The 72,089-nt window shown below is 40.9% G+C and overlaps 3 protein-coding genes and 1 long non-coding RNA gene across 4 annotated transcripts; 3 read left to right on the top strand and 1 right to left on the bottom strand.

Moving 5' to 3' along the window:
* Window positions 1–33,425: 33,425 nt before the first annotated feature.
* LOC119734129 lies at window positions 33,426–35,289 on the bottom strand. Its single transcript, XR_005272046.1, has 3 exons — window positions 35,037–35,289; window positions 33,692–33,835; window positions 33,426–33,501 (listed from the first exon to the last, which is right to left on the bottom strand). It is a non-coding gene; the product is annotated as an uncharacterized LOC119734129 (long non-coding RNA).
* A 7,575-nt stretch (window positions 35,290–42,864) lies between these two features.
* LOC119733694 (uncharacterized protein K02A2.6-like) lies at window positions 42,865–46,725 on the top strand. Its single transcript, XM_038207082.1, has one exon. The coding sequence runs from the start codon at window positions 42,865–42,867 to the stop codon at window positions 46,723–46,725; it is 3,861 nt and encodes a 1,286-aa protein (XP_038063010.1).
* Window positions 46,726–58,066: 11,341 nt separating this feature from the next.
* LOC119733693 (BEN domain-containing protein 6-like) lies at window positions 58,067–60,019 on the top strand. The gene is made up of 4 exons (XM_038207081.1): window positions 58,067–58,166; window positions 58,462–58,583; window positions 58,980–59,190; window positions 59,940–60,019. The coding sequence occupies exons 1-4, from the start codon at window positions 58,067–58,069 to the stop codon at window positions 60,017–60,019; spliced, it is 513 nt and encodes a 170-aa protein (XP_038063009.1).
* A 2,261-nt stretch (window positions 60,020–62,280) lies between these two features.
* On the top strand, window positions 62,281–63,885 carry LOC119733692. The gene has a single exon (XM_038207080.1). The coding sequence runs from the start codon at window positions 62,281–62,283 to the stop codon at window positions 63,883–63,885; it is 1,605 nt and encodes a 534-aa protein (XP_038063008.1).
* Window positions 63,886–72,089: the final 8,204 nt, after the last annotated feature.

Below are 72,089 nucleotides of genomic sequence, written 5' to 3'. Positions count from 1 at the left end.
GGTACAGGCCGAAAATCGCCAAGCTGGGAGACGGAACCGTCAACTCGTGCAAAATTACTAGAACTATTAATATTACCACTACTATCTAGTGAGCCAATCGTGGCTGGCACACAAAAAGAAGCGTGATTAATGTTCATTGCAGGCAAAGATGACACCCCAGACTCACCCCACCTTGCTTGTTGGCTCTCAGATCCACTCGGTCCTGGTGCAGGTTCGATCGGCAGCTCCGGTTGTCCTAACGCCGGGTGCTGACTTCTGACCACCGGCGTCGGCACATCGTCAATCCGAACACGACGTGCCCTCACCCAAGACTGCGTGGCCCGTGTACGGGGTCTCCCGCGCTGCCTCCTGCTAATGCCGGCATCCATCCTGTTCGCAGCTGGAGTTGCTGGAGTTGATGACCGGGTGGATTTAGGCATTCTTGGAAGTTACTCAATGAGATCCAACGTCAACCAGACAACGAAACTACTTTAAGAAATTCGAAGACAACTTCGGATAAATTTCGAAGGCTAACTTGAAACTGAACAGGAGAATAGCGATAACGATGTTTCCACATTCAGTTACTGCAACGAAGTGGTCTTCTCCACGTGACAACAGCCCACACCTTGCCTCAGTCTAACCACGTTGCTGCTGGGCTAGCCAATCCGCTCATTAATGCATTATTCATGATCTCCAAAAAATCATTAAACATAAAAACCATTCGTGCTGCGTGTAAGATATTTTATCGTTCAGTCGATAAAATTGATTAGTCTCAGAATATGAATATCTTACTCAAGCAAAATATATCGTGATTTATCAATTTTTAAAAAGAAAACCAAAACTCTGAGCATTCTTCCTTAATCCTTAAATAAATATTCCAATATGTTGAAATCGAATACACTCATGTATTAACTAATGACGCCATCAAAATCTGATCCTAGAACTACGTCTATCACGTGCAATACAAATGCATATGTTTACAGAAAACGTCATAAAAATCACTAAACGAACCATTAAAACTCAAAAATCAGTTGTACTAAAGATCACTGAATAACTGAATAATACTCACGGTATGCAAGGCTTCCTTTGGCCTACAACAACAAAATCGCAGTATTTTCCATTACCAATTTTGGCGACTTCGCAGTGCGTTCTCTATCAGCTCAGAGCGTTCTGTCCTGGAATTTTCCCGGTAATCACGACCCACCCGTCTAACACACAATCTCTACCTTCGTTTACACACATCTCTTAGCAACACACAATAAGAACTATTTAACTCTTTGAACGTGCACATACCATGGCTCCTAACAGAAAGAAATAATTTACATAAACACCAAAACATTCACCGGCTCATGTTTATTCATTCTATTCAATGGATACAAGTCTACTGAAAAGTTTAATTTTAACAGAAAAGACATCAGGGCTTACAATTACCCCCCGTTTAAGAAAAATCTTAGATTTTTCTCTCCACCTGATGTCACAACTTATAAACAACAAAACAAAAACTGTACATATTTACACTTGGGATTGATACTTATATCAATCGACGGATACCAACAGTGATATATTCACACTGGTACCCTACTCAAGAAGTCAGCACCGACGTTGTCGATTCCTCGAATGGCTTCAATGCGGAATTTATAGGGCTGCAATGATAAAGCCCACCGCATGATCCTGCTGTTGATGAGTTTGGCCTTCTGAAGATAGACTAACGGCTGGTGGTCAGTTTCAAGGACAAACTCCTTCCCATCGAGGAAGACCTGAAACTTCTGGATTCCCCAGACGATGGCAAGACATTCCCTTTCCATCGCAGAATAGGCTCGCTCACGGGGAAGAAGTTTCTTGCTTGCGAATGCGACAGGTTGTTTGGTATCATCATATTCCTGCAACAGCATCGCTCCAATTCCTATGTCAGAGGCGTCGGTTCTCAAAATAAACTGGCGCTCAAAATCTGGTAGACAAAGGAAAGGGCGGCTCTTCAGATGCTTCTTCAACGAGTTGAAAGCCAACTCTTGACTTTCAGTCCAAATGATCTTGTTTGGCTCGCGACCTTTGGTCTTGTCAGTTAGAGGTACTGCAATTGCTGCAAAATCTGGGATGAACTTTCTGTAGTAGTTACAGAGTCCCAAGAATGACCTCATCTGCTTCTTAGTCGTTGGTCGCGGAGCACTTCTTATCTTCTCGATCTTATCTGGGTGAGGTTTGAGTTGATCGTGGCCTATGATGTGTCCAAGGAAGTGGATGCTGGAAAAACCAACTTGGCATTTCTTCGGTCTCGCTGAGAGCTTTGCCTCTCGAAGCCTTTTCAGCACTTCCTTCAGTGTCTTTAGGTGATCCTTCCAGGAGGTTATGTGAATCAGAATGTCACCAATGTAACTGTGAACATTCAACACCTCTCGCAGCACGGTCCTCATCAGTCGACTAAATGTCGCCGGAGCGTTGATTAGACCTAAGGGCATGACGCGGAATTGGAAGAGGCCAAACGGTGTCGCAAATGCCGTCTTAGGTTTACTCTCCTTGGTCAGCGGTATCTGCCAATAACCCTTGGTCAAATCAAGCTTAGTGAAGAAACGATCTGCGGATAACGACGCAAATATCTCATCAGGGTTGGGGAGCGGTTCTGCATCGAAGATAGTTACTCGATTTAGCTTCCGGAAATCAATGCAGAATCTGTTGCTTCCATCAGGTTTCTTCACGATGACAATCGGGAACGAATATGGCGAATCTTACGGTTCAATAACCTTCAATTCCATCATTTGTTTAAGTTCGTCAGCAACTGTATCCCTCATGGCGTGTGGAAGTGGATATGGCTTCTGGTGTATGCGCTCATCAGTAGACAGCTTGATGTCTAGACCCCAACTGTCGTCTCACTAGGCAAGTCTGTCATAATGTCACTAAAATTGCCAAGGAGTCGCCTAACTTCATGAGTCTGTTCCTTTGACAGATCATCAGACAGGGTGACATCTGCTACAGTTTCACTGGCCTTTAATACTGGAAATTCAATTAACCCAGCTTTACCAGTGACATGGCCGCTTTCGTCATTAGGGCCGTCTTCATCCTCTACAGTTGCAGTGCATATGACATCAACGATACCACTATCACAACTAACCACACTCAGAAGACTTGCTTCCTCACGCTGAATATATCGTTTAAGCAGATTGGCATGGAACGTCTTGGTGTTACCATGCAAATCAAGACGATAGTCACATGTACCAATCTTCGCCAGAACATCAAAGGGACCCTTCCACTGAAGTATCAACTTACTCTTGTCTGTCGGGAGGAGGATCGGGACTTTGTCGCCTGGTTTGAAACTTCTCTCTCTACTCTTCCTATTGTAGTACATCTTGTTCTTCCTTTGAGACTTCATCAGCTCCTTCTGTGCTAAGTTGCAGGTATTCTCAAATCTCTCCTTGAGATCTATCACATACTGGTAGGTTGTCTTGACCTCAGTGTCGGACTCCATTTTTCCTGTCCAGAGCTCCTTCAAAATTGCCATGGGTCCTCTAACAGTTCTCCCGTAGAGCAACTCAAACGGGGAAAAGCCTGTACTGTCATGAGGTGTCTCACGATAGGCAAAGAGAAGAGGGTTGAGATAACGATCCCAATCAGTAGGTCGTTCCGCACACATCCGCTTCAACATGTTCTTGAGACTGGCATTGAATCGTTCAACCATACCATTGCAAGCAGGGTGGTAAGGCGTGGTGGTAAGTTGGCGGATTGACAACAACCTACTGACCTCCTTCATGACGTCAGATGTGAACTGGCTGCCTTGATCAGTTAACACCTCACGAGGTATTCCTACTCGAGTGTAGACATCTACAAGGGCCTCGGCGACTCGAGTGGCTTCTCGACAGCTACTCTATCGAACGGAGTATCTATAAGTGGCATAGTACCGAGAGGAACCCTGGTCACTCTACCTTTCTGTACTGTGCGTTGACAAACGTTGCACGATCGACCAAAACGCGTTACCTCCGAGTGAATGCCGGGCCAGAAGAAATCAGTTAGTATCTTGTCCGCAGTTTTCTTGGCTCCTTGGTGTCCTCCAATGATGGCCTCGTGACCAAGCTTCATAACCAATTTCCTATACTGAGCGGGTACCACCAGATGATGAATTACGTTGCCCTGGCTGAACCTTTCCGACTGAAATTTTCGATACAGTAAACCTCCGTGTGTAACAAACCGAGAGGAGCGTCCGTCTTCACCAGTCTTTTCATCTTTCAGATCAGACAGTTCGTGGATCTTCCTTAGAGTAGGATCAGCTTGCTGAGCTACTTTTATATCATCGGCTGTTACATCAGGAAGACTTGAAGGAACTCGCAACTTCCTCAACGGTTGTCCTTCCTTCTTCAACTGTGCTCGTGTCTGTACCACCATAGTCTGCTCTATGATGGAGGATTCATCGTTCCATTGTTTCCCATCGACCTTCCATCCTGGATCTGGATCATTTGGGGCTCTGGCACCTTCGACATTTCCCAATATCACGTCGTAAACTGGTCGAGACATACACAACACTTCAGTCCGTCCAACAAAGTAAGGGCTATCGATGCACACTCTGGCTGTTGGCACCTTGCGTACCGTACCATCAATCAAGACACACAATTTGTAGTCGCCTGTCATATCCTCTGGAAGTACCAAGTCACGGCGGACCACAACTCCACTACAGCCACTATCTCTCAGGACATTAACATCTTTAGATCCAAGTCGACCCTTGGTGACTGGCATACCTGGTTGCATCGGACCTTCACATGCCGCGCTCATCACAGGTAGCTCATGTCCACAACGAAGCGGAGCTCTACCATCGGTAGTACAACACTCATGAAGTTTACCCTGGGTTACCATCATACATGCTGCTGTGGCTTTCTTTTCCGCAGCGGCAGAAGAACACTTGCTACATGTGCACTCTACATGCTCCGTTGGTGCAGGATTTCTGTCAGGAACATTCTCCCTCGTATTACGCCCTCTGTTGTAGCCTCTTCCTCTAGCAGCATTGTTAAAGTGGGGTCTTGACTGAGATTTATCTTCAGATACCACCATGCTAGCAGCTTTCTGCGTAGGTGTGGGTGGATTTCTGAACCTACAGTTCTGGGCCAGATGACCAACACGTTTACAAATGAAACATGTCCTGGTTTCCTTCTGGTAAGTCCGGTTAGGATTTGGCGGTGTCCCCTAATTGTTATTAGTCGTCGACGCTCGCTGATTGGTTGGATTCCGGTAGTCAGTACGTCTCTTGGAAAAGCTGCCGAAACTCCCACCGTGTGCCTCAACATACTTTTTTGCAAGGTCGGTCATCGCATTTATCGACTTGGGAGCTCGCTCCTTGAGATATAACGCCAATGGGGCATCACTTGCCTGGATGAGCTGTTCTCTCATTAACAAATCTTTTACTCCATCGTAGGTCTTTTCAACGCGTGAAGTAATTCTCAAGTCGTATGGCAAACTGAGATGCAGTCTCACCGGAGTCATGTCCTCAGTCATGCGGAATCTACGAAGCAGGCCATGCTTCAGAGCAGTGTAGTCTGTAATCTGGTCAATTGCTAGACGAGAATACACCTCTAGGGCCTTCCCACGAAGCAAGGCGCTGAGGTTTGTTGCCCAGTTCTCCTTGAACCATCGTTGGCTGGTAGCATATCGCTCAAATCTTTGAAGATATGCATCGATGTCGTCTTTGGCATCATCGAAGATTGGAAGTTTTGGTGCTCGAGCTGTTGCGAATGGGGGAGGTTGGGTGTCACCTCCTTCGGATGTGTTACCTGTTTCATTGACTTCAACTTTGATCTGTGCCAACTGAATTTGTAACTATAAAACCTCCTTTTCCTGTTTAGCCAAATCTAACTTTTGGGCTCTCTCATCTCTTCCACTTTTCTCTCGCTCTCTAACAAATTCTATCAAAGCATCACCTTTCAAACCTATCTCCTTTCCAACTTCCAGCCACTGTCTATCCATGATTACACTGCAGGACAATTCAAGAATAACTAGACGCTAGATCTGATTTGCTAAAAGCAGCAGCAGCTGAACGTCTAACTGGACCAAACACAGTGTACACAAAAGGTACCACAACCAGATTGCGCAAATCAATAGCGTAAGACCGGTAGCCGTGCGATGCAATGCGATGGACAACAACGGGATTAGACTTACGCACAAAGAAGCAATTAGCAATGAAAGCAGTCCGTTCAGCTTATCGCAGGTAGCGCACAAAAGCCTATAGCATAATGACGAACAATGCGAACACAGCTGCACGAACCAAAGCTACATCGCCTATACCGTGAATCTTACTCGCTGAGTCTACGGTCAGCAAACTGGGCTTTCTTCGCCTTTCAAGTGTTTTTAGAAAAACGAATGTTACAGAATGTGGCAAACGAACACCTGTTTCCCGGACAAGCCCCCAATGTAACGCGCGGCCGTAAAAACGCTGTTTGCCAACACTCTCTCTAAAGACAAGGTTGAAAAACAAAGGAAACAAAACTAACACGTTTGATCAATAACAAGAAATTTAATAAACTAATTACTTAAACACCAAAATAAACAAACAATTTAAATCTAAATAGTGAAATTAAATTTACTCAATAATTAATAGAAATTTAAAACCAAAACAAAAATTATGGAAATTCCTTAACCAAATCTTTCGAATCCAAACTAAAATCAAGTGAAATTTCCTCTTTGTTTGTATATTTCTTTCTTTCTTTCTACAACATTCAACAATTCAACAATTTCAATAATTTCAATCAAACCAGCGCTTTTCTCTCAACTTTTGATGAAACCAATATCAATCAAAATTTCTATTTAACTAACAAATCTATTATTTTAAAACAAAGTGATGGGCCCACCACACTTGATCACTTATTTGTCTTCGCGATCTCTTGGCGTTCCTGTCCTCTAGGTCTTGTGCTGGGTCTTGGCCAAATCTTGGGCTGCCGTGTTGAAGGCGCCACCATGCAGTTTCTCCGTCGTCTGTGATGGGCGGTTGGCAGGGAGGGACCGGTTAGAACGCCTTGGGTGCGGTCTGTGTGTGAGGAACAACCATCATGTCCTTCTCTCCTAGTACGGATCCATGTCCTTCCCGGACAATCCTTTCAGCTGGATCATTACGGCCTCACAAATGAGCCATCTGTAATATTAATCAAAATGTCCAAATTCTTTCTACGGGCTTTTTACAATAAAACGGGTGTCTTTAAATCAAGCCTTACCCCCTCTTTAGTCTCAGAATATGAATATCTTACTCAAGCAAAATATATCGTGATTTATCAAATTTTAAAAAGAAAACCAAAACTCTGAGCATTCTTCCTTAATCCTTAAATAAATATTCCAATATGTTGAAATCGAATACACTCATGTATTAATTAATGACGCCATCAAAATCTGATCCTAGAACTACGTCTATCGCGTGCAATACAAATGCATAGTTTACAGAAAACGTCATAAAAATCACTAAACGAACCATTAAAACTCAAAAATCAGTTGTACTAAAGATCACTGAATAACTGAATAATACTCACGGTATGCAAGGCTTCCTTTGGCCTTCAACAACAACAATATCGCAGTATTTTCCACTACAAATTTTGGCGACTTTGCAGTGCGATCGCTATCAGCTCTGAGCGTTCTGTCCTTCTTGAATTTTCCCGGCAATCACGACCCACCCGTCTAACACACAATCTCTACCTTCGTTTACACACATCTCTTAGCAACACACAATAAGAACTATTTAACTCTTTGTACGTGCACATACCATGGCTCCTAACAGAAAGAAATAATTTACATAAACACCAAAACATTCACCGGCTCATGTTTATTCATTCTATTCAACGGATACAAGTCTACTGAAAAGTTTAATTTTAACAGAAAAGACATCAGGGCTTACAAAGGCGGTTGTCGATGACTTGAAGGCATACTCTCGTGAATATGTTTTTCTTTTGTCATTTTCTATATTAGGCCTATTAATCGCGCGACACGTTATCGAGATGTTGATGGGACCAAATACATAAACATTTAAAATTATATGTATTATTTGCGAATGGGTGTAATCATAATTAATATACAAATATATATGTTTATGTAATAAAAGATTATTTATAACAGAGAGACAGCACAAAATCAGTAACAGTACAATGAATAGTATACAACGAAGCAGAGATAAAATTACATTATGTATTTTACTGCCTATACTTTCGAGATAGCATCCGAATTGGTTATATTCGTATAACGTTAGTACAATTATTATGTTTAAAACATGCGTGGGCAGTGCAATCGTCAGATGGTTTAACAATTTACAGAAACTTCAATTCTAACTTTTGATCGGATTATCTCTCGAACATTGCTAAATAAAAACAAAACAAGAACGTATTTATAAACAAAGGCCTGAACCCGCATAAATAATCATACTCAAGCTCACTATTACAATTATTTACATCATGATTCACTTCGTCCGTATAACTTGTAAAACATGTGGTTATTTTCGTAACATAACGATTCAGTACAATCGTTTTGTTTAATACACACGTGACAGTCATCCGTAGTTTAAATATTAAAGAAATTGATCACAGTGTTTGATATGTGCAATTCTCAAGTGATAAAAAACAAAACAAGCATTGTTAATGAACTACATATATTGTAAACATAAGTCTATTTCAGAAAGGTTTAATTTTCCATGCAAAAATCGTGAAAACTACTACAATAATGAAACTTCAAAAAATAAAAACAGTGAGTCGGGTGTTGAAACGTCACTTGTCGCTTGATTTATTTTCGAATTGTATACATTTAAACCTCTTTGAATTGGTTTTAAGCAGCCCGGGATGTTGGGATTATAAAAGGTAAGAAAATGTAGTTGATCATATGTTTAATGCAATTAAGCTAATCTTCTTGATAAGCTTAACACAGTAACTTTAGCTCTTTTTTTTTTACTGAATTAGGCTACGCGCCAACTATTTGTTTTGTTTTTTGTTAAGACGGTCAAACATACCACCGTAACGTACATTGTATTTAGATGCGTTGTACTTATTGAGCGTTTTATTACCGTTTTTACGAATAATAGACCCGCTTACTGCATTTTTTTTCATAACCTCGTGACTAACAACGCGATAAGGACAAACAAGCTTGTGATTGATATTGTTTAATACATTGACAAAACGTTGACACGTTGTTTTGGGTTTTTTTTTGTGTAGTTTAAAAAACAACCCAGAAGATGGTTGTGTATGAGTGTTTCTTTTTTTGTGTGTTTTTTTTTTGGTGGAAATTTAATTACACGTTCAGCAAAACCGACGTATGGTTTAAAGTACCGGTATTGAAAGTAAATACAGTTTTCATATTATACCGTATGGAATGCTTAATTTAGAGTAAATAAAAGGGCAGACACCTGATAATTATTAAATGCAGTCTTGCAACAGCCAAGAATCATCTCAGGTGAACAATCATAGTTAGCTGAGCACGCACTGGGGGTACCATTTTCAAACATGGTAATACCCGAAACAGATGTAGTTCTATTTTGAAAGTTTTTTTTTTAGTGCATCCAGAGATCGATTTGTTTTAACGATTTATATATCGTTTCAGTATTAACATGATACTCTTTTTTCTTTCTTTTTTTACATAACTATTCAAATTTGACTTAAGAAAAATAGATAAATAAAAGTGTGTAATATCACCCCCCCCCCGTGTAGATATGGGTCCATCATGTACATGTACAAATGTTTAACGATAATCCTTCCTTTCACTTGTAATCACCTCCGCGATCCCTACCCTGCTTCTAATATGCACCACGTACCGCAACGGTCAGCCAACCGTGAATATTGACAATCTTGTGCTATTACAATAGCCTCCTTTGTATACGTATGGGGAATCCCAGTGACGTCACAGCAAATGAGTCATTGACGGACGAGCAACAACTGGACACACAGAACACGTTCTGTCTTGACCAAGGAAGTTCCTCCAATTCGCGTTGTTTTCGAATGTTTCCGAGCACCATCCCAGTGACGTCACAGCTATGAGTCATGCATTGACGACAAACATGGCGACCAGTCTGGACTTGTCCGGTCGTCCAGTCCGAATTTGCGGTGTTTTTTCTTCTTCAAATCTCCATGTACACAATCACTCGGCGGTGTCATCTCATCACTTCGAATCTCCTCAACGGTCACACAAATTCAAGGTAAGTTCATGTCTCGCGAGACATATTATCATCAGCGTGTATTTGTTTTCTTTCTAAATTATTTTATAACACTAGACTTGTTCGATAAATGCATAACATTTGTTGGAATTGTTCTGGTGATTAATGCTAAGTTCAAACATGTTACATGTATTTCTCTCTGACTATCCTCTGCAGGGTCGACCTGTACCTTCATGATCAAAGGAAGAAGCGGAGTTGTAGTGCACCCGAGCATTACACATTTAAATTCCTTAAAAAGTAATTAACTGAATAACTTGAAAGTTGGGGAATGGCTCTTTCTGGACATTTAATCGAATCTATTTGATTATTTTGTAATAGACTTTAGAAATGATGTGCACAATAAGTGATAAAAATGTACAAATACAATAGTGTATCGAACTGCCAACATAGAATCACTGTACATGTATTTTCTAACCAAAGAAAGGGAAAAAAGGGCCGTCAAATGTATCTTGTTATATCAGTGACCTTATATTATCAGCAATCAAAAAACAAAGACCTGGAAACTTATATTATCCTTGTTATAAGCAGGATGGTACATGTTTATTTCAGGGCTCTCCTTTTCAGGGTTTAATTGTACAGTATGTGGTTTTAAGACTTCAGATCTTTAATAAACTATATTCTACAGCTCTTTCAGAAAGGTCACTCATAGTCTTGTTATTTCAGATATACTCACACGTATTCAACACCTATTTTTTAAAGCAATGAAGCTTCAGTTTGATTGACAAACTTAATTTACAGGTATTACATTTCTGCATCTAGGATAGTAGGCCATGGGATGAACATGAAATAGGCATTCACTTTTTAATTATTGTGACCCCCCCTCGTGAAGCTACCAGATATTTTGCAGATATGCAGTTATGATCCTACTAAACAAGAATATCAGGTTCGCCAGAGAAACAAATGCACATTATATGGTTTTAATGATTTAAAAATGCAATATTTACTCATTCATTTAATTAATTAATTAATTAGGCTAACTTACCAACTTGTCTAATTATTTATTTATCTATTAATATAAGTAGTAGTAGTAGTACATGTAGTAGTGGTAGTAGTTGAAGTACAATGTATATATTAATTTGTTTATTCATTTAATTTACTTAGTACAAATGTAATTGATTTTTTTTTCTTTTGATTTGTTTGTCTAATAATTATATAATTTACCAACTTTGTTCTTGACTTAATGTAACTTATTTAACTTTTTTTTTTTTTGTATAGTTAAAATTTCTTTTTATATTTATTGCTTGTTGTTTTCACGTATGCCATTCAGTTTGGAGAACCCCTAGACAGAAACAACGTTTCTTTTGGGCAATCCTTCGGGAGCTGAATGGTATTTTGTTTTTGTTTGTTTGTTTATGTATCTAAAGCTTTTGTTGCTTTGTGTTGTAACTTTAGTCATTTGTTTACATGTATTTGTTGATATTTTCCCGAGAAATAAAATAGTAATAGTAATAAAATATCATGCTTGAAAATAGCGCCCTCTGTTGTCCCATTTGGGAGAGCTTGAGGTGTGTACAAATCCTATGGGAAACTGAAATGTACACAAACTAATGGAAGAGGGTTATGAGTGGAGCTCCCATTTAGACAGAACTGGCTGCTATTGTAGCTGTTTTTGCTTCCTGATTTCCTGTTTATTCTTTAATTAAAGAAATGTAATTCTTGACATAGCTTTTCATAATTTAATATCAATCATTCATTATATTGTATATTCCCCTCCCAATGAAAAAAAAAATATTTTTGAGAATGGTGAAAATTTTTTAAAATTTTGCTTTTTAGCAATTTATAAAAATAAAGTAAATGACACACTAGTATAGACAAAATGCAAATATTTTATCAGTAAAAGCTGTGTATTTTATTTCTTCCGGTATCAGGACTCAACCAAATAACTGCTGGTACTGACATGAACACACAAACTTGGTTGAAGAACATTTTAAAATTGAAAAGTTTAACACGCCATGCGATTGGCAATTTTCAACAATTTGTATCCCTGAAAGATACAGCAACACTGAATATTGCTTCTTAAATTCTGTCTGCACAGTATTATTATATTGAAAGTTACAACAGATTCTTGGACACATGCAGTACATTAAGCTTGAATGAGTTACAGGTACACATATTTGAACTGCCACAGCTGCTACCATCATCGTGATCCAGTGTTTTGTTTCAATATCCGCATTCGTTTGTTCTTTCTGCCTATAAGGCTTATGAGGCTTTAGTACATACAATTTTAACTACATTTACACACCTGTTAAAACATTATGTTAGGTCTGAGGTGGAATTGGAGGACTAAATAGTAAGTACAAAATGATATATCTGTGTCCTGATAAGTAATTCTTTACGAAGGCAAGTCTTTCACATTTACGACACTGGAAATCAGTGTCATGAGAAATGCAGAATTCTCCAAAACTTCCGTAAATTACAAAAAAAATACTCCCTAAAACATGCTTCGGAAAAGGGCTAAGACTGTTAAATTAAACCACATCCCTTACAAAAATCCACTATAGTTTCACCATAATAAATTTGTAGTTTTACTATAGTTGGTCAAAGTTTACTATGATACGTATAATATATATAAAGTTTTGTGTAAGGTAAAGTTACCTTACTTTTACTACAGTAAATACTGCAGTATTACTGTAGGAAATTTAAAGTTAACTTGTAGTTAATATATAGTAATTTATTAAAGTTTACTGTAATTTCACGTCCAACAAAAACTTTTTAAATACTTAAGTGGGACTACAGTTTAATGATACTTTCTACACATTAACTTTAGTTTCACTACATGCAAAAACTGTAGTATTACTGTTTTAAAAACTGAAGTAGGACTATAGTTTTAACACAGTACTTTCTGCATATTAACTGTAGTTTCACTACATTCAAAAACTGTATTTTTACTTTTTGAAAACTGAAGTAAATGACTACAGTTTTAACACAGTACTTTTACATATTTATTGTAGTTTCACTACATCTGAAAACTGTAGTATTACTTTTTAAAAACTGAAGTAGAGCTACACTTTTAACACAGTATTTCCGCATATAAACTGTAGTTTCACTACATTCAAAAACTGTAGTTTTACTTTTTAAAAACTGAAGTAAAGGACTACAGTTTTATTAAAGTACATTCTACATATTTATTGCAGTTTCACTACATCCAAAAAACTACAGTAATACTTTTTTAAGAACTGAAGTAGGACTATACTTTCAATACAGTACATTCTACATATTAGATGTAGTTTCACTACATCCAAAAACTGTAAGTTTTACTTTTTAAAAACTGAAGTATAGGACTACAGTTACAACACAGTACTTTATACTGTTTTACTTTTTACCGTAGCTCGAAAACAACATGCAAATCTAAAGTAATCATGTTAATCACCGTACGTATTTGTACTGTGGTTTCTTCAAATCTAATTTAAGTTGTATTTTTTTAGCAGGAAAATATAAGTCATGTTTCCAAAAATGATGCATTGTGGAGACCCAGGGAGAATACGGAACAAAACATTATATAAGGTCTCGAAAGCTAGGCAATTTCTAAAGATGAATAGGTCTCCACAGTTAATAGGTTTTCACGAAATAGATATATGGATTTTTACTGAAAAACTAGGAATTTACAAAGTGTGTTTATCCGTCGCAAATATAAGTGTTTAATGTAATGGACATAAGGTGAGAATTCCAACCCAGGAAAGTAATTCTGGCTAAACTAGGAGCATTTTTAAAATAAGTTTTGACCCTCTCACGAAGTACGATTTTGTACACGAGAGCAAAGCGATGTTTCCACAGGGATTAATGCGAGTATGTGTGCACTTCTGCGAGGGACGTTTGAACCGGTGTCGGGGGGGGGGGGGGCTGCTCAAATTGGATTTCATGACGAAAGTCACTTAAATTATATATATGCATAAGCTTTGTTTGCAAATCAAAAGCAAGTAACAAATTGAAATCAATGTAACAATCAGATTTATTTGGGAACACACTTTATTCAGCTCTAATGCTTTTTGTTTTTACAGTACAATGTACATGGGAAATCATGCTCATTTACATGCAAACAAATACAATGCTCAAAAGGTCATTTTGGAGATCATCCTTAAAAACATCCCAAGTCCACTTTAACTATTAAATGCACACACTTCTCACACAGCTATGGTTGTCATTGTCAATAGTGTAGTCCACCTTTCACAGCCCTCTTCCTAGTCTGTGTATTTATTGCTTAACCAAGGGAGATAAACATTTTTCCCACCTAAAGGTAACATCAAGCACTTGCCTGGTATGCTCTCTGCATTAACAGCCAATTTTCTTATTGATTCAACTCATTGACCAATAAACCAAATGCATCTTGCAGAAATAGTTTCCCATCTCTGCAATTGCATCCTGAGATGGCTTGTCCAGTGAGTCCCAGTTGTCTACCACAGTTGGAAGTAGCTGTTCTTGGAATTCTTTAATCTGTGCATTAAACTGTGGGTTAGTTGGACCTTGGTCGCCCATAGTGTTTTTGAGGGAAGTAACGAGCTTGGCAATCGTTTGCTCCTTGTCATCAGCTGTACTTGTAACAGTTTCGGCTCTGTCACTTAATATGGTTTTAAAAGCGTCCATGTACGTGTCAGCATCACCAGCACCTACTTCGGCAAGGCCTATGGTGATTTGTTTCCCAGTCGTTAGTGTTGCCTGAAATCCTTGGTAATGGCGGTGAAACTTGGTGGTGGCATCTGAATGAAGTGTATTCCCGATAAGATTTGAAGGGTCAACCCCTGCTTCCATGCACTCAAATATTTGCGTTTGTGCCACCAGCTTTGCTTCATTAAGAATGCGATGAAATGTCCCATGCGAGGGAAGTCTCTCTGGAACCTTCCCCAGAAGGTTGTTGCAAACTGTTTTAATAACTTTGCCAACTTTTGACATGCTTACATTGCATTCGGTTAACAGGATCATTATTGTTTCTCTTAGCTCATTGATGTATTTCCAATCTCCAAATGTTTTGATGATGTCATCCTCAAGTAGAATATTAAGTTGTTGCAGCTCCTGTATGTGCAAGTCCTGTTCTTTCACTTGTTTTTCAACTCCTGTATCTTAGCTTTATTTTCCGAGACCATACCACATTGGCTCCTTTTAGCCCTACTTTTAGTCTGACTTACTAGTTTCAGTGCAGCACGACGATCATCTTGAGCTCTTTTGCACGCTTGGCTGGTGACCTGTAAAACATCATCTTTTTCATTTACCTGCTCGTGCATCATCTCATTGTCCTCCTCCAGTTCACTAATTTTCTCCAATCTTTTCTCATTGACCTCGGCATGTCGTTTTACCTTTTTTTGTAGATTTTTGATGGTGGTTGATTTATTGGTCACCCTTTCCTGCAGTGCCTTCACTTTTGCATTGGTCTTGTCGAGTTCATCCGAATTGGAAGCGAATGATCTTTGCAATTTATCATTCTCATATTTTAGTTTCTTTACATATTTTGAATGCACTGATAACACAATTCTATGGTTCTTAACCACCTCTTCAAGTTCTTGATTCAAAATCGCAGCATTTTTTACTGTATTCTGCAATTCAACCTCAACCTGTAAGTGTTCTTCTTCCATCTGTTTGAGTTCTTGTTTGAATTCATCGTTTTCAGCTTGAAGTTCTTCATATGAACGTTTGACAGGTGATGGATGGGATGGAGCTGTGATTGGTGGCACAAAGTCTGTCTCCAAAAAGTTATCACATGCAACCTTGCTGTGACGACGCAAACGTAGGCTCTTTGATTTTGCAGCATTTATCTTTAACCGAAGGCTGTCCGATTTTGACTGATGAATCTACTCTGGATGAGCCAAAGCAATCAGCAAATCAGCCGTCTCCTTAGCATTCTGAGTGCAGTTCAGGATTTCCAAGACTAAGCCCGTCTTTGTAGTCGTTAGTTTCCCAGCAACTGGATTGGTTAAATCCTTGACGGTCAAGCCACAGTCCTTAGAAAAAGAGCCAAACGAAAGCTCGTCATCCTTTTTATCACCTTCAGCCATGTTTGAGAATTACCTGAAAACAAAAAAGGAAGAAATTAATAATACATCCTATTTTTTTTTATTAAATGAAACTATGCCTATGCATTCATTAAATCGAAGAACTCTTTATACAAAATAAAGTATCAATAAATAACTAAAAAAAACTAAATATTTTTTAAAAAGTAAACAATTACATTGTAAACAAACCGATTATGATGTTTTGACTGATGAATAGACGACTCTGGATGAGCCAGAGCAATCAGCAAATCAGCCGTCTCCTTAGCATTCTGGATGCAGTTCAGGATTTCCAAGACTAAGCCCATCTTTGTAGTCGTTAGTTTCCCAGCAACTGGATTGGTTAAATCCTTGACGGTCAAGCCACAGTCCTTATTAAAAGAGCCAAACGAAAGCTCGTCATCCTTTGCATCACCTTCAGCCATGTTTGAGAATTACCTGAAAACAAAAAAGGGAGAAATTAATAATACATCCTATTTTTTTTATTAAATGAAACTATGCCTATGCATTCATTAAATCAAGGAACTCTTTATAAAAAAATAAAGTATCAAAAAATAACTTAAAAAAACATAAATATTTTTTAAAAAGTAAACAATTACATTGTAAACAAACCGATTATGATGTTTCGACTGATGAATAGACGACTCTGGATGAGCCAAAGCAATCAGCAAATCAGCCGTCTCCTTAGCATTCTGAGTGCAGTTCAGGATTTCCAAAGACTAAGCCCGTCTTTGTAGTCGTTAGTTTCCCAGCAACTGGATTGGTTAAATCCTTGACGGTCAAGCCACAGTCCTTATTAAAAGAGCCAAACGAAAGTTCGTCATCCTTTGTATCACCTTCGCTATGTTTGAGAATTACCTGAAAACAAAAAAGGGAGCAATTAATAATACATCCTATTTATTTTTTATTAAATGACACTATGCCTATGCATTCATTAAATCAAAGAACTCTTTATACAAAATAAAGTATCAATAAATAACTTAAAAAACCTAAATATTTTTTAAAAAGTAAACAATTACATTGTAAACAAACCGATTATGATGTTTTGACTGATGAATAGACGACTCTGGATGAGCCAAAGCAATCAGCAAATCAGCCGTCTCCTTAGCATTCTGAGTGCAGTTCAGGATTTCCAAAGACTAAGCCCGTCTTTGTAGTCGTTAGTTTCCCAGCAACTGGATTGGTTAAATCCTTGACGGTCAAGCCACAGTCCTTATTAAAAGAGCCAAACGAAAGTTCGTCATCCTTTGTATCACCTTCGCTATGTTTGAGAATTACCTGAAAACAAAAAAGGGAGCAATTAATAATACATCCTATTTATTTTTTATTAAATGACACTATGCCTATGCATTCATTAAATCAAAGAACTCTTTATACAAAATAAAGTATCAATAAATAACTTAAAAAACCTAAATATTTTTTAAAAAGTAAACAATTACATTGTAAACAAACCGATTATGATGTTTTGACTGATGAATAGACGACTCTGGATGAGCCAAAGCAATCAGCAAATCAGCCGTCTCCTTAGCATTCTGAGTGCAGTTCAGGATTTCCAAAGACTAAGCCCGTCTTTGTAGTCGTTAGTTTCCCAGCAACTGGATTGGTTAAATCCTTGACGGTCAAGCCACAGTCCTTATTAAAAGAGCCAAACGAAAGTTCGTCATCCTTTGTATCACCTTCGCTATGTTTGAGAATTACCTGAAAACAAAAAAGGGAGCAATTAATAATACATCCTATTTATTTTTTATTAAATGACACTATGCCTATGCATTCATTAAATCAAAGAACTCTTTATACAAAATAAAGTATCAATAAATAACTTAAAAAACCTAAATATTTTTTAAAAAGTAAACAATTACATTGTAAACAAACCGATTATGATGTTTTGACTGATGAATAGACGACTCTGGATGAGCCAAAGCAATCAGCAAATCAGCCGTCTCCTTAGCATTCTGAATGCAGTTCAGGATTTCCAAAGACTAAGCCCGTCTTTGTAGTCGTTAGTTTCCCAGCAACTGGATTGGTTAAATCCCTGACGGTCAAGCCACAGTCCTTAGAAAAAGAGCCAAACGAAAGCTCGTCATCCTTTGTATCACCTTCTGCCTTGTTAGAGAATTACCTGGGAAAAAAGGGAGAAATTAATAATACATCCTATTTTTATTATTAAATGAAACTATGCCTATGCATTCATTAAATCAAAGAACTCTTTATACACAATAAAGTATCAAAAAATAACTTAAAAAAACATAAATATTTTTTTAAAAAGTAAACAATTACATTGTACCCAAACCGATGATGTTTAAAAATCGACATAACTATGGATAAAACTTTAGGTGCACAATATTTTTTTTTTTATTATATATAATTACTTAAAAGGACTCTTGACTATGTTGTAAACAATAATAAAGACAAACAAAAGTAAGTAAAAAAGTGAAAATATTTAATAAATGTTCCTTATAATGTTATTATTTGTTATATTAATGTTTCATTACAACGCCCCTCAGAGAAAATAATAATATTACCCCTATTTTAATGAATGGAACGGTCCACCTAGGACGGAGCGACCGCACCCGTATCTAAGCAATGGGCGATACCATTATTGGGACGTTGGAGTTGGAGGGGCTATCGTAACTTTTTACAAATCTACTGACTAGTACTGTCATTAAAATTACTCTGGGCGCTTTATTCTCCACCCAATTACCATAGTACTTCGTCATTATGTTCTAAATACAATAAAGAAATGTAGTATACTCATCAAAAATCTCAAGTTTAAGAGTTTCATTCGATTTCTGAGGTGTTTTAGCATCAGAATGCCTCGCAGTCGAGTCGCACATGTATCGGTTACTAGCGAAACGACCGTGCGTGGAATGTGCACGTTGACACTGGATGACACACGATTGAACAACAACAATTGTGACCGGAGCAGTGCACAAAAATCACTCCGGGGACTTAATTCTGCCACGTATCACCATAATATTTCGGAGTTATATACTTAAGATTATGAAGAAATATAATATACTCACTCAATATCCAAATCTGAAGAATTTCTTGTGAAATCTGACTTCTACATTTTCAATCGGCTGTAACTTCGCTTCTTTAGCAGTTAAAAAGATCGAGTAACTTGCACATTAGAACTACACCCCTGTAGAACTTGTTGGGAAACCCGTCAAAACGTCACTCACCTTTGGCGATCCCCGAATACGTGTCGAAGACAACCGATCTCGCCCCGAACGCTAAAAACAGGGGCCAATGTTGGCATCCGAGTAGGTTCACGCACGCTTCGGAAATTAGTAGGCGGAGCGATGGCTTCATTCATGAAACTTTGAGGGCTTACGGGGATAGTATTTCTGGACGATTTACACGATTGGAAAGAGGAGATTTCGAGCTTTCAAACGATACCTATTTTTTAAGGATTTTATTGAACTCAAAACGAAAACGGCAAAATGGAAATAGGGGATTTTTGGGGTCGTAACAGGGCTCTGTGTGTGTGTCTTCGCGGTCGAGGTGAGTGACTGACAACCCTACTAAGACACATGTGTAGTCAGGTTGATTGAGGTTCCCTGGTCACCTCTAGGTTGCTTGCCACGTTAATTGGTATTCCTTTAGCGTTGGTATATTTCCAACAAACGGACAGGCCTAGAACTTGAATCCTCCGTTCGTGACGTTGTCCCCCCTTATTTGCGTATAACCGCTCATGCACATGTAAGGTCATTAAATATTGTTGTGGGATTGTCAGCTCTTGTTGGTGTGGGTGTAATTCCTTAGCCATAGACGGTCGAGCGCGCCACAATATGACAAGTCAGTCCCATACAGCTGTGGGATGTCCCAAACAAATTTGCAAAGTGCAATAATACTTTTTTCCAGTGTCTCGTTTAAAATGTTAGAACCAATCAGATTATTAATTCCATAAACCAGAAACCACCAACGTTTCAAAAAGCGAGGGGGTAGAATTCCCTTCAATATTATTGGTGAGTAAAAAGAAAGTTACGCCATTCTGTAGCCTTCCAAAACTTTGATTCGTTCAGCGATCGGGGTTGGCGAGACACCTCATTTGGGGGTTTGAGAGCACATACAGCGTGTGTCAATAGAAACGCAGGATTCAAAGCGATTTCTTTTTCTGAGAAAATTATGCTACTGGTGTGCCTAATTTGATAAGGATTTGATTGTCCATAATTTCATCTTTGACAAGATTTTTGTTTGGTGGAATTTGGACTTTTGGTTCAAAAGTTATGACAAGTTTTGTGAAGCCCTTCTGAAGCGGGTTGGTCTGATTCAATGACCTTAACACCAGTTATGTACAATGCAGGTATGCATTGAAGACAATTAAACCAGAATAAAACTTTCTTTAAAACAACTGATGATAAGTATCACTTAAATTTAATAACTGGAGTATCATTGTTTCAAAGCATCATGAATGTCGTCTCTGACATATCAAAAAACATTGATTGTGGGCTAAAGGATTATGTAAGCCTAATCCTGCCACACATGTCCTTCTTTGTGATCCACAAATACTTTCACCTGTACTGAATTCAAACCTTTCATTAGGTATGTGTGATTTCACAAATCAGACCAGCTTGGAATTTATAACCCTTCTTCCATGTACTCTATCTCTGGACAGGATTGTCCAAATGAGATGGGATAAAAAGCATAGTGAAGAGAAGGAAAGGAACTTTGAAAAGAGGGTTAACATAATGATGAATAGGGGTGGTTTATATTCTTAATATTTTTGTTTCTAATCCTGCGTTTTTATTGACACACGCTGTAGTTTCTGATCTACCATATTTTTTTGTTGTCCTATGTAGTAATCTTTGTCATGGGACCTTGATTCAAACCAGTGATTAAAAAATAAGCGTACAACACCAAGAAAAACAGCGTGCATATAATCTTGAACAAACCCCCACGATATGTCAAATCTTGGTAAATGAGACATGAGATGAATTTTGTTGGAGGGCCTGTGCTGCATGCGGTGACTGCTCTATGTTCCGACACCCCTATGTTCCGACAACCTAGATTGTGATACTCCCGGTTAGGGTTAGGGTTAAGAATAGGAATATGTGCAGTCGGTACATAGGGGTGTCGGAACATAAAGGTGTAACCCTACATGCAGTTTCATATTTTCATTGACCTGCTTTCTGGTAGATCTTCAGTTAATGGGAATACACGTGCCCTCCCATCACCTCTGTTTACAAGTTCCCCAGGATGTAGACAAAAGTTGAATCCATATTCACCATTAAACTGCTTGATATTCTGCAGTATTGCTCTTTGAGGTGAGTCCACTGATGCAATGGGGGCACAAATTTTTGAACGACAAACTCGATGTTGAAGTTTGAAAGTGAAACCTTCTTTATCTATAGCTTTTGCATTTCTTCGACAAAAGGAAACAACAGAGTATCAGTCTTTGTTTTTTTTTTGGCCCAAATCAAAGTGCGGCAAGAATAACATGTTTGGATCTTCCTTTTTTGGGAAGTTCATTTATTATGCATTGGACAGAGGTCAACGAAAACTTGGAGCTTTTAAATAATGGAACTCCATCACAGTTCCACATGAGGGAGATGTTATATTGGCCGTCCAACGCCCCTTCTCTTTGCAAATGTTTATAGGCCCGACCATCCAATATAACTCCAACAGTCCCTCTGTCAAGAGGTTTTTCTAAATGTTCAGTCAGACCATGATTTTCAAACAAATCCTTTAGCTGATCTTCAATTGGCAAGTACAGAAAAAAATCCCTTTCTTTTCATTTTCAGATTTTGAGAACACTGCATTGCAATCAGGACAGTGTGATATATTGGGAGTTTTTCCTATATACCCAAGGCAGTCATCACAATAAAAATGTACTTGTACTGCCTCATCAAATACAAAATTAGAGTAGAACAAATACTTTGACTTGGAGACACAATGTGGTTGGATTAAATTCAGAATGAGCAGAAGGTCGCTAAGTCCAGTATCACTCAACTGCATGGTGTCTGATGACAAAGCTGAAGACCAAGATCAGGAGTTGAACCTTCGTAAGTAGTGATCTGTGCGAAACTTGTTCACGTCCAACCTGAAATGTACACAAGACAAAAGCAAAACAATATTTTGAATCTCATATCAGAATTTCTTTGGGCATTGTGTTTTTGATAAATTCCCCCCCCCCCCCTCAAAAAAAGAAAAACCATGTTTTTGTTATTAAACTCCTTTTCCAACAAAATAATATGTAAAAAACAGATTGCCCTTATTTTGAACTATAAATAACCACAAACACAAAATTGGATAATTATATGAAAGGCGTTTTTAATGGGATGTACTTTTTATTTTTTAATTTTTCGTTTAACATATAATTCCAGCTTATTGTTTCTACTGAGTAACCGATCTCTGAGTACATGTAACTTAAGTTCAGCAGTTAGTTTCTAGGCCTTAGATCACTGTTTGCAAATTCTTCCATTCAGGTGTCATCAGTCATACATACGGTAAACTACATGCAGTACTACAAACTGCTGGACTTGGAACTCAGTGCAGTCACAGTGGTTTTATTTTAATTTATGTAAATTAAAGATAATTTGTTTGAGCAATGCGATACCTTGATACCACAAGTGTCACTAGGGTCATGGTTGCCTCCATCAGAGTCACCACTAGGACCATCAGAGTCACCACCAGGACCATCGGAGTCACCACCAGGACCATCAGACTCGCCACCTTGACTGCCTCGATCCGGATCATCACTACAATTGGTGTCTGCATAGTCACCAACAGGACTATCTGACATATCTGACAAATCCGGCTTAAACATCAACTAATAATTGGAACCAATCAGTACTATTAAACACAAAATACTCCCCTAATTTTGTCTATCCATTTGACATACAAAATAGCAGTTTAACGCTAAAACAAGGATAAGCCGACCCGGGAATTTGTATCGGCATGCCTATTTTAGTCTGGCAAGCGGCAAGGGCAATTACGCATACGCGTGCATGTTCCGTGTTGCCGCATTGTGAGTAGAGTGAATGTTTATTTTATAAGGATTCCTGTCATGCCTATGATATTAACAATTTGATAAGATTGGAATTTTTGTGAGAAAATATTTAGAGGTGTTAAAATAATAATCATATTTTGACACTTAAAATAATTTTTGCCATTAAAATTGTTGGTGATATATGAAGAAAAAAAGTGGAGTCAGTGCAACATTCTTTCCGCAAATACCGGAATTTCGGCCCAAAATAGGCGTAAGTTATTATGCACAAATTAATTAGGCAGTGCCAAAACTCACCATTCGGTCATGTCGGTTGGCAAGATTGTAGAATTGTCAGCTTCTTCGTCGGACGATGAATCCTGCGAAGAATCTTGCATCTGCATCTTCAGTCTTCTTTTATTCATCCTGTACATGGTTCGATTGGGAATGGGTTTCGGGGTTTCGCGGGGTTTGTACGGTCCTCTCCTTGTCACGTTTGACCTGTTTGACGACGACGTAATGCTTGGCAATATGCCTGTGTTACTACCGCTTGGAACTTTTCCGGCCATCATTTAATAGGCCTAGCTAGACCTAGAACAGGTTGGTCACTTTGTTTAGGCCTAACGTTGCTTATTTATTTTTTTTGTCCATTTTTATCGTGGCGTGCGGCGAAAAACGAAGCTGGTCGGCGCGGCTTCTTTCCTGAGGTCATATGCACGTGTACACGTGGACGTGAACGAACCCCCACAATGTACATGTACATACGCACACAACGTGAACGTACGTGTCATGGACCTGGGCCCGTGTCAGGGTGCCCGGGGCACGGCTGTGCTCCAAGTACGAATACTAATATTTTTTTTTAGGAATCAATTAGAGAACGCAACGTCTATTGAAGAAAAAAATAGAACTGAAGAAAAAATTATTATTATTAAAAAAAAAATGTTTTGAATGACCAATTAATTTTTTCTCAGTTATCGATTTTTTTGACTGTACATTTCCAATATCGTACGTAGTCGAACTTGGGCATAATGTTTTAGCTTCGTTCATGAGCGAATTTTTACCCAGTCACCTTTTGCACACATGCGGCTTAATCAAGCGCTTTACCTATACAAGCGTATAAACAATATTAGGAGCTAAACTTTCACTGGTTGTCATGCCGTGGTTCATCGTTAATAATGTGTAAACTGGTACCCTCGCTCGCAAACAAATTAATATCCCTCACAAACAAATAAGTACAAATACACAAAAAAATTGTTTTAAACCAAAACAAATATAGAAAAAGGTTATGTTACATAATTGTCTAAATTACGTCGCTATTCATTTCCAGAATGGAAAAAAAAATAATCCCTGCAAGTCAATCAAGGAAACCCGTGCGTCCGTACGTGGCATCAAATCTTACGCCTTGACTTCTCATGCGATAAACTTATGAGTCAGGGGCTGTCGCGTTGACCTAGTCGGGCTCTAGCTACGTACGTACGCACGTGTAAATCGATATAGCTAGCTCTCTCTCGATCTCTCAGCCACGCCGTCACCCGGCCTTGTCATGCTTGTCGTCAACCTTACCCTTTGAACTTCTGTAACCAGGTCGGGTTTCAGTACTTACTTTTACCCGACAGGTTCCTTACTCCAGCATTCATATCAATTATCATAACTTTTGTAATTTCGTGTTTGTGTCGATTCACATGCGAGCAGCCATTGCGATCATGCTTTTTGCCTAGCGCCCTCTCGCGGCCAACTAAACTCTTTTTTTTACAGCGCGCGCCGCCTAGAATTTTGCTCAACTATGCAATGGGCGTAGTGAGCAGGCGAGTTTTGCATTCCACCGCGCTTTGTTTAAGAGAAATAGCTGGCATTCCGTGCATTTCGGTATAGTTTTCTTGTAAGGTTAGCTGCTAAATAACTTTGATTTCGATCCAACAACATGTTGCGTTCAGACCATCATTTTGCGAGCTCTTACACTCTCCACTTATAACTACAAATTTTGAGAGAGGCTCCCTGATACTTGTGATAGCAGTAAAATATTTTCATCTATTTTAACTGCTGAGCTTCGATTTTGACATCGGACACGGAAAAATCATGAACGTAGACCATCCCTAGTGGTGAGTAAATCCCTTGTCTGATAATTCACTTTTTATGCCTAAAACCTTTTTGCCTGAATCTTTTAATGCCATCATTTATGCAACATTCTGGTCTTTTTTTTGTATGCTTTGTTTATTACCAAAAATTATGGCCGTCAAAACGGACACGGCCGGAAATGTGTCTTGCGATCACGACTGATTAATAACTTTTGAAATAAATCTGTTGTCGTGATTTGCAAGTATTTTTGAGAATCAGTTTTTCCCCTTATGATTTCCTATTTAATTCTTGCATAAGTGGCATGGCAAAAAGGATTTTCTGTTGACTATATTTCATAAGTTGAACATTTTGTGTAAACACCGTCGATTTATTTAAACACAATTTCATTCTATTTTAATATGTTTTCGGCAATTCCGGAAAACAATGTTATCAGGTACTTTATTTTTGTGAATCTTCATTTTTCCTTTTGAAACAAAAACAAATTGGTACTTCTGAGAAACACGAGTTTGCAAACTTTAACTTAAATGTTAGTGTTGCTATGATATTTATGTTCACATTTACCATTTGAAATAGACTTTCCCATTTTCCCCAAACTATCGGTTTTCTTTAAAGTGCTATGATCATTCGGGAATTGGTTATTAGGGCATGGTACTATTCTTATTTCATCATTTTATAACATAACTTGGTAAATAATTCATTTCTATTTTCGGATTTAAAATTACATTACATGTATATAAAATATTCATATTCTTGCATAATTGTCATTTAAATAATTCTTTTGTTTGGCAACAGTAATTTTATGCCCCACTTTGTTCCTTAGGAATGAGATCCGGAATGGGACCGTTCGAGAACCGGGCGAGCTCGGCCCGCCCAGTAAGCTGCCGCCCACTTCGAACACTGTACCCGCCCGGTTACTCAAGCTTGACGCTCGGTTGACTGCTGGAGTGGCCCTCTGGGTCACAACAATAGCTGCTATCAACGGATTAGTGGTTGTTGTTCGAGGATTACAGCTCCCAACTCAGGTTGGGTTGGTGTGGAAGACACATTACATTTTTTGTGGAATTTTATTCTTTTCTAGCTTCATTGAATGCAAGTGTTTTGTTTTTGCATGAAATCATTTGACAAATAAACTTGATACAACTACCTAGTTTGCAAAGTTCTATATTTGAACAATGGTGTGATTTTTTTTCTTTGAATTTGTCGAAATACGATGTTCGATACCTATATTCTCGGATTTGATCAAATGTACGAAATACCTCATTCTGTATTATTTGAAATAAAGTATTCCCCATATGACGAACATGAATTGTTTTGCGTGTGGTAATAATTTGATGTTTTGAATTTTAGACTACGACACCGCACTTGCCCCTTATTCACGTTAATTCATACGCATTTCAAACAGAAAAGTCTGATACCCGTTTGAGAATAGAAGCGGATGGGCTTGGCCCCCGATCGGTATGAAGTGGCCCACTCGGTAACCCCGATCGGTATGCGTACTGGGCACTCTTTTATTCAAGGATGACGCTCGAGAAGCGGGTGGGAATGACCCACTCTGTAGCTCCCGATCGGTATGAACGCTCGGTTATTCAAGCGTGAGCTTGGTTGACTGGAGTGGCTCTCTTGGTCGCTAGCAACGGATTAGTGTTTATTGTTCGAGGATTACAGGCCTGGCCAACTTGCAGTTGGTTCGCCCTGGCTATGATTATCTGCAGAATTTTCTTTGCTATAGAGTATAGAATGGCAGTATTTTCTTTGCATGAACACGTGTAAATGTAGGCCTATATGGGTTTTACTGATTGCTTGACGTACAACGTATTATTTTTCCCCTTTAAGGTTTAAGTTTTTCTGTTGACGCAAAAACTTCATTCACTTTAAATCCTGAAACCAGATTTTTATGTGTACATTTGTTGTTCACCCTGAGACTCATTTCAATTAATAGTTGGAATATTTTTTCTCTAACTATTCTAATTTCTATCTAGAAAATATGCAAGATAAGACATTGCAAAATTTGACGTGAACACGTACATTCTAATATAGTCAAACCATTGAGCTGTGAAAGCAACTTGTGAATGACTACTGCATGGACCACGTTCCCGCCCGTCATCCGTGTACGGGACCCGGTGTCATACGAAAATCGGACTCATATGGAAATCGGACTCTTTTTCCCCTTTTATTGGTTAAACCTTTTCAAGTGACCGGTCCATCTCCTAATTATCTATGCAAGAGCATGCGCAATACCTCCAATGAGTCCGTACTTCATACAAACTAAATTCATGCTACACCGGCCTCAAGCGAGCGCAGAGCAAACATTCTTTGACATTCATTGAACGATCTCCCTCATGTCTTAATATCGAATACTTACAGCCCAACGGGGTATATCCAACCGAAGGAACAGCCCTGTAGCCTTGCAAACGTCATTTGCTACACGAGTGTTTTTATTCGGTCCCTTTCTGAACGCACCCTGAGGCATGTACTTTATTGCTGCTGTATTTGGTTCTTATGGAGGTGGTGGTGGTGGTTCACTGTAATTACACAAATTACAATACTTAACTTTAGTATTAACAATTACAGAAAAACATAATAAACCATTAGATTAATTAGTCAAATATATATGCGATTGAGCTTGAGCCTTCACTTGACATAGTGCGTACATTATCCCTGTACGTGTAAGTAAACACTCCCAAAACATATAAATCTTCACTTTGAAAAGCTACAAATAATCTTACTAAATCACTCAGAATATGATAAATTTTAACCATGAATAAATCAACAAGGCTTACCGATTGTGTTGGATCCAAAACTACAACATTTGGGACTTAGAAACCCTGATAATTTTACATTTATTTGGGGAGATAAATTTGGTACACGTTCATTGTTTACGAATCATCGGAATCATGAAGAATTTACACTTTGACCTTACAAAATGCACCATATCACAAGAGGGCGCTATTACGAAAGTACGGGAACAATTAATGAACAGTTTTTCCCCAACAAACTTATTTCCAATCAAAGGTATGCGTGATCATAAATTAAAGTTTAGAAAACACTTTGAAATAACAACTATGATTAAACCCAAATTAAATTTCACAACTCGCCGCTACAAGCCCATTTGTAACTGCTTTGTTGCAACGCCGGGACTGGGTGTCAGACAGAAAGTGTGATACACGCTGTAAACATAATAGTCTGATACCCTTTCACTACACTTTGTGATAAACGGAACTCTAATGTCGCAGCGAGCACTTTAGTAACTTTAATGCACGTAAATAGAACAAACTGGGGAATTCTGATCTTAATACTGAACAAAATACTGATGCATGTTTTAAAAAAAGTGTTTTGATTTACAAATAAGGAAACCAGTTTTTCCCAATTTTTTTTGAATTAAATATCGTTAATAATGTATTTGGATCTGGAAGTTATTCCCATAATTCATTAGTCATTTATTGTTTTTAAGCATTTCAGAAACCATCCTTGGAGCGACTTCATCAGCCTATTTTCCCTTTTTGACTGTCGTTTTTATATACCCAACAAAGTTCCATTTTATATACCCAACAAAGTTCCGTTTTATATACCCAACAAAGTTCCATTTTATATACCCAACAAAGTTCTATCTACCCAAAGTTCATATATATACTGTAATTCTTTTGTAAATACCTAATAATTTGTATATAGATATATATTGTCTCATATTTGTGCTGTAAATAAAACATTTGATATTATTGAGACAAACAGAAAACTTCGCTCCACCCAAATTGTTTTTTAGTGGAACCACTCGGTTGTAAGGAGAGTGCCGAATTTTAAAACTAATAAATCCCACTCTTCCCGGTTACACTTCGATCTCGTTACTTTTCCAATCTATTAGCCTTATCATGAATCAGAGCATGAAATATGCCCTATTTGATTTCTTCGAGGAGAATTGTGTAGAAATCGGAAAGACATCGTGGATCTGCCAGGATGGGCAGAACATGCCGCCTTTTTGAAAGGATAGATGGGATCAGGACGAACTGGTCATGGTGGAATGGCGCAGCGGTAGTGGCAAACAAAACAACAACGGCAAAAAATATCCTGCCAAGATCGTGAAGTTATCCGGTAAGACTAATAATAATCATGAAAATACAGCTATGTGAAGTCGCAAAAATTAAATGTGGCCAATTTACCGGACTACCTTCGTACGGTAAATAAAGGCCACACTTGGAAGACATGTGTGATGACTATGATGTAGGCTATATGTCATGTATGTAGAACTTGGTCAAATTTTGATATTCACATTTGATTTAGGCATTGTTTGTAGTTTATTTTTGCTTTTGAAGCATACTGACTGTCATGACTAGAAATAGCCAATAGTATAGAAAAAAAGTGGTGATTTTTCAGACTTTAATTTTTTGTGAAGTTTCCTGATTGGTTTGCACACAATTGCGTATCAAAATTTCAACATGAAATTAGGCCTAGGCCCTACATGCAAAATAGACATCTGAAAAAGGCAGCACTTTTTTTAAGAGGTCGAGTATACTAATCTAAGTTCTAGTTCTAAAGCAAAAATAAATTACACGATATCGCCTTTTTTTCTTCTTGACGTCACATGCTCACAAAGCTCACTGATCACAGCGTACTGTGACGGAAAGTGTAGTTTTTATGCCCTTGTTCATGTTATTGTATTCTAATCTTATGAATGAACTGTATAATAGTACGCCCGTGACTGGGCGTGGCTTAGCAGTCAGGGTGTGCGTGTATGCAAGTACGCGATTGGTTAACAAAGCCCCATATGTTTAGTGCATCATAATGGTTTAGTGCATGTGCTATGTATGCGCGTAAGTAGATTGCTACGTACGTACGCGCGGAGTTTTCTGGCAAGTGGCAGCGAGCTGTACGAACGTGAGTTGAGTGTGCTCTCGCTGTGGCGTGTATTGCTATATGGTGATTTGCGCTATATGCTAGCTACGCGCGGGCGAACTGTTGAACAGTTTAGCCGTACACTTGTAGGTGCATCGTGGTTGATTGGGGCTGGGCCCATGGTTTCGTAGTGCTACGTTCGCACAAACCATATCTCCACAGTGGCACTGAGCTATGCAATGCGATATTGTTTAGGCAGTGCAGCATTGGTTGTTGCGTTGCTGTAGTGTTTCTATATTGCAGCATTGGTCTGTGCATTGCTATAGCGTTCATGTATTGCAGCATTGGTTGTGCATTACTGTAGTGTTCCTATATTGCAGTATTGGTTGTGCATTGCTATAGCGTTCCTGTAATGCAGCATTAGTTTGTGCAGTGATTATTGGAGTGAGCAGTGCGATATTAGTTGTGTATTGCAAATAGGGCTCATATTCGAAAACCACAGGTTGTAATAAAGCTACCCAAGACAATTTCTCCTAAATCATTGAATCATTTAATTGTTGTCTCTGAAATAAATCATCGTGTTACTTGAGATTACCGACCATTCAGTTGCCAGTTGTCCTTGTTATTGTGTTCCCAGCTAACACATTCACGTTGTAACAACGTTGCAAAAAGGTCACGTTTTCGTGGCGGCAACGTTCAGAAAATTACGTTGCGGCAACGTAAAAATGTTGACTCGCGTGCACGTTGCCACAACGCTATTACACAACGTTTAAAAGACGTTATAAAAACGTCAATGAAACATTTATTACAACGTTTTCAGTACACGATCCTGCAACCCTCCAGCAACGTAATTGTCACCTTTATACAACGTCTTGGCACGTAAATGCAACATGATTACGACATGATTACCACCATGACGGAACGTTACTGCAACTTAATGGCCACTTAAAATAAACATTTATACAACCTTGTGGGGACATGATTACACCATGATTGGCACGTTACTGCAACTTTTATTGGGACGTTCCTGCAACCTTATAGGCACGTCACGACAACTCGTTTGCCACGTTAATGCAACTTGTTGGACATAACTACAACCTGATAGGCACGTTTCTGCAACCTTTATGGGGACGTTCCTACAACCTTATGGGCACGTCAGGGCAACTTTTTGGCCACGTTAATGCAGCTTGTAGGACACATTATTGCAACTTCATGGCCACGATGTGGGGACGTTTCTACAACCTTAATTGTTAGCACGTCAATGACTCATTACAGACGTTACTGCAACTAAGTCAACACGTTCCGGTAACTTTGTGGGCACCTCACAACTTTTCAAAAACGTTCACGCAACTTATTAGATACATCACTGCAACTTTGTGGGGACCTTGTAGCAACATTGTTCCTGGCACGGTTAATTAACGAAACTAATCGTGCAACGACGATATACCTGTCTGCAAACAATAAAAAAACCAAATTAACCATCAGACTTACTGTTTCTACATTTATTACAAAGAATGTATCCGGTGAATGCATGGAAGCAAACCTTCGTCAATCATTATTATTACAAAGCTAGTATAAATCTGATATAACAGTACAATGTCGCTTTCAGTTCGCCTATTTAAAAATAACACATTAAAGCCTCTTGATTCAGTTAGAAAACCAATGATCTAGTTTTGTGTGTGTTTTTGCTGGGAAGCAGGAACAGTAAAACAGATTGCCCGCCAACGGCATTATTTTGTCAGTTTCCCTTCAAAACGATAGAGTGTCAGATTTTGTTCATATAATTATACATGTATTCATCTTCAGCAAGGATGGGCACAAGTCTATTTATATGCATATATTAACCTTTAGCAAGGATTTAAATGTCCTGAAATTGCTAAGCTGGGCAGGCGTACATCTCCGGGTGACTACCAGTTATGCTATAAGTAACTTTAACGTAAAATATTATTCTTCAGGCAACGTGAGACTGAGTTTTCTGACAACATATTTTATGTTTTCTGTTATTTTTGAGTTTCATCCCGAAAACACAAGTGGTTTTTAAACATTGCTATCTTAGTAATTCAAAAGTTCCACAATTTGAACGAACTTTGTCAACAAAAATATCAGGACGATTTTACTATTGGCAAGTAAGTTTATATAATTTAACTGTTTGCGTTCTCATTCGAGTCAATCCCATATCCGTTTAGAATCGATTATACAATGAAAAGGGACATCATGAACCAGTCTACTTGCATAGTGGATCTGCGCGGCCTAAAATGATAAAACCTCCTATTTTTCCCCAATATACAATGCTCCCTCCCAAAAAAAGAACTAATAATACTTTCTTCATGACCATTAATTAGTCATTGGGGCTTCACCTTATATTTCTTTGGTTCTCATTTTTTAATCGACCCTATTTTGGGATATGTTTTTCCGCGGACAATTTCCAAAACCCCATTCACAGACGATTGTTTTTCCAAATTAAAAAACAAAGAATATTGCATTCGAGCAACTAGCTCTGTGTTATTCTGAAATGTTATTTAAATTGAATATCATATTTTTTTCTCGACTTGAAAATTACGGCTTACGGAAATCAGAGGAAGAAAGACAGATGAGAGAATTTTGCCTCTCATTATAATATTGCTGCCACTACAACTAAATTGTTAATGAGATGCTTCGTCCAGACATTACTGTAAGTCGTCTATAATTGGCCAAAATGGTGGTTTTTTTTAATTGTATTCAGTGATATCAAATCATGAAAAACTTATTGCATCATTTAGTTTACCATCTTTACGATTGCAACTTTAGTTCAGATTGTTATTGCTTTTTGACTGACCGACTAGGCTTCATATAAGGGCAAATAAAAATAATTATGAGAACCACGGAGATAAATAGGGAAGCCCTAACAGGCCTACAAGAAAACACATTTTGAAGAGCACGAACGATGCACTTATTTTCACGCAAAAGATGCAGTGTCGTAATTCATCATCTGCAGGGTTTGCAGGGTCGACAGGGTCGGCGGGCTGAACAGCGTTGGCAGGGTTGGCAGGATTCTGCACACACACACAAAATAGAAAAAAATAAATCTAATAATTTTTCCAGATGGTGGACAGCCGATGATGACCAACCGACTTATTTTTGGATTATCTGTCACTTCTTTTTGGATCATTATTGTGCATGAGAAGGTAAACAAAATGTACTGACATTTCATTTTTGTGTTCCGCAAGCGTACTGCGATTAATGCTTCAAAGGCAATTCTGGTAAAGAGTACACTATCTGCAAACAACTTCCAGTGTACAAGTTTGTATATCTTGGATAGATATTACACTGTTGTCTTCAGCCATTAGTGTGAAGTCGACATTAAGATAACTTTGCCTTATATAAAAGAGTTGTTTTCTTACTCTGTAGGCCCAGGCCTACTTGTTAATTTTACAGGCAACTTAAATACTGTTCACAGTAATTTGGCGTAATTAATATTACCCTGAATCTTGTCCCTCCGGGCTTGTTATTGGGGCAAACTTCCAGAATGAAGCTATGTCCTCCCCTCGCCTTGGCCTCTGCTACTCGACGAGTTGTCATGCAGGCCCCTAATAAATGATAGAAACCATGAATTTAATGCTATATCAAAATGTACACGAGAAACTACCGACATTTTTAAAGGAAACATCAATTCGATCGTCTATTTCGACCAAGGTGTATTTTCAACACATTAAAAGTTAATTTCACCATCTTACAGAGATACATGTATAAAAAGGTCATGTATGTTGAATTACTTACAGCAACAACCTTGAAGAGATGTATGGGTTGGTCTTCAAAATAATTAGAAACTTCTTCCCTCGAAGACTGCTGAAGTTAAAAGTTAAAACATGCCACATCCAGCAGCCAGTGCACTCACGTATAGCAAACCTGTGTACTGCCTACCTGGAGAAAGTAACGATGTTTGTTAATGTTAAGGTTGAGTAATATGTAAAACTAATAACGTTTGAACACAGTATAAATATGATGTCCCCGTGCTCTTCAACCCAAATAATGTCTTATTTTTCACACACAAAAACTAGTCTACAAATGACCCTATAGTTTTAGAAAAGGCTTTTATAGTTCGCGTATTTTTCATTGATCTTGTAACAGTGCTGACCTGGCCCTGAACCCTACTCCATACACTTTGGTCAAACTCCCAAAAATCACGCCAAACCCTGGGAGCTATACAGCCCGAAAGCCCGGATTGAAACTGTATACACTTGTTATGTACAAGCCAACGAAAGCCAGATGACCGTTTATACGTGTACAGTCCTGGTACGTGAACTTTAGGCCTGACCCTTGGGACTGAAATGCTAATGCGCGTTGCTATTAGTATTACAACCGTACACTGTGTCTTTGAGCGGGAATTTTATAACGGACTGTTTATGCTTAAATTTGCGCTAGTTTTAGTTGAGAGAAAATCAAATCAGATCTATAAATTAAGAGATACCCCAGGTAACAATTTCACGGTTGTTGGCTCGGGTATCATGGGTATCTCAATACAATATTGTTACAGTTTGATTAATTCATCAATTTGAAAAAAAATACAAACATAAGCCTATACTATAGTACACAAATCAAAAGTCTTCTCGATATAATGTATACACTTCCAACATTTTGCCATTTGCTAAAACAATATCTGTTTTATCTAAAATTATAACTATCGAACAAATCACTTTCCAACCTAAAGTGTTGTTAAAAAGGTCTAACATGTCTCACATGAATTCGAGTAAATCTGATCCACATGTATATTATTTCCTTGGAATATTACCAAGATTGTATTATTAAATTGAAAACCAGATGACTTGAACGTTTCTTTCAGTGTATGATCCTCCAAAACTGTTCGCATTGACGGGCCTCCAATCTCAATTGAGGCACATATTTTCACTCTTAATTAATCTACATTTATTCTGATCGAGTCTGAAGAACATTTTCAACATTTATAAAAAAAAAACAAGATGATAGGCATAGGAAAATCTTCATTTTTTTACAGCGACTTTGTTCGAAAAGTTGTTTTACTTTAATTTGATCCAATTTCTTCAGATTTTTAGACAATGTGTTCGACACAAGAATGAAGCCAAGATACAGAAAATGTCATTCCTACCTTCTAAGAAATGCTGTAGTGAAAATAACTTGCTTGGTGACCATGGCTAATTCACATCAACTGGACGGCGAGTCGGCGACCGTTATACTAGTGAGCTGCTGCTGCTAGATCGCTGACTCGACTGAGCAGAGCGATTCAAATAAGCTATCACGCGGTCTGGACGTGGAATTTCTGCTGACGCGCATGCGCCATGGTAATATTTTCTTTGAGAACAGGAATCATATTTCAAGTTACGTTGGTGTGTGCAATAAATATATACATTGAATATACAACAATGAATATGAGCGGGAAACAGTCGCGCTTTGTCCACGATCTCATCCATCTTAGACCATTAGAAAAATATATGGAAACATTATATTCCTACTACGACAAAACAAACATGATGATGTTCGAAATTTCATGAGTTACATTATTAATGCAAGGCGGCACCCAAATGTTAATTATTATCAAATAAAACATCATTAATTAAAACATTATGTTCACTTCACATTCAGTAAATCGTAATCGCAATGTTTTTGTCAATACCACAAAAGCATGGATCATAACCCACAGCATAATTACAACTTAAATTCAGTGTCAAAACACCTTTATAAAACGTTACAGCAACGTGAGGTTCACAACATAGCAGCAACGCTGTGAAAATACCAAACTGCAATGTCACGACAACATGATATTTACAACTTAACAACGACATTATGATGAGACATTTATGCAACGTCATCATAATGTCATGAACACAGCAACGTGGTGTAAATTTTTATCTACAACGTCATGACAACGTGAGATTGACAACATACCATCAACGTTGTGAAAGTACCCACATACAATGTTACAACAACGGCATGATTATTACATCACAGCAACGTTTTGAAATACCAAACTACAACGTCGTGTCAATGTGATTTTCACAACTGAAAAAAACGTTATAAAATAACGTAGATGGAACGTTAACTCAACGTCATGATTATAACCTCACAGCAACGTTGTAAACATTCTAAATTACAACGTTCTGACAACGTAACATTGACAACTTAAAAACAACGTCATGAAAACACCTACATTCAACGTAACCACAACGTCATATTTATTACTTTATTACAACGATTGTGAAACGACCACCATACAACGTCAATACAATGTCATATGATGACTTTCGTACAACGTTGTACAAATTACCGATATACAACATTTTTACAACCAACAATTATACAGTCAAACGTTGTGTCAACGTTGCTTGAATGTCATCGTGACACGTTACCAAATGACAACATTTTCACAACTTTGCACAACGTTGTGGCAACGTGATGTGTTAGCTGGGTTATTGCCTAATTAACAGAAGGTTTAGTGATCAATTCCTGCGGCGGTAGATTTCCACCCAAAACGATCAGGCATCCTTAGCCTTTAGACTGCTTTGTCTAGTCCCTGGTCCGAGGAATAACTTAGTTCGGGAACAGTCCCGCCACAAATGGTGTCAGAAGTGGGATTGGAATTGATTAAGGTGACTTTTCTGTTGTCTAATAGAATTGCACAATTGGTCTTCACGTGTTGTTGATTTCGGTGGTGATTTTGGGGTTGAGATGAGCGATCCAGGCTCGAAAGGTCGAATTGGCACCTCGAGTGCTGAGGTCAAGGTGCAACGACTGCAGATGGAAAACCAAATACTGCAGTGGGAAAAGGACCTCACTGAAAAGAAGTTGGCGCTAGCTGCCATGGACTTGCAGTCGGGTGATTCCCCAAATGGAGGAAACGGGGGTATGCACGACGAAAGTGGGCGTGTGCGCCGTCGTGTTGATTCCGATGTTGAGTTTAGGTTGCCCGAAGAGACATCTGGGTATGTCACTGGAGCAATGGGGAGAGAGTCAGGTGCCGGTGTGGTGCCTGAGTTGGCCCCTAAAGTGGGGAGGGGGTGAGCTTTATTGAAAGTACACCTCAGAAAGGACAAAGTTCCCCCGAGCGCAGTCGACGCCTATTTCAAGGGAGACGGAGGGTCCTAATGGGGATCTGTTGTCGTTCACGCCTGAGGTTGGTGTGGGACGGGGTAGGGTGAGTACCAACCCGTTCGTTGAAGAAAAGGAATTGTGTACCCCTAAACAGGTACATAGTGAACTGTTGAGTTTCGCGACTCGACCAGTCGAGGCAAAGAACAACAGTTCAGCTCAAGTTGACATCTCGTCAGTGGGTCCGTGGCCACTGAAAAGAGAGGCATGGGTTCATGGTGGTGTGGGTCAGATGGGTAGTTTGGAGCGACCAAATCGCAGGCCAAACATAACCCCTGATCGGTACAGTGGGAAGGTACTCTGGAAGGAGTACTTCCGCCATTTTGAGTCATGTCGTGAGGTGAATATGTGGAGCGAGGAGCAGGCTACGAGGTGGTTAGCCGCAAGCTTGCAGGGAGACGCTCTACGGTTGTTGGGTGACTCAGGCCACAAGTACAAGTACAGTGCACTTGTTAAGCTGCTAGAGCGCAGGTTTGGGTCAGCCCGACAGAGTGAAAATTATCTTGTAGAATTGAGACATCGACGCCAAAAGCCAAAGGAGGGCTTGCAGGAATTAGGGAAAGCGATAAACGAGTTAACAGCACGAGCATACCCTGAGTTGCAGGAGAATGCTCGGGAGAGGTTGGCTAAGAACCACTTCATAGACGCCGTTGATTGTCATTCAGTCAGGGAGGGAGGCTCGTCCAAAAACTTTGGATGAAGCGGTCCAGGCTGCCCTAGAGACAGAGAACTTTGATAAGGTCGAACAGCAAAGGTTGTTTGACCGGAAGCCCGCCAAGCTGGCGAGGGCTGTTGACTCCGGAACAGAGAAGAGGTTTGAGACTTTAGAGAAAAGTATCGGTGAACAGGCCCAGGCATTGAAGTCTGTGGCTGAATTGGTAAAGTCGTTGTCGACTCAGATTAAGGGTCAGGGTCAGGTTCAGGGCATGCCCCCCAAAACGAACAAGCCCAGTACCCCGAAGTGCTTCAGGTGTGGTGAGATAGGGCATTTCGCCCGGGGGTGTCAGAGACATCCACAACAGGGAAACGGCAGTCAGCCCCCCGTAGGACCCGCGGGAAGGCTGAGTGGACAAAAGGGTCCAAAAGACAACAGAGTGACAGCGAGGGTGGTAGTAGAGAAAAGAGGTCAAAGCATGGGGATGGGCAACGAGTAATAACTCTGCCCAACCCAAGTCGCGGCCCTCGTTATGGTTTATTTGTTGATGGAATGGTGAGAGGGACCAAGTGTTTGTTTTTGATTGACACGGGGTCTACCGACACCTTGATAAGTAGTACTGTGTACTATCAAATTCCAAAGGAGAAGAGGCCCGTCTTAGAGACGGAGGAGGTCCAGGTGAAGCAAGTCGATTGCCCGTGCTTGGCATAGCTTGGGTGGAGGTGCAAGTTGGTCGAACCACGCACCAAGTAAGGGCGGTGTTTACCGAAATGAAGTATAGTGGCATCCTGGGCATGGACTTTCTCGTGCCAACAGGTGGAAACATAGACTTCCAGTCAAGAGAGTGGAGGCTCAATGGTGAGCGAATCAGGTGCACAAACGGTGCCGGTCATGAGGCCATGGTCCCAGGTATAATTGCCCGGAAGGGTGCCGACTTGGTCGGGCCAGCAATGGTGGAACCAATGGAAGGTGGCGGGGACCTAGCTAAGAAGGGTTTGGTTTTGGCCAGATCTCTGGTTGAGACTAAAGCAGAGGTTATTCTGTTGCGGGTCTTCAATCCCGGAAGGGAGAAAAGGGTTGCACGTGAGGGGACGACAGCGGGAACGATCTCCCAGGTAGAGGTTGGTTCAATTCATGGTGAGTTGGATGTGGTGGCGAATGCTTGTGAGGAATTACCCCAGCACTTGCAAGATTTGTTTGAGAGGGGTACAGCCAAGGTAGAGGCTATGCACCATGAGGATGTCCGGAAATGTTTAGTTGACTTTCAGGATGTATTGTCTAAGGGTGACCACGACATTGGTCGCACAGACGTGGTCCAGCATCACATAAGCACTGGTGATGCTAAACCGGTGAGAGAACGGATGAGGCGTCATCCGTATTGCCGTCAGGAGGAAATCAAGAGACAAGTCGGTGATTTGGAAAAGAGGGGGGGTGATTGAACCGTCCGACAGTCCATGGGCGGCAAATATTGTTTTGGTTGACAAAAAGGATGGTACAAAACGCTTCTGTATTGATTATAGAAAGTTGAATTCGGTGACCATCAAGGATCCTGTGCCGCGCATTGATGAAACATTCGATGCGTTGAGTGGGGCGAAGTGGTTTTGTACACTTGACTTGGCGTCGGGGTACTGGCAAGTCGCTCTGGATGAGGACGCCAGCCAATAGTCGACATTTGTAGTGAGAAGCGGGTTGTACCGGTGGAAATGCATGCCTTTTGGGCTGTGCAATGCCCCGGCAACATTTGAGCGGCTCATGGAAAAGGTCATGGCCGGCTTGCAATGAGAAATCCTACTGATTTATTTGGATGACATCATCGTGTTTGGTCGATCGGTGACGGAGACCCTAGAACGTCTCCGAGTTGTGTTGGGGAGGCTTAGAGACGCTGGGCTCAAACTCAAGCCCAGCAAGTGTCATTTGTTTCAGATGTCAGTGACTTACCTTGGGCACATCGTGTCCTCAGAAGGGGTAGCCACGGATCCTCAGAAGATTGAGGCAGTGGCGAATTGGCCGGTCCCGAGGTATGTACGAGATGTTAGAAGCTTTTTGGGCCTCGCATCGTACTACCGGAAGTTCATAAAGGGGTTTGCAGAAGTGGCAAGTCCACTTCATGCCTTGACCGAGAAATCCAGAGAGTTTGTGTGGACTGAGAGTTGTCAGGAGGCATTTGACGAGCTGAAGGGCAGGCTTCAGGCCGCCCCAGTTCTGTCATACCCAATGCCCGAGGGCGACTTTATCTTGGACACTGATGCCAGCGGTGAAGGTATCGGGGCGGTGTTGTCGCAGGTCCAGGGTGGTGACGAAAAACTGCTTGCGTATGCGAGCCGGAAGCTCAGCAAACCTGAGCGAAATTACTGTCACTCGTAAAGAGTTGTTGGCTGTGGTTGTGTACTTGAAGTATTTCAAACAATACTTGTACGGCCGCAGGTCACAACTGACCATGCCGCATTGCGGTGGGTACTTAATTTAAAAAAACCCGAGGGTCAGCTGGCGAGGTGGATGGAAGTCCTGTCCCAGTACGACTTAGTGGTTGAGCACAGAAGCGGCAAGAAGCATGGTAATGCTGATGGGTTGTCGAGGCGGCAATGCTAACAGTGCGGCCGGGAGGAGATGGTCAACGAGGCAATTGGTGTAGTACCCGAGGTTCAGCCTCAGGGGAGTGAGTTTTTGGTTAGGGGTGTAGCTGCCCAACCAACCCTGTCTCGAAGTGCTTTAAAGGAAGCACAGTCACAGGATGACACCATGAGCTGGCTCATGAAGATGAAGGAGGACGGCGATAGTCGTCCTGAGTGGAGGACGGTCTCGTACTTGTCGGCAGCCTGTAAGACCTATTGGTCACAGTGGGACCAGTTAGAGGTCCAGGAAGGAGTTCTACATAGGCGATGGGACTCCGACGACGGGAAGTCCATCCGATGGCTGTTGGTGTTGCCATCAAAGGAAATTCTGTCTGAGTTGCACGGTGGGCAACTTAGTGGTCCCGTGGGGGTTAGCAAAACTCTGGCCAAAGTCAAAGCCAGGTACTTCTGGCCAGGCATGTCTGCGGATGTGCGATCATTCTCCGGGGCTGCAATATCTGTGCCAGGAGAAAGTCGGCTGCAAAGAAGAGGGTTGCGCCCCTACAGCAGTATCGAGTTGGTGTTCCGATGGAGCGAGTAGCAAAAGACTTGCTCGGGCCATTGCCCGTCACGGACAATGGTAATTGTTGGGTGATGGTGGTTGGCGACTACTGCACTAAGTGGATGGAAGCATTTCTGCTTCCTGATGCTACTGCAGTTACAGTAGCGCACACATTGGTGACTGAGTTTGTCTGTCGATTTGGGTTGCCCCAAGAGCTTCACTCTGATCAGGGCACAAACTTTGAATCAGAGGTGTTCAGTAAAATGTACCAAATCCGCGGCATATCGAAGACTCGGACAACCGCCTATAATCCGAAATCGGACGGCATGGTTGAGAGGTTTAATAAAACCTTGGTCAACATCGTGGCGGTGCTGATTGACCCTGGGCGAAGGCAGAAAGACTGGGGTGAGTTCCTCCCCTTTGCCACCTTCGCTTACAGGTGCACGCCGCAAGACTCGATTGGGGATTCCCACAACATGATGATGTTGGGGAGAGAGGTGAATGTCCCAGTGGATCTGGTGACAGGGTGTCCTGAGGTTGAGGAGGAGGTGACTGCGGACTTCGCCGAAAGGTTGCGAAGTGATATGCAGGAGGCCCATAAAAGGGCTAGGGAGTGCCTCGGGAAAAGTGCCCGGAGGCAAAAGAAGAACTTTGACAGGAGAGCATCTGAGCATGGGTTGAAGGAGGGGCAATTTGTGTGGCTGCACAACCCTGCAAAGAAAAGCACATGTCCCCCAAATTACAACTTAGGTGGGAAGGACCATGGCTGATTCTTAAGAGGTTGTCAGATGTGACGGTTCGAATACAGCTTAAGCGTGGTAGCAAACCAAAGGTTGTCTATGTGGACCGACTCAAACCATATGTCGGTGAGGCCATCGAATCTTGGGATTGTCCATCAAGGGACGAGGTGACACAAAACCTCCCCATGGTGACGGAGGGTCAGTATGACCAAGGTTCAGTTGAGGAGTTGGTAGATGAGTACCCTGTGGTGGATGAGGCCATCACAGAGGAACCAGTTCCAGACGGTAGAGTCAGTCTGCCCGAGAGGCAAGACATGTCACCGCCCAGACGGTATCTAAGCGGTCACATAGGTTACCCCTGCGGTTTCGCTAAGATAATAGGTGTGGCTTTGATTCCATAAGTGTTTTCGGGGTGAGGTCGAAACTAAGTTGTGGTGTATATATTTTGAATTCTTCTTTCCTTTGTGTTTTTCAGGAGTTGAAGGAAATTGAGTCCAAGCATGACAAAGGGTGAGCCGAGGCGATACAAGTGCCGTGAGTGTACCAGTTGGTACCTGCACCGGGCAAGCCTATGGCGCCATATCAGAGACATCCATGGGCCGTCGACGAACACCTTGATGTGTAGCAGGTGCGATTACGTTGCAGGTCAGGTGGATATCCTCCAGCATCACATGGAGACGGTACACCAAAGGGGTGTGGTGAAGGGTGCAGCTGGTCCTTCCCAGGCACCAGAGTTTTGGAGCGTCAGTACGGTGACAAAGGTCGCAGAGAGCCGTGCAGCAGGTCCGGGTACGTCGTCCAGTGCTGGGTTGCCACCGGCAGCAGTGCCAAGTGGGGTCACGCCAGTCGTCGATGCATTGTCTCTGTCAGCCTCACCAATCCAAGAATCCCCGAAAGTGTCAACCTCGCCAAAGTTGGTTGTCCCCCCTTTTCGCCCCTTGGGAGGCAAGCCGAAGGGGATGATGCAGATGGTGAGAGCGGCCGAGGCCACGTCCCCATCCTCAGCATTGTTATAACAGGCCTTCGGACTGTACGTTCCATGACATGAACTGTACGTTCTGTAAGTACACGCACTCATGAATAAAACATGTGCAAACATGGCGGCCCGCATGGTGAACCCCAAATGGTGAGTCTCCGCAATCTAGTCAATTCTTATCAACCTTAAACCAGTAACCTAACATGGTGGCAGCAGTGGTTGATACAGTATAAAATAACCGTCATTTTGCATTCCACTTTTCGCATGAAAAAGTGACATTTACGCTACAACTTTCGAACGAATTGTTGTGAGTTTCACGCACGCACGGGAACACGTAGACATCGCAATGACGCAGTCTACATCGTTGGGGGCGGTATCCAGCGCTCCGTTAATTGGCCGTCTCGACCAGTACGACCAAGTTGAAGACATTCGCAACTACATCGAGCGTCTTAACCTCTATTTTGTTGCAAATGACATCCCTGCGGCGAAACAATCGGCAGTTCTGTTGAGTGCAGTTGGTGCTACTGTCTACAAGACTGTAAAAAGCTTAGCTGAACCAACTCCAGTGTCTGCAAAGAGCTTCAAAGAACTCTGTGATATGCTTGTATCACACTACGGCCCAAAGCGTCTAGTTGTAGCAGAGCGTTTCCGATTTTACAAACGCGAACAACACATGGATGAGTCCATCGCTCAGTATGCTGTTGCACTACGCGATCTTGCCAGCCCCTGCCAGTTTGGGACATTTCTCGATGACGCCTTGCGTGATCGCCTGATCTGTGGCCTCCGAAGTGAGTATGTTCAGAAACATCTTCTGACTAAGGATAGCCTCACTTTCCAGAAAGCCCTGGATGTTGCAAAAACTCTAGAGACAGCCACCAAAGATCTCCGTGAAATTAAAGGAGCACACAATACGGCGGCTGTTCACGCGATGCACCCCAAACCTCGACAGAAGATGCCCCACAATCGATCGACCAAACCCAACACCCACCAGGCCAGGTGTCCCAATTGCGGATACGACCCAAGTCATGCTACATGCCCTGCTAGAGGCCAGAAGTGCAAGTCCTGTCACAAAACTGGACATTTCAGCCGGGTTTGCCGATCCAAACCTAAACACACGCGAGCTGTGATGGCACCGACTTCATCTGATGATGAGACTGAGTTCTTTGTAGGCTCCGTATCCAGTAAAAGTGCCCCATCACACACTTCCTGGCACCAGACCATCCTTGTTGAGAAAAAGCCCATCAACTTCTTGCTTGACACTGGGTCCGAGGTAAACATACTGCCACTTCATGTTTACCACACCCTGAAGCTCCACAACCCGACCCTGCAGTCTACAACTACAACCCGTCTGTGCGGTTTCTTCGGCGGAAAAGTCCAGCCAAGAGGACAGAAACGCCTATCATGTGAAGTCAAGGGCAAGTACCATATCCTGACTTTTCTTATCATTGGTGATGGTGAGCCAGTTCTGGGAAAACATGCCTGTGTTTCCCTTAACCTGGTGCAGCGTGTGTACACCATGATAAATGATGATGATGTTTATGAGGGAACCGGATGCCTAAAAGGCCCACCAGTCAAGATAAAGCTGACAGAAAACGCTACACCGCACTGTGTCCATGCCCCTCGTCGAATCCCACTGCCCTTGCACCCCCAACTCAAGGCAGAGCTAGACAAAATGGAGAAACAAGGAATCGTCACGCGCATCACAGAACCAACTGATTGGTGCGCCCCGATCGTGATCGCTCCAAAGAAAAATGGAAACATCAGAGTCTGTGTTGACCTACGAATGCTGAACAAAGCCGTGGCCAGGGAGCAGTTTAGCATACCTACCTTGGAAGAGGTCCTGGGTAAAATTGCCGGTGCCCAGTTATTTTCTGTCCTCGATGCCAAGCATGGTTTTTGGCAAATTCCGCTCCACCCTGACAGCCAGAAGTTAACCACATTCATCACACCATTTGGTAGATTCTGCTTCAATCGCCTGCCATTTGGCATCACATCGGCACCTGAGCTGTACCAGAGAATCATGAGTGATCTGCTGGTCAATCTACCAGGAGTTGTCGTCTACATGGATGATGTTCTTGTCACGGGTGCGACACCAGAGGAACATGACGCACGTCTCCGTCATGTACTGCAAATTCTACAAGGAGCTGGGCTGAAGCTTAATAAGGACAAGTGCAAAATTGCGCAAGAGCAGGTGCACTTCCTTGGCCATCGTCTCGATAAGCATGGAATTCACCCTGATCCTGCTAAACTTGATGCAATCCTCCAGATGTCGCCGCCTACGACGAAGGAGGAAGTCAAACGACTGATGGGGATGGTGAATTGGCTTTCTCGTTTCATACCCCATGCAGCTACAGTGGCAGCACCGATTAATGCTCTGATGAAAGGCGACACAGAGTGGACTTGGGGTCCAGCACAACGCAGTGCTTTCAGACACCTCAAGACACTGCTAACTACAGCCCCGACGCTTGCATACTATGACCCAACAAAGCCAACAATGGTCAGTGCTGATGCCAGCAGTTACGGCATTGGTGGTTACATCCTTCAGAAGCAGGAAGATGAGTCCTGGAGACCAGTAGCATATTGTTACCGAAGCCTGACACGTGCTGAACAACGATATGCACAGATCGAGAAGGAGCTACTGGCTGCGGTATGGTCATGTGAGCGTTTCTTCGTCTATCTCCGCGGTCTACGAGTGACGCTCCAGACAGACCACAAACCCCTAGTGTCCCTAATCAACAAAAAGGACTTATGTGATGCCCCTCTCCGATGCCAACGACTGCTGATGAGGCTGATGAGATACAACTGCGAAGCAGAGTACACCCCTGGTAAGGACCTGGTTGTGGCCGATGCACTTTCGCGAGCTCCTCTCCAGCGAGATAAAGTGGCCGAACCAGATGAAGATCTTGAAGGCGAGATCGAAGCACATGTCCACTTGATCACAACCCAGTGGCCAGCATCTGATGCAAAGCTGGTCGAAATAGCCTTAGAAACCAGTCACGACCGTACCCTGAGTGCAGTCATCACTCACGTCAAAGATGGATGGCCTAAGTACCAGAAGGATGTCGACCCAGAGTTGAAACGGTTCTGGGATGACCAAGACAAGATCAGCCTAGTCGGTGGTATCCTCACATATGGTGACCGCATTGTGATTCCACAGAGCCTGAGACAACAAATGTTGCAGAGAATCCATGAGGGTCATCAAGGCGTCTCAAAAAGCCGACTTCGAGCCAATCAAGCCTTGTGGTGGCCTGGTATGAGCACTGACATAGCCCAGTATGTCCAGTCTTGCCCGCATTGCCAGGATATGCAACCATCGCAACGCGCCGAACCACTCATGTCCACGCCACTCCCACAGAGACCATGGCAGCAAATTGCCTGCGACCTAGCCGAGGTGAAGGGGAAGATGTACCTTGTGCTGGTAGACTACTATTCCCGATGGATAGAGCTACATCACCTCCACTCGACAACAGCCAAATCTGTGATAAACTTCATCAAGGCAACATTTGCTAGATATGGTATTCCCGAAGTGGTGGTGACTGACAATGGTCCACAGTTTTTGGGTGAATTTGACCAATTCGCTCGTGAGTACAACTTCCAACACATCACCTCCAGTCCCTATTACCCACAGGCCAACGGACAAGCAGAGAAAGCTGTACACATTGCCAAGAGACTGTTAAGCCAAGACGATCCAGTCCGCGCCTTGATGCTGTACCGGTCCACTCCTCTGCCTAGCCTTGGCCAGAGTCCAGCCAGTCTCCTAATGGGAAGGGAGATTCGCACCACACTTCCAATCCTGCCTCGTTATCTGCAGCCTAAGAAGGTAGATCACAACAAGCTGAAGGCTACAGACAACATGAACAAACAGAAAAGCGGACAAACCTTCAACAAGCGACACGGTGCAAGACAGCTGGATGATTTGATGCCTGGAGACAAGGTTAAGATCCGAACCAAAGGACAGCTGAGCCCAGAAGGTGAAGTTGTACGTCAGGCTGGGACTCCACGGTCCTACATCATCAACATCAACGGCACTGAGTACCGTCGAAACAGACGTCATATCTTTCTTCTTCCCAAACCATCCCTGGATCCAGTTCTTGACATCCAAACATCATGCAAGGAGACCAAGGATCCTCAACCAGCTGAATCTCGACCCACTCGAGTTACCCGTCCACCAGTTTGGCACAAGGACTACATTGTGTCTCAAAACTAGACCAGTCACACACTTAATCAAAAGAGAACAAACTAGCATTTAGATAAGCACCAAATGAATCAGAATCAACACTGAGACGCGAAATTACAGTAATCAACTTTTATTGGACATAGAACTGTAACGTGTTAGATCTGCAAGAAACCTCATCTCATCTGAACATTAAGCTGAACACTAGCAACTTTATTTTAGTCACAGAGACTCTCAAATCTCTCAACTCAAGGATTTGAACTTTTCAATTGATTCCAGTTCTTGGAATTTATATTCACATTGTTGTTTATTAACCAGTTTGTTTCTTTTAGAAAAAGGGGAGATGTTATAACAGGCCTTCGGACTGTACGTTCCATGACATGAACTGTACGTTCTGTAAGTACACGCACTCATGAATAAAACATATGCAAACATGGCGGCCCGCATGGTGAACCCCAAATGGTGAGTCTCCGCAATCTAGTCAATTCTTATCAACCTTAAACCAGTAACCTAACAAGCATCACAGTCTTCATTCCAGGAGGAAGAGGAGATGCTCCCCACTCAGAAAAGGGAGGATCCTCCGAAGAAAAGAAGGCGCACAGCTACCGTCCGAGAGTACACCTGCATGCAGGTTTTTCTCGATGGGAAAGTGGTCAAGACGGACGAACATAACAGCGTCTACACGAAGCAGATAGAGGTCAATGATGAGGGAAAGCCAACCGGAAAGTAAGCAGGATGACGCGTTCAAGTTTAGGTTTTTGTTTCATTATTCTGATTAACCAAGTTTTCTTAAGGTTTCCAAAGTGTTGAACAGTTCAAAGTTTTCCAAACAGTTTTATAAAGTTAAGGTTTATTGTCGGTAAAAAGAGAGAGAGAAAAAAATAATAATAGAATCAGTCTTGAAATCATATAGAAAATCTTACAAATTCTGCTGATGTAAAGAAATCTTTATATTATATAAAACAAAAATCCTAATTAACAATTTCGTAGATCTTGTAAAACGCCTAATTTTGCACTGGGTGATTCCTCGTAAAAACAAATTGTGTAAATATTAAAAATTGAAAAATTCGTAGCTAAGACTCTGAAAATTATCCTAGTCAAATCATGTAAAATTCGAGTTGAGAAAATCTTACATCATATTTAGTGTGTATTTCATTATTTCAGAATTATCTTAACATTCCAGCAGGTGATCAAGCGAAAAATTATTTCAGAGCATTTATATTTTAATCGTTGTAAAATCAATGGAAATAATCTGTAAAATTTCTTGTGAATTTTTAATGAGCTGAATTTAAGGAAAATTGTGTACGATCAATCCCTGTTAAATCTTGTGAATATTTAATTAGCAGCAAACTTTGGTGTTCCTGTACATGTAGAGTACATGTAAGGCAAGTGCCCTTATCCGGTGTAAAAGAGCTTGTGAATATTTAATGAGCTTTGAAATCTGCCCCCCCCCTTATGTTTTATATTATAATTTAAAGAAAAAGTTAAGCTTTAAGTTTTATATTGTAATTTAAAGAAGAAGTTAAGATTTAGTCACACTTTCCTTTTATTTTTATTTATGGCTTAGAGTTGGGGACAATCTCTGCCATTGGTCGGGCCCATGTGACGGGAAGTGTAGTTTTTATGCCCTTGTTCATGTTAGTGTATTCTTATCTTATGAATGAACTGTATAATAGTACGCCCGTGACTGGGCGTGGCTTAGCAGTCAGGGTGTGCGTGTATGCACGCACGCGATTGGTTAACAAAGCCCCATATGTTTAGTACATCATAATGGTTTAGTGCATGTGCTATGTATGCGCGTAAGTAGATTGCTACGTACGTACGCGCGGAGTTTTCTGGGAAGTGGCAGCGAGCTGTACGAACGTGAGTTGAGTGTGCTCTCGCTGTGGCGTGTATTGCTATAAGGGGCGCGAGGGTGACGTCATTGTTTTGTTGGTCGGCCATGTTGGATTACAACATAACAACAACAAAACGCTCACAAGTACCCGTACCCACATACGTACGTGACGGTAGCGTAGCGCAGCATAACACACTTTTGTCAGTTGGTTGCTGTTTCGACATTTTCTATTTTTCCAAGCAGTGTAAGACATCGAAATGGTGAATTTTTGCACAATTATTGGCTGCAGCAACAGGGGGGATCGGGACAAAAAAAAATTTTTTTCGGCTGTCCGCCGTTTTGACCCGAGAAGGAGCTGCCACTCTGGAACTCTCCCAGAGCAGACGCGCTAAATGGCTGTCGCTAATCGCCCGAGACATTAAAGAGAGCAACTTGCCGTATGTACGGGTCTGCTCGGACCATTTTACAAGCGGTGAGTTATTTGAGTAAAAGGAATTCCCTATACAGACTCCTCTTATTTTTCCTAAATATGACTTGAAATTAAGTACCCAAAGTTGTAAATCTGATGAAGAAACGCAAATTTAGGAGGGAAAACTGAATCAAGATTTTTTGTCAGAAAACACCTTGACTTTTTTCTGTCATGGCCCATACAGTTTGTGCAGAAGGTCTGAGGAGTCGTCTGTATATGGAATTCTTTCCTAAAATGATTATTTAAATAATATTATTAATATCACACTACAGTTACAGGAGTGAGAAAATTTTAAGTTTTTCTTTGAAATTTATGAAAAATCTTTTATTCTGTCGTACTCCATGGACTTAATGTTCCCCTGGCCCTCTCCACCTAATGGAACTATCCCGACCCTTATTTGGGGTTTTCGTTATGTTTTTCATGCCCCAGGATGGGGATTTTGACACAAATTTAAAGTTTAAGTGTACCTGTGACTGTGAGCAAACCGCGCTCAGATTTTCGCCAGATTTTCTTAGGAAACATTGGCAGTCCCGTAAGTGTAGGTTTTGTGCATGGAAGTGGCTGGGTATGGAATTATTTCCAATATTTTTCCTCGCTATTTTTTTTTTTTTCATCAAGCCTGCACTTTAACAAGATTGTAAATCCATAGTTGGATGATAATGCCTAGCGGCGATGTCCAGTCAACATTCTGAGATTCTGAGATAGTGCTTGGATAATGGATATTATATGGAAATCAACGCTCATTTTCTCTGCCAATTTCTTGTACATTAGCCCTTTTTGTAACCGCATACGTAACCCCTAACTGCTCACATTGCTTTTCTGTCGTGACCTTTGACAATACCCACAATGCCTGACAACGGTGATTAACATCAAGATGGCATCCTACAGGGAGCAGTGCAGGACACATGCAGAGTGCGCGATATCAGACCTGCTTGACGCAAGTGCCTAGATGAGATGCACACAAAAAGCCTGTGTGTGAACGTAGTAGCACATGCATTGTCAAAGGTCACGAAAGAAAAACAAGGCGCATTGTTACGTATGTGCAGTTGGGAGTAAAAAACAAAGGATTATGGAACCAACCCTTTTTTTGTGATCAATAGGGGTCCACCCACTATAATGTTATTTGAATGAACAATTTGTTAACTTATTTTGTATTTTATTCCCTGTAGGAAAGCCCTCTGCATTGTATGATAATACCAATCCAGACTGGGCACCAACTGTCAAGCTTGGTCACAGCAACATAGATGGTGCAACTGCCACTCGAGACTTGGAGAGGTACCAAAGACGCTGCTACAGTCAGGGACAGAAGTCCAAATTGGATGCCGCCGAGGCTCTTCTCCAGCTTCATTCAGTTCCCAAGACCCCCAAACGACAACAGTCCACTCCCGAAGAGGCCTGCCAAACTGACTTGGATAGCAACTCCATGAATTCCACACAAACGGAATTACAGCGATTGTTAGAGGAAAACCGAAAATTGAAAGAGCAGCTGGCTGAGAGTAACAATAATTTTGATCGGCTGAGAGTAACAATAATTTTGACAGGATTGTCAAGCTTTGCCATTTTGGATGTTCTTGTTACGTACCTAGAAACATTCATTGTGTGCAGCTGTTTGAACAAGTTAACAAAATTTCAGCAGCTAGTGTTGTGCCTCATAAAACTCCGACTGAATCCTACTTATGTGGACCTTGGGCAGAGGTTTAATGTGCATAAGTCTACAGCATCTAAAACATTTTTGAACATTATTAACATCATGTATATCAGAATGAAGCCACTCATATTTTGGCCTGATCGGGAACAGCTGTGGGAAACTATGCCCATGAGTTTCAGGACACACTTTGGCAAACAGATAACTGTTATTATCGATTGCTTCGAAATATTTTTAGAAAGGCCGTCCAATCTTGCAGCACGAACGTCAACATGGTCTTCGTACAAACACAACAACACTGTTAAATACTTAATCGGCATCACCCCTCAAGGAGTCATATCTTATTTATCACAAGGCATGGGTGGAAGAGCAAGCGACAAATACGCGATTGAACATTCATCTTTCCTCCACAAGTTGTGTCCAGGGGATGTTGTGATGGCAGACAGGGGATTTGATGTTTCAGACAGCGTTGGAATGATGGGTGCTAAGCTTGTACTCCCTGCATTTAGAAGAGATGGGCCACGACTATCTGGAGAGCAAGTTGAAAACACGCGCAGAGTAGCAAACTCCAGAATTCATGTGGAGCGAGTTATAGGACATCTGCGCCAGAAATATACCATCCTCCACAGCACAATTCCCATGGATTTTGTCATTTCCAGATATGATAATGTTACACTTCTTAACAAAATCACCGTTGTATCTTGTTCTATGACCAACATGTGCCCATCAGGTGTTCCTTTTGACTGAATGGATTTTTGCTTTTCCAGACACAAGTGTCATTGAAGCAATTTTTCAATCTTTATTGCCTATTTTTATTCCATGTCATAACAATTTTAGAACAAGTCTCCCTCTGCTTGAGTCTCAAGTTAAGTCCAGTCTAACTGCCTTCGAGTGCCAAGTCACGTAAAACTCATGTACATGTTCATGTACCTTCGAATCCCTAGTCAAATCAAATCAACACAGGCATGTTGGTGAAGTCGGGTCAAGTCAAGATGTCACTGCAGTAACTTCGTTCAAGCTAATTTTAAATTGTTATCTTTAAAAAAAAATCCGTTTTGGCAGACTCGAGTCAGAGTCGAGTAATTTCTGACAGTGATTCGAATCCAAGTCAAGTCATTTGAAAAAGTGAAGCGAATCCAAGTCAAGTCATTTGAGGTTGGATACTTGAGTCGATTTGAGTCCCGAGTCTCGAGTCCAAGTCATTACAACACTCTGTCATAATAGCATTGATGCTATTTGTTGTGGTTTTTCCCAAAATAATCTGTCACAAACCATTTGAGAGAAAGTAACGTTGGATCATATGATTTATAGCAACCCTTACTCCAATAACTACATCCATTCGAATGTCTACTTCTTCATATTAGTGAATGGATATGATTCACATGGGGGGGGGGGTTGAATTTTAAGAAATATGGTCCAATAATAAAAAATAAAATGAGCACATAAAAATAGATTAGAAATGAATGAAAGTCGACTTTCATGGAAAAACAAAACAGTCGTGGTGGTGACGAAATATCTATTGTAATGAATTTTTGCTAAAACCTCTGTCTTATTGAAGAGGACATTTAATGATTTATAATCGAACACGCCACTCTAGAAGCTGCTGGCCCCCGCCCATGATGAGTTATAAGCTTATTTTGTATAAATGCCTAATGCGGTGGTGGATGGCAGTGTAAATGTTGTGATTCTTTTTTATAACCGGTGTATATAGTTTTCATTGTTGTGGCCATTTCCAAACACATTTTATCTTAACCAGTGTATTATTTTAATTATGATCATGTATTTATATTTATTTATTCATTTATTTATATATGTACATTTTTATTTATTCATTCATTTATTTATTATATTTATTTATATATATTATATTGTTCATATATTGGATTGTGATGGATGCCATTTTCATTGGATATATCTATTTATATATATTATATATATTATATTATAAAATGTGGGGATGCTGCGTAGCACTGTGAAGCATAGTAGATGTAAAAACAAAAGTTAAACAGTGCTCACCGGATAGTAAAATCCAAGCTTTCGGTGCAAAGCACCTTCATCGGGGATACTATGGCTATGTGTGATGTGGCGCAGGTGGAACAAACGCAGTAAACACGTAGCACTGCTTTGTAGAAAAACTCGCGACTTTTTTCTAGAATTTCATCCCACATATTTGCATCAGGCTCAACTCGCTCGATATGGACATCTGTATTTGTCCACAACACAAAGTCAGCATAGTCAACAGAGCAAGTATGTATTTGTGTTTGAACCTGATACATGTATGCATGTTTCCTATCAAGAGAAACCTCGTTATCATTTGTTACAAGGCATGTATTTTGTAGGGATGCATATTCATTGACTTGAGTGTCACGAGCACAAAATGGACACTTGATTTCTAGGACACCTTCCCCACAGCAATCATAGGAAATACGCCCATCTGGGGAAGCCCCAATGTGGGGGCAATTTGTGTTAATTACCAAGCAAGAGTCCTTAACATAAAAATTATGGTGCACTTCTTCCATTCTTTCCACATAAGCCTGCCGTGCCTCTATTTCATGGGAGCATCCCCACTTGGTTGCAGCTGTAGAAAACCTGCACGACTCTGGATAGCACACAGATTGAATGAGTGATTGAGAAGGTTGGTCTGGAATAGTCCTGCAAACATTCTTCATCTTTGATGCAGTGGTGCGGCCTGATCGAAAACGAAACCATTTCTTGCTGGATGATTGTGCTCTTGTTGCCTTTTCTACATTGTCTGCCTCCTCTTGGGTAATTGTCAGCTGAAATTCGTTGCATCTGTTAAGCAGGTCGGGAATGGGAGAGTTGAGTACTGAGGGTTATACAGATCGGTTAGAATTGGTGGAAGAATGTTGTCAGTATGTGATGGTTTGAATTGGTGGCAGTGTTCAGGTACAACGCTGAGGAGTGCCGGCTTAGTTCCTGTTGCATTCATCTGCGAGAAGAGGGTTGTGAGTTCAGCATCAGCAGGCCCAGGAACTATCTTCCGCACCTTGCTCCGTGGAGGTGGCATCAAACCATCATTAACTAACATATCAAGCTTCCTCTTTTTGGTTTTGGCTGATGTAAAGTCTATTTGAGCTACAGGTAAGTATTGGGCATCCTTTACAGCAGATGGAATCTTCCAGTAAGCTGGTTCCTGTGTTACTGTTTTGCTATCTCTGATACGCACCTTTGTGTCAAAGTAAAACATCAAAGCACTGACATGAGTACAAGCCTCTCCGAGACCAGCAATGCAGTTGCAGTGGGTTGCGATGATCTTTCCACACTTTTCTGCAATTAACCATGACTTGAGTGCCGCCTCCCGCAGTCTCTGTGAATGCATCACCTGCAAGTGTTAAGAAAAAAAGTTACAAAACATTTTCAGTAAACCAAACAGAAAGAATATCACACGAAGTAACATGCCCAAGACCAATGTACAAAATATGGAATGTAAAGCTCTGATATTTTTTTTCCTTGAAAAGTTGTATATTTCATAACAAGGACAATTAAAGACTTGCACTGTATTAGCATCTTCTTATGGTGTGCACTGAAGGGGAGTGAATTACAGAAAGTTTACATTAAGGGCACATAATTTTTTCCCACCAAGTCTTAGTTTATTACCTTTGCTGTAACAACGTGCTTGCCGTTGATGACGGTAGAAATGACATCACGAACCCATCCACTTACGAATTGGTTGTACGCATCCAGGCCTTTATAGCATTTCAAGTCCTCCAAAGTGTATGGACTAGGAGTATACACTAGAAAATTAACAATGTCAGGATACGATATTTGAGGAAGAGAATGTGGATCCTCTTTCCATGACCGCAAACTAATTGTGTATGGATCAATGTCATCAATACACTGCAGAATCTTATTATATCGGACTTTTGCAGGGCTTGGTAGTATGTTGATCTTGCTGCCATGATAACAGGTTTACATACAGTCAACTGCGAAATAAAAACAGAACACAAAAAAGCAAAATTAATGGTGCTCAATCTGCAGAGTAATAACACATACACACACATTACTGGTGATCGCCAGCTCTCATCAAGCTCATACAGGGCAACACTTGAAATTATAAATCAACCTTTGCAGTGTTTGCCCTTGATTTAATTGACAATTACATTTTTTCCTTAAATAAAAACAATAACTTGGGCCAAAGGCTAAGTGCAGTTTAGATGGGATAAAAATTAGCAATGAAAAATGTGATGATTTCACTATGAGTAGGAAAAACCTAAATATTCAGCCTGTCTCATGTTTTGTACAAAAGAAATGTCATTATGGTCAAATACTGAACTAACGCTTGGGCTAGGCTAGTCTCGATTTAGATCCTCTGTATAATGCGTTATTTACATTTGGACGTGTATTGCAGTAAACAACGCATTATACAGAGGATCAAATCGAGAATAGGGCTAGGCCTGAGTCAAACAATACATTAAAAAAACATATTTACAAAGTTCCAATGAAATTCTATTTTGGCGTTATTTTCTGATTTTTTTTTCGAAGTGCACAATGACAATGAACTCTTTTTAAATGCGCCCCAAAACATGAAAATGATTTCTTTACACACTGGAGGTTACAATGATTTATCTGAATTTATCAATTTTAAAGAAATTATTAAATGTTAATGTGGGATTTTCAGAGATTTGTTCAAGTGCGCCAAGTCTGCACGTTTACTCGTTACTTACGGAACACCCAGCTGAATTTGTGCCCAATTTCCGGACGCAACGGTTTCTTTTTATTTCGGACTTAATTTCATGACATTGAAATGTTATGATTAGTAGGCCTACCTGGAATTACATCCCCGCTACAGTTGTCGATTTAGTGGTAGCAGCAAGCACTTTAGCACTGGAGATCAATGAATCATGACACTAACTTGTCTTGCAAGTCGAGTCGTACTCGGGATCGTCTGTAGCCTATTTACGTGTTTTAAACTTCGCGCCGTCAACGTCCCTGTTATCCAATATGGAGGGCGTTGTGCGTTGCTGCAGTAACATGACGTGGGCGAGACGGCTCTATATGGTGATTTGCGCTATATGCTAGCTACGCGCAGGCGAACTGTTGGACAGTTTAGCCGTCTTGTGGGTGCATCGTGGTGGATTGGGGCTGGGCCCATGATTTCGTAGTGCTACGTGCGCACAAACCATATCTCCACAGTGGCACTGAGCTATGCAATGCGATATTGTTTAGGCAGTGCAGCATTGGTTGTTGCGTTGCTGTAGTGTTTCTTTATTGCAGCATTGGTCTGTGCATTGCTATAGCGTTCATGTATTGCAGCATTGGTTGTGCATTGCTATAGCGTTCCTGTAATGCAGCATTAGTTTGTGCAGTGATTATTGGAGTGAGCAGTGCGATATTAGTTGTGTATTGCAAATAGGGCTCATATTCGAAAACCACAGGTTGTAATGAAGCTACCTAAGACAATTACTCCCAAATCATTGAATCATTTAATTGTTGTCTCTGAAATAAATCATCGTGTTACTTGAGATTACCGACCATTCAGTTGCCAGTTGTCCTTGTTATTGTGTTATTGCCTAATTAACAGAAGGTTTAGGGATCAATTCCTGCGGCGGTAGATTTCCACCCAAAACGAGCCTGCATCCTTAGCCTTTAGACTGCTTTGTGTAGTCCCTGGTCCGAGGAATAACTTGGTTCGGGAACAGTCCCGCCAGTACTTTTTAATGTTTTACCCTGGGCAGATTCCTTATGATTTTTTTATTCATTATTTGATCCAGATTGAGATTAATTAAGTTGAATTCATTGACAAAACTTTTTTTTCATTTTGATTTAATGATTGAAATGTTTGGAAAAAAAATGTTGCAACCTGACGCCACCACCGCGATTGTCTACAAAGTTAGTTATGGAGAGTCAAGAATTTTCTTTTAAAAGTATTTTCCTACAAAATTTGAAATGTTTCTCAGTCATGTCCAGTCCCAGATTCATGTCTTATCATCATTTTGGCAATGGCCCCAAATGCCTGATGACTGACCTTCATTGAGATGATTTAGGAGGAAAAAAGTGGCGTCAGGTTGTAGCAAGTTTAATTTTTCCGAATGACATATGTTTTCATGGTTTTAATTTTTGTTGGTCTTTGAATGGCCTTAAATCTACATTTTTATCAAATTAAATTAAGAGCACGTCTTAAAAAGTAAAATTTAGCAGGGAACATTTTGAAGCATTTAGTAAAAAAAACACTTACAATTGTTCAGACCGGTCTTATAGGTTTGTACACAGGGTGTCAAGTGACGTCTGTATAGAAATCTTTCCATTTTGTAATGGCCTACATTTTGTAAAGGCAGGAGATATGTTTGTTTTCACTTTGCCCGAGTCAAATAGGCCTAGGTCTACTATTCAAAATTTGTTTCGTGATAATCTTTCTTTTCATCAGACAAGAGAGATGATCTTGTTAAAGTGAGGAACAAGATGACAAATGGGATCTCAAAAAGTCTGTCTAAGACTAGACAGGAAACTGGCACTGATTACAGCCAAACGAACAGCAGCAGCGGAGATATGGGCAGAGGGAAGAGACTTCCTGTCAAAAGAAAAGATCCCTTGAGGACAGTGGCAGTGATGATGAGTTAGGTCTGTGGTTCATCCAAGTAAATATAGGAAAAAATACCTTTACATTTTTTTAGGTATTAACCCTCACTCCCCGAGGGGATTTACTAGGAAGCTTTCTCATCCTTGGAAATCCCAACACCATATGGTAAACTGTGCACAAACAGTTGGACTCTGTTTATTTGCAGTTTATTTGCATTTTGCAGTACACAAACAATGATACTGCACACTGTGATTAACAAAGGCACATGCATACTAATACTATATTGTTTCTGTACAGTTTGTGTATTAAGGTTAATGTTTAGTATTTTTTTTTCCAAAAACATTCTATATTTTTACTTCTCATTTTAATCCCAAAATTCAGGAAGAATTCACTGTTCAGAGTGTGCGACCGGAAAAAAAGAACAGAACGCGAACTTCGGCAGGCTCATTGCTAAACTTGCTTTCAGTGATGAGGAAACAGAGGTTATTTATGCACACACAGTCATCCCCCTCCCCCGACCCCACAGGGGTTTTTAGGTTTTTTTTCAAAGGAAGGATAACATGGGCACCCCTGCTCTCACCCCACTCAGAGTGATAGTGTCGTTTGTTATATTAAAATTTTTTTTAAGGGGGGTGTCAAAGTCAAAATGTTTTAGTTTTGCCTGTAAATTTTTTTATTGTTGATGGAAATCTTGCCTGAATTAACTACTCCAGCTTAGTTTTTTTCAATAAATCATGGCAGTATGCTCTATGTAGACTCGATCCAACAATTGCTACCTTTATTTTAATTTTTAAATAAACCTATGTCTTTTACGAATGATGTGTTCATCTTTTTCAGAGACCATGCTGAAATTCCAGCAGAAGGCTGGAGCAAGCCAGGGAGAAAATGTCTAAACCGGAGGCTCAGCTCGAGAAAGAGAAACGGGATAAGCTCCAGTTTAAGAAAGAAACAAAGAGGTTGATTCATGCGCTTGCCTTGATCGACGGTATGTTTCTATCTTTTTGGGTGGAGGGGAGGGAGATAAATTCCATAATGCTTATACATTTCCAGGCTTTCAAGACAAAAATACAATGTGTATAGGCGGGACACCAGAACCATTTGCCGGTGACCTCAACCTTCAAAGGCTATTGGAAAATTGCATTAGAACATTTTGCTTATTTCTAACTTATAAATGTAACCATCTTGGTGTTTTCCCTCAATGTACTTACTGGCACACAATCCCAAAAATAATTGATTTGCAGATGTTCATGCAAAGAATATATTGTTGTCATATTTTTCAGCATTGCCGACACTTCTTACGAAAGTGGAGGAGTTGTGCAAGGTAGACTCACCAAAGCTACCCGCAGTACCAAGCACCTCAAGAGCGGTTTCCCATGAACTGCGCAGCCCTGAACAGAGGAAGGCAAGTCTCTGTTCTTTCAACAGCATTTTGTTGAATGTTTGTTGTGCAAAAATCATGTGTTTCTGCATCCTTAGAATATTTTACATTTAAACACTAATCCCTTGGGTATCTTTACTAGAAAGTACCCTGAATCCAACGAAATTCATGGATTGTGTCGTGCACCAAAATGTGGGTGTTTGTAACTGCTGAGTATGGAGGTATCCTGAATCCATCAAAATCCTGCAGTTCCACTAGGCTTACAATTCTGAATCCCTCAAAATGTCCCGGTTTTCAATGTGGAGGTACCCTGAATCTATCTAAATTCTTCAAACAGGGACATGATTTTGATGGATTTTTGGGAGGTTAGGGTTAAAGGATTAACAAGTTCTAATGAATTATTTGTTGTGTTAATTTCAGATTCATACCTCTACTTCAGGGCCGATAACTGCAGAAATGCTGCGGAGGTCCAACACTAAGGACCCCCAAAAGTTGACAAATGATTTGCTGACATGCTTGTTTGATGAGCAGCACCTTGCTACTCATTCGTTGACTGGAAGGAAGTCGGCCAAAGTGGAGGAATCCAGACGGAAAGAGTGCCTTAATGGCAATGCCGTGAATGTCATTGTTGGTAATGCAACGGACAGTTGTATAGCCTTTTGTTGCCGTGTTAATCTGTTGTAAGCCGCCGGTGGTGCCAAGGACCGCCGGCGGAGTGCCCTGACCTGTTTCTTTTGTGCTTGGCGTACACCGAAAATTGGGTTCTATTTCGGGATGCTTGTGGTTTGGCGGGCGCGGGAGGTGATTTGGCAAAGTGTCTGGGTGGCCTGTGGATTGTTATACATTGTTATACATTCCTATTTGTAGTGTGTTTTGAAAGAGCACTAGTGTAACGTTGAAGTTGTTGTTTTGACATTTGCGCGGAAGGTTATCCGCTGAGTTTTGTTGATAAAAAAAGTGTTATTGTTGGAAGTCCTGTGTCCGCTCCCCTTTTCCATTGTTACCGGTCTTGAGGGACAAGAACCAAGCTACAGTAAGTTGAATACAAGTGAAACGGTTGGTGCTGAAACTGCCTGTCTCACAGAGCCCATCTTAAAATGTAGGTTAAATAGACACGTGCTACGTGCGAGCAAGATATTCTCTAGAAACCAGAGTGAAACCAGTCTTATAAAGTCATAGGAAATACGACTCCCACATACTTAACTTGTCGGCTACATGATAAACATTAACGATCCCCAACCAGCCAATTACTAACACAAGAGTTTGGTAATTTAGCCATTTATTAAAAAATGGACATTCTCTTCTCTGAAGTCACAGTTACATTCCTTGCTTTTTTAAGGATGTGTATTGAATTTGGATTTTAATTTTTGTTTGTCACAGAGACTGTCCGCAGCTTTTTTCCAGATCGGAAGCCAAATGATGTAAAAGCTTACATCAGAGTAAAACTTAACAATGTGTAAGCAAAGTTTCCGCAGGAGTAAAGTGAATATACAACATTTGCTGTTGCTGTTGTAGGGGTGTGTAATTTTATTTATCGCCTTGTCGGCCAGAGGGCGCCCTTGCGTCTTACTGTATTGCAACGGTCCTTTTCCAAATGAGCTGGAACAGACTAGGCCTCGACCTGGATGGCTCTTGGTGAGAAACCCTTTCATAAAATACTTTTTGAGGAGATCTTGGTGGGCATCTGTATATCACATGAAAGTATACTTATTGGGGATCAAGATTATATACTTTATGGCTTGGGTAGGAACCGATTATGGAATATTTTAGCTTGTATTTTTGGGTCATGACCGTCACGTTTTCAGTGCACATGATTTTGCGCGTGGAATACACGTTGCTTTTTGGCAGTTGTGCACGCATTGTGTTGGCTCGGCTGAGCGGCGGGTGAAATTGATACATTTGTAAAACATTATCCTAATCGCTCCACTGTGTGGTTTGTGCTGTGTGTCACGAACAGTTTTCTGTTTCGTATGCAGCATAAACAGGGCTTTTAGATAGTACATCAGGCAGGGGGCTGCTAGCCTACATGCACACCGGCCGTGGGACATAGGTTGTTCTGAAACCCTCCAGTGTTGGGTGAGTGTTGGCGGCCGGACCTGTTATTACATGTATTTTGTGAGATAATTTAAGGTTAAAATGTGACTCACTTTAAATAGTGTACTTCATCATAATGTAATTGTATTCATCAAATGTATGTGAGGGATAAATTCATGAACTAGTTTTTGTGCATTTTTCTCTCGTAGGGGTCTTTCCGGGGTTGTTCCGTGGTGTTTCCCGTACACATCTGTATAAGTTGTATTCGTCGCTGTTGCATGTTCCTTGACTTTGTGTCCCATGGATCTCGGTCTCCTAAATAAACCAGTAGATTTTTGGGATACATAGGTGTCTCAAGACTCTTCGTTTCTTCTTGCCCGAAACCCCGGGATCACTTTCCCTCCTCGGAGTTGATAACGAGACTTTACCCAACCCCTGCCCCTCGCGGTGGTTACTACACTGTCATTTTCAAAAATGTATGGATTTGATGAGTAAGCATTTAGTGGCAAATATTGTTACACTGAATATATTCTGTACAGTCTATCATTTGTAATTTTTGCATTATGTTAAGTCTGAAGCAACAAAAAAATCTCAAAATCTAAATAAGGTTGCTGAACAACTAACCTGATGAAGTTTTAGCACAGTGAATGCTGTATATTCCGAGAAAAACAACATTGTAGGACTTCAAATCAAAAGTTGCAGTCATTTTTTTGAATTGCATGCGAATTATTCAGCCTTCTCATTTAACCGATTGCGGCTAAGCGATTTCGCGCACTGAACTGGCGAGTTGTAGCAACTGCACACGAGTGTGCGTCGTGTCAACGCTTGTGCTCGCATTGCCGAATAAAAAATGAACTACTAATAGAAGTTTCCATCGATGCATCTTTTTCGTTGGAAATATCGTTTAATTGTTTTCTTCAATATGACAGCTTGCCAGAACGAATAATTTCACTGGGAGTTTAGTGTCATTACTATCTTTAAACCGAATGAGCTTTTCAACAATAATTTTTCAGTTAAATTTTGGATGGCTGCAAATGATGGACTGTAGCTTAAAAATAGCAGTTGAAGGTGAAATTGATATCCATAACATTTATCCATCTAATCCTCATTCTGCTATGTTTTTTGGGGGTTTTAAATTTCTTTGTTGTAACTCTTAATATAATACACACAGAAGTACTTGCATATTCTGGCATTGTATATTTGTACAGTATGTGCAATGCCAACATATCTGCTCAAAGAAAAACAGGTGTGCGATTTTACACAAGAAGAACTTGCCAAACAAAATTTGGCCCCCGAAAAGTCCATGTTTACTTATAGCTTACAGTTTCAGGACAAGCCGAAGGGCAGTAAGCTGGGATGCTGACTGCATTCAGCTGTTTAAGGTATACTAAACCAACGGAAAAAAATAGCCAACCAAAATGAACAATTCATAACCAACCTCTCAAAGCTATCACTCTCCCTTACCGAGAAAATAGCTTTAGGCAAAGGTTTAAACTTTGTTCCCACCCCGGCTAAACCAACCCGTCTCTCACTTATCCAAGATATAAACAAATATCAAAGACGAATGAGAATTGCATTCTTGATGCACAAAAAAGTTCTAAAGAAAAGGCCCTTCAAACCTCCATCCACCTGGCAACCCAAATCCACTCAAAACCCCACACTTGAGAATTATTTGGAAGCTATCAGGATGGAACTCGCCCATGTCAGACTGAGAAAACCTCAGACAAACATGTCCCAAGCTGAATTATCAGCAATACGCAAACTCAAAAACAACCCATCTGTTGTTATCAAGCCTTACGACAAAGGCCGAGGCATTTGCATCATGAACCGTGAGGACTACCTAAACGTTGGTTTCAAACACATCAGCTCCCACCACTATGAAAAAGTAGACAGGGATTTGACTCACGAAACCGCACTCAAGGTACACAGCGCCCTCACCGACATGATAAGAAACAAACACATCGACAAACATACCTTTGCCTATCTTGACCCACTTGAACAACCCACGAACTGCCCTACCATGTATTTTCTTCCGAAAATACACAAGACTCCCCCACCGGGTGAGCCTTTTGTCGGTAGACCCATCATCAGCGGTTGCACGAGTCCAACAGCCAAGATATCCGAGTATGTGGATTACTTTCTCCTTCCAATAGTATCCGCCCAACCCACTTATGTCCGTGACACCACAGACATCTTGCGGAAACTAGAAAAGGAAACCTTCCCACAAAACTCACTCCTCGCAAGCATCGATTTAGTTTCCATGTATACCAACATTCACCAGGCAGAAGCCATTGAATCAGTATGCAAAGCCTACGAAAAAACCAACCACAACTACGCCATAACCAAACCCCCTTCAAAACACATCCGCACTCTCCTGGAACTCGTTCTGGGCCGCAACTATTTCCAGTTCGGAGGAAATTTCTTCCGACAAAAAATAGGATGTGCAATGGGATCTGTGGCTAGTCCAGAAATTTGCGACATTACGTTACATGATTTTGAGTTACAAATCTCAGCCCTCACAGACAGAATCCTGTTCTGGGCAAGATTTAGAGACGATATACTTATCGTCTACAACGGCCAACTCGAATCCTTCACCCATTTTGTTCACCAGTTGAATCAATTGCATCCCACCCTCAAATTCACATTTGAGGCATCTGAAACTTCCATCACATACCTGGACCTTACCATCATTAAAGGCCCGCATTTCCTCTCCACGGGTACCCTAGACACACGAGTGTTCACGAAACCTACGGAAACATATCAGTACTTGGAAAGAACATCATCCCATCCAAACCATGTGTTCCAAGGTTTTATCAAAGGAGAAATCCTACGATATGCCAGAAACACAAACAATGAGGACGACTTCTTACAAAAAGTACAAAGTTTCGAAGAAAAACTACTGAAGAGAGGCTACAATCAAGCCGATATTCACAAGTGCAAGCAATCCATCGATTTCTCACAAAGGAAATCTATGATTCACACAGAACAAGTGAAAACCCAAAAAGAACTTCCCCTCGTCTTCACCACGACTTACAACCCCCATGTAAAACACATGGACATCAAGCGTGCTCTCTCCAGACACTGGCATCTTATCTCAAGCAACCCAACTTTAAAGGAAGTTTTCCCGAAACCTCCTCTAGTTGCCTATAAGATAGCTGAGAACATCAAGAAGAGACTTGTCAGAGCCAAACTCAGCCATACGGAAGATAACCAATCCTCCACAACTGAGAACGAAGATAACACACTTGATATCCTAATTTCACTATTGGATGAACAAATCCCATCCGAATGAAGTTGTAATCACAAATACCGGATAACTTAGACGCAACCTCTTCCGCAAAGTGAGCTCCATTCAACTCACTAACCCATACCTACAGATTCTTTGAATCTAGCGGCTGATGAGTCCCCGAAGGGACGAAAATGCATTCCCGCAATTGCCCTCAGGTAAAACCTAACCCACCCCACTGCCTGGGTAAACTTGGATACGGTCAAAACTTTCATTGATTTCTCCCTCTTATTTCTACCCAATGTTGAAGACCCCTTCATGTGTCTTAATAGAAGAAATAAACCACACAATATCACACCATCGAATAACTTAATGTGTTGTTCTCACGCACATTCTTTATTCACAAGCCAATCTATAGGAGAGGCGTCTCTGAATGGGATAGAGCCATCATTTCTCTTATCAACTCGTTATTGGTATAATTGTATATCTATAGAAAAAAAAAAGTCTTAATGGATGCATAGTGTGCAAGGCTTTGTACAGTGTGAACTAGTCCTTTTCCTAACATACAGATTTACGATGCCTTGTTTATGCAGCCTTGAAGAAATGTTGAGCACACATGTTTCTTGGAGAATTAGAGCGTTTTAAACTGCCTTCTTTGAAACTCGCAAAGTTCCTGTTTGACAAAAAGTTAGTTCAAAGATGCATACACAAGCAGTTTGTGAAACAGGAATGCTCCAGGTTTTAGAGAAGGCAGTTATTAATGAGTCTAATTCTTCAAGACACATGTATGCTCCAATTTCCTTCAAAGACACACAAACAAGGTGTCTTAAATATGTATGTCCGAAAAAAGGTCTTGTTCACACTGTACAAATCCATGAACACCATGTATCTTGGAATATTTAATACGCTTGCCTTATTATCGAATATACATTTATTTCAGTACATTTTACACATACATCTAGGTAGCTTGTCATTTAAACATAAAATATAGCGATTATTGCACTTGCCAAGTACATTGTACATGTAGCATTTTTAACGTTTATTGCACTTGCCGAATTTAAAACATACCTGTTGGTATTTATAAAAAAAAAACCATATGTTTGTTTATACATGTATATGACTTGAAGCTTTGCTTGGCAGATGACATCAAATTGAAAAAATTGCGGGTAACACCATGTGGAAAGAAAACTCTTCTTGAAAGAAGTGTGGTTCTGAATAGAACCGGTTGGTTGAGTGTAGAACTCGACGTTTCGGAGAGTGTGCTCCGTCTGTCCTCAGGAGGGTGAGTGATGAGATGTGGATGATGCAAGCTTTTTCGGTAGTTGTGGGTTTTCTCTCCAGCAGCATTACAAAAGCCATGGTTGTGTGTAAATAAGGTGTTTGCAACACATTTGGTGAATAATAGAATTCAGGTGTTTAAACAAAAGTTACTAGGGAGTTGCTTTGCCAACAGTGAAGGAACAGTGGAGTGATTGGGTGTGTGTAGGTTTCTGACGGAAAAGTGAGAGTGATCATGAAGGAATCAGATCAGAGCAGACCAGAACGTGGTAGAAAGCAGATGTGATTTTGAAGAATTGTCTTGTGTGTGTCACTGCATGAACCTGAGCCTGAGCTATAGCAGGCAGTTTGTGTTGATTAGTTGAGAGCCTATTTGAGGCAGTAATATTTGGGCTTGAATTTCATTGGGCTTGAATTTAAAGGCCCCAGTGAGCAGTTTTGTGCTCAGTTAAACACACCAAGGAGATCTGGGATTTCAAGAAACCACACAACCATGGCTGTCTGGTGAAGGACAAGGAACGAGCTGTAGCCATTAGCTAAGGGGATCAAACTGGTGCGGCTGTAGGACACCCAACCCAGGAGGCGGTGTTTCCAACGATCAACCGGCATCAGACGATTCAAGACAGTACCATGGGCTTGATATCCTTAAAACGCCTGCTCCTCCCATTTAAAGACCCTTGTATAGAGTAAAATAATTTTAAGTAACTGCACAGTGGAAGTTTGTTTAAAGACTAATTGCTATTCATTTAAAAGGAAACACGACGGAAATAATATGATCCAGAATGTGAATTAATGTAACAAGTGAAGAAATACCGGCCTACCACAGTTGTAAATAAGTGTAAACAGTTTGTAAATAGAACAGATATACTGAAGAAAAAGCTTATCGTGTTTAGTGTGTTTCTTTCGTTGTTGAGGAAATAAATAGTTGTAGACAATTGGACACGAATTTAGGGAATAATCCTAACATTTGGGGGCTCATCCGGGAAAAAAAAACGAAACCGGAAAAAGAAACCTTTTGTTTGACTACGTGTTGCCAGCGTTATTTTTTTCATTTTTTTCCCAATCCATTTCAATTTGTGAAGTCATTGAAGTGTCCTGTCACAACTATGAAAACAACGAAGGATTTACCATTAGTTTATGAAATACGAACTGAATTTCCTTCTCCTAATCGCTGCCAGCTAGTGAGCTTTGTTTGTGCCTTAGTGGTGTTAGGTTTGTGTGGAGTAGTATCGATACTACGCGATAGTGGTTGTAGTGGAGTAGTCGTTCGTAAGGACTTAGTTCGCGTTAACCAGTTTCTTGAACATGACCGAACATGCGTAATGGCCGACGGAACAGTCAGTAATTTACCAGTAGCATACGTACCACTTGACACGCCATACTTCGTCGGTACGGTAGAGGCAGTATGCATGACAAACCCTGTTTACGATTTACTTCTCGGTAATATATTAGGCGCAAGAAACCCCGGTGATCCGAAACCCGACTGGGTACCCGCGAACTTGCCACTAAATCCTACCCGAATTATCCGAAATGAAAACACGAGTACACGTAACTTTAACTACGACACAGAGCCAATCGGCGCCGTGCAAAACGCGCTCACAGAAATTAGCCGAAGGCAAACCGTTGAAAAAACTCAAAGTACCCGACGGTCTACCAGAAATTAGCAGAGACGAAATACGGCAAGCACAACAAGAAGATGTGACATTACTTCGAATTCGTGAATGAGTAGAAAGTAGCGAACCGCGAATGAACCGTTACAGAACCTCACGTTTTCTAAATAGGGATGGTTTGATTTTTCGCGAATTTCAATCCCCGAATTTAGATCACGGTGATACATGTCACCAACTCGTAGTACCTCAGAAATTCGTGTCCATGTCATGAAATTGGCACACGAATCAGTGTTAGGTGGACACCAAGGCCCAAAGAAAACGAGTGACAAAATTCTGAGCAGTTTTTTTCTGGCCTGGCATTCATTCAGATGTTTTGCGATTTTGTCGATCATGTGACATATGCCAGAGAACAATCTCAAAGGGCACAGTCACCAAAGTACCGCTTGGTTCAATGCCAATTATTGATACACCTTTTCAGCGAGTCGCGATTGATATTGTAGGACCCATCCAACCCATGACCGAGCGTGGAAATCGTTACATTCTAACTATCGTAGATTACGCTACCCGCTATCCCGAGGCGATCCCGCTACCAAGCATAGAGGGGTTGCAGAAGCGATGATGAACGTGTTTTCTCGTGTCGGCATTCCGAATGAAATCCTAACTGACCAAGGAACTCAATTCACCTCTGGTCTCATGAAAGAAATCAGTAGACTCTTATCTATCCGTTAACTAACGACAACGCCGTATCATCCCGCGTGTAACGGTCTTGTTGAACGTTTTAATGGCACACTGAAAACGATGCTTAAACGTCTTTGCGCAGACAAACCGAGAGATTGGGACAGATACGTAGCACCGCTTCTTTTCGCATATCGCGAGACACCGCAAAGTAGTCTTGGATTCGCGCCATTCGAACTGTTATACTATCGAACAGTATGTGGCCCAATGATTATCCTCAAGGAACTTTGGACGGGAAAAGTTGAATCTCCTGAAAGCAAAACAACGTATCAGTACGTACTCGATCTTCGAAATAGGTTAGAAGATACTTGCAAATTGGCACAGGAAGAACTTCGTGTAGCGACTAAGAACATGACGAAATACTACAACAAGAAAGCTCACGCAAGAACATTCAAGAAAGATGATCTTGTATTGCTCCTCCTACCCACTGATAACAATAAATTACTACTGCAGTGGAAAGGCCCATTTCGCGTACTAGAGAAAGTAGGAAGTGTGGACTACAAAATTGACCTCAATGCAAATATGCATTACAAGAAACGGTAGATTCTGAAATTGCGGAAATGTTCGAAATGGGTATTATAGAGTCGTCCAATTCGCCCTACGCATCGCCAATTGTAACCGTCAAAAAGAAAGACGGTCGCAATAGATTTTGCACTGACTTCCGCGAACTCAATAAAATCACAACATTTGATGCAGAACCCATCCCAAATCAGGAGGAAATCTTTGCCAAATTATCGAAAGATCACTACTTCTCCAAATTCGACTTAAGTAAAGGTTACTGGCAAATTCTGCTTAAAGAAAGTGACAAAATAAAAACGGCATTTCTGACCCCAAATGGATTGTACCAGTTTAACGTGGTTCCATTCGGCTTAATCAATGCCCCTGCCACTTTCTCGCGTATGATAAGAACACTATTCCACGGTATGGACCACGTTGATAATTTCATTGATGACATTTTAATTCATACACAAACTTGGCCAAGTCACTTAGAAACTCTCAAAGACCTTCTACGCAGACTCCAACGCGCAAAACTAACCGCAAAGCCCAGCAAATGCGTGATAGGAATGGAAACAGTATAATTCTTAGGACACGTAGTAGGTCAAGGTCAGCTAGCGCCACAAGATGAAAAGATCGCAAAGATTCAGTCTGCACCTCGTCCAGAGACGAAGAAACAAATGAGATAATTCTTTGGACTTGCCGGATATTATCGCAAATTTATTCCAAACTACGCGGCCAAAGCATCACCTCTCACAGACAAAACTAAAAATTCAGAGCCGAACAAAATTACATGGGATGACAGTTCTAAGAAAGCCTTTGAAACACTGAAAGCTAATCTAATCAGTGCACCCATACTTCATGTACCAGACTGCAATGAACCATTTGTACTTAGAACTGACGCGTCCGAAGTCGGAATAGGTGCTGTACTATTACAAGAACGTGACAATCACTTATTTCCCGTTGCATATACAAGCCGCAAGACCGTTTGTGCTTCAAACTGATCATCAGCCTTTGATGTACCTGCATAAGTCTAAGGTCGCAAATGCCAGAATTATGGTAGTTGTGGGTTTTCTCTCCAGCAGCATTACAAAAGCTATGGTTGTGTGTAAATTAGGTGTTTGCAACACATTTGGTGAATAATAGAATTCAGGTGTTTAAACAAAAGTTACTAGGGAAATGCTTTGCCAACAGTGAAGGAACAGTGGAGTGATTGGGTGTGTGTGTGGGTTTCTGACGGAAAAGTGAAAGTGATCATGAAGGAATCAGATCAGAGCAGACCAGATCGTGGTAGAAAGCAGATGTGATTTTGAAGAATTGTCTTGTGTGTGTCACTGCATGAACCTGAGCCAACAGGCATAGCTTTTGATAGTTTTGGTGAGAGACTCGGAGTCGGAGAGTGGTTTTTCGCATTCAATAATTGACACGGTTGCGCATTCTAACACGCCGTCGGAGATATCTGGTTTAGACTTGGGCGTTTCGGGTTGAGATTCTGTTTGGCCAATGTACTTTTTCATAAATTTGCATGGAATGTTTTGCTTTTACCGTTGAGGTCAATTTTGTAGTCCACACTTCCTACTTTCTCTAGTACGCGAAATGGGCCTTTCCACTGCAGTAGTAATTTATTGTTATCAGTGGGTAGGAGGAGCAATACAACATCATCTTTCTTGAATGTTCTTGCGTGAGCTTTCTTGTTGTAATATTTCGTCATGTTCTTAGTCGCTACACGAAGTTCTACCTGTGCCGATTTGCAAGTATCTTCTAACCTATTTCGAAGATCGAGTACGTACTGATACGTTGTTGTGCTTTCAGGAGATTCAACTTTTCCCGTCCAAAGTTCCTTGAGGATAATCATTGGGCCACGTACTGTTCGACCGTATAACAGTTCGAATGGCGCGAATCCAAGACTACTTTGCTGTGTCTTGCGACATGCGAAAAGAAGCGGTGCTACGTATCTGTCCCAATCTCTCGGTTTGTCTGCGCAAAGACGTTTAAGCATCGTTTTCAGTGTGCCATTAAAACGTTCAAAAAGACCGTTACACGCGGGATGATATGGCGTTGTCGTTAGTTAACGGATAGATAAGAGTCTACTGATTTCTTTCATGAGACCAGAGGTGAATTGAGTTCCTTGGTCAGTTAGGATTTCATTTGGAATGCCGACACGAGAAAACACGTTCATCATCGCTTCTGCAACCCTAGTGGTCTCTATGCTTGGTAGCGGGATCGCCTCGGGATAGCGGGTAGCGTAATCTACGATAGTTAGAATGTAACGATTTCCACGCTCGGGCATGGGTTGGATGGGTCCTACGATATCAATCGCGACTCGCTAAAAAAGAGTTTCAATAATTGGCATTGAACCAAGCGGTACTTTGGTGACTGTGCCCGTTGAGATTGTTCTCTGGCATATGTCACATGATCGACAAAATCGCAAAACATCTGAATGAATGCCAGGCCAGAAAAAAAACTGCTCAGAATTTTGTCACTCATTTTCTTTGGGCCTTGGTGTCCACCTAACACTGATTCGTGTGCCAATTTCATGACATGGACACGGAATTTCTGAGGTACTACGAGTTGGTGACATGTATCACCGTGATCTAATTGCGGGGATTGAAATTCGCGAAAAATCAAACCATCCCTATTTAGAAAACGTGAGGTTCCGTAACGGTTCATTCGCGGTTCGCTACTTTCTACTAATTCACGAATTCGACTCTGCTAATTTCTGGTAGACCGTCGGGTACTTTGAGTTTTTTTCAACGGTTTGCCTTTGGCTAATTTCTGTGAGCGCGTTTTGCACGGCGCCGATTGGCTCTGTGTCGTAGTTAAAGTTACGTGTACTCGTGTTTTCATTTCGGCTAATTCGGGTAGGATTTAGTGGCAAGTTTGCGGGTACCCAGTCGGGTTTCGGATCACCGGGGTTTCTTGCGCCTACTATATTACCGAGAAGTAAATCGTAAACAGGGTTTGTCATGCATACTGCCTCTACCGTACCGACGAAGTATGGCGTGTCAAGTGGTACGTATGCTACTAGTTGGTAAATTACTGACTGTTCCGTCGGCCATTACGCATGCTCGATCATGTTCAAGAAACTGCTTAACGCGAACTAAGTCCTTACGAACGACTACTCCACTACAACCACTATCGCGTAGTATCGATGCGGTGGTACCGTTTACTAGTCCATAAGTTACTGGCATGCATTTTACATCTGTGCTCTTACATGCAGCGCTGAGTAAAGGTAACTGTTGTCCGCACTCAATTTTGATCATACCATCTTGTGTACAACAATCACTAAGCGCTTGTGTAGGGGGTGGCACTGTTATCATGCAAGCTATAGTTTCAGTGAGATACGCAGTTTCTGTTTGCGCTACTTGATTGCTTTGAACATCATTCTCTGCTGAACTATTTAGGTCAGACTGTGCTTGTGGATCTTGATCATCACTTAACACACTGACTAGCGCTGAAGTAATAACATTCGCAATTTTAGAAAATTTTGACTCTGCTTCTGCAGTCGCGGGCGATGTGACCAGGCTTATGGCAAATAAAGCAAGTTCTTTGCGCTCTATCGTGCTGTTGATATGAAGTCCTACTCGGTGTTTGTGACCGATTTGGTTGCTGATATTGTGGCTGTTTGTGTTGCGCGTAATTTGTGGGATGCATCGGTGGTCTACTAACTGGTGACTGCATTTGTCTTTGCATGTGTGCGGTTGCTGTTTCCGAGGACAAGGTCGTGCATTAAATCCGCCATGCGCTTCAGAGTGTTGCTCGGCATAGTGTGCCATGTCATTAACGCTTTGCGGTTTGCGTTCTTACAAGAAAGTCGCTAGCTCGTCATTACAACTTCTTAAAAATTGCTCCCTAATGAACAGATCCTTAAGACCAGCGAAAGACTTTTCGGCTTTGGACATGTCTATCCATCGGCAAAGTAAGTTATCTAACCTCGTAGTCGGCTATATCATTGATGGATAACCTAGAGTAGACTTCTAGAGCTTTGCCTTTTAGCAGTGCGCTCAAACTGATCGCCCACTCTTTCTTTGGCCAGGCTTGCGAAGTTGCATAACGCTCGAACCTTTGCAATTACGCGTGTAAATCATCATGAACGTCGTCGAAAAATGGTAGCTTAGGAGTGCGCGCTTTTGCCCGTGCACCGTCCTTAGA

The sequence above is a fragment of the Patiria miniata genome, unplaced genomic scaffold (genome assembly GCF_015706575.1).
Source record: "Patiria miniata isolate m_02_andy unplaced genomic scaffold, ASM1570657v1 HiC_scaffold_26, whole genome shotgun sequence".
Classification (NCBI taxonomy): domain Eukaryota; kingdom Metazoa; phylum Echinodermata; class Asteroidea; order Valvatida; family Asterinidae; genus Patiria; species Patiria miniata.
The sequence above is the reverse complement of the archived record's forward strand: the minus strand, read 5'-3'. Positions and strand labels throughout refer to the sequence as shown.

What these genes read in the sequence shown, in the direction of transcription:
- LOC119733693 (XM_038207081.1), top strand. Translation starts at nt 58,067, where the DNA reads ATGTCTAAACCGGAGGCTCAGCTCGAGAAAGAGAAACGGGATAAGCTC. An exon ending in GCAGCCCTGAACAGAGGAAG is followed by an intron (nt 58,584 to 58,979) that starts GCAAGTCTCTGT and finishes TGTTAATTTCAG; the next exon opens with ATTCATACCTCTACTTCAGG. An exon ending in TGCCGTGAATGTCATTGTTG is followed by an intron (nt 59,191 to 59,939) that starts GTAATGCAACGG and finishes TGTTTGTCACAG; the next exon opens with AGACTGTCCGCAGCTTTTTT.
- LOC119733692 (XM_038207080.1), top strand. Translation starts at nt 62,281, where the DNA reads ATGGAACTCGCCCATGTCAGACTGAGAAAACCTCAGACAAACATGTCC.
- LOC119733694 (XM_038207082.1), top strand. Translation starts at nt 42,865, where the DNA reads ATGACGCAGTCTACATCGTTGGGGGCGGTATCCAGCGCTCCGTTAATT.